This window comes from Helianthus annuus, chromosome 7, assembly GCF_002127325.2.
Source record: "Helianthus annuus cultivar XRQ/B chromosome 7, HanXRQr2.0-SUNRISE, whole genome shotgun sequence".
NCBI classification, from domain to species: domain Eukaryota; kingdom Viridiplantae; phylum Streptophyta; class Magnoliopsida; order Asterales; family Asteraceae; genus Helianthus; species Helianthus annuus.
In genome coordinates this window covers 19,320,322-19,392,410 of record NC_035439.2, presented here as the reverse complement: position 1 = coordinate 19,392,410, position 72,089 = coordinate 19,320,322, and the positions used below count along the sequence as shown (strand labels likewise).

Here is a 72,089-nt window from a genome sequence, read left to right as displayed (position 1 = left end):
ATCATCAATGAAGACTATAACAAAACGATCCAAGTAGGGTTTACAGACTCGGTTCATAAGGTCCATGAACACTGCAGGTACGTTAGTCAAGCCAAAAGGCATGACCACGAACTCGTAGTGCCCATATCGAGTACGGAATGCAGTCTTAGGAATATCATCTTCGAGGATGCGTAGTTGATGATATCCAGAACGTAGGTCAATCTTAGAAAAACACGACGCGCCTTGCAGTTAGTTAAACAAATCATCAATATGAGGCAAAGGATAACGATTCTTCACGGTAAGCTTATTAAGTTCACGGTAGTCGATACACATACGGAACGAACCATCCTTCTTCTTGACAAATAATACGGGAGCACCCCACGGGGAGGTACTTGGACGAATAAAACCTTTATCGAGCAGTTCCTGTAGCTGGCTGGATAACTTTTGCATCTCAGAAGGTGCAAGACGGTAAGGAGCCCTGGCGACAGGAGTCGCACCAGGTACGAGATCAATACGAAAATCAATGGATCTGGGAGGAGGAAGACCAGGTAGATCCTCGGGAAAGACATCGGGGAAGTCACACACAACTGGAACATCGTTTATGTTCTTCCATTTGCCCTTTTATTCCACCACGAGGGCCAAGAAGACAGGGTTTTGTATACGTAAACTCCGGCTCGCTTGTGTGCATGACATCAGCCTTAGTCCTTTCAAAGGTCAGTCCCCATAGACATGCAGAAGATCACCAGACAGAAGAGGGAGACGGACGAGCTTTTCGTGACACACGATTTCGGCGTGGTTCTTACGCAACCAATCCATACCGATAATGACATCAAAACTACCCAAACACATTGGGATAAGATTAATAGCGAATACGTGATCGTTAAGTATCAAGGAACAATCACGCACGATAGAGTTCACAAGAATCGACTTACCATTGGCGACCTCAACAGAGAACGACTCGGGTAACTTAGAGCATGTACAATTTATCAAAGACTCGAATTCCACGGATACAAAGCTCTTATCGGCACCAGTATCAAATAGAATCGAAGCATAAAGGTTATTAACAAGGAACATACCATTGACAACGTCATTGTCATTACGAGCCTGATTCGCGTTAAGGTTGAACACTCGTCCACGAGCGGCTGGCTGCTGGTCCTGGTTCAGCTGAGGACACTGGTTACGGAGGTGGGTAGTATCTCCACACTTGTAACATGCACGAACAGCGTTGACTGGCCTGGGATTCTGTAGAGGAGGAGCTGGAAGAGCTACTTGAGCTGGTGGAGCAGGAGCTTGCTGAGCTTGAGGAGCAGGATTAGCTTGACGACAGTAGGGGGCCGTGTGACCATAGCGGTTACAGTTGGTACACAATCGGCATGCAGAAGTAGCAGGATGATGAATGTTGTATGTCGCACATTTGGGATAAGACCCAGTGTATTGCTTCTTTGCTTCAGGAGCAGCAAGGTTAGCAGCAGCAGGAGCAGGAGCAGGTTTTGCTGCAGGGTTAGCAGCATGAGTAATAGCGTTACAGCCCGTGCCCTGAGCTTTCCGTTTCTTATTCTTGCTGCCACTCGGCTGCTGAGTGACTTGATTTGCAGACTTTGAAGGAGCAGGGGTATCAAACTGCTTGTCACGCACATGATTGTTGTTGAGACTGGCTGCGAGACGGTGGACTTCCTCAATAGATCCTAGCTGAGCTGCTTCGATGGAATCACGCCTAGCAGGAGGCAAACCATTGATATACTTGGTTATCATCCGCTTAGGAGTCGAAACCAAGTTGTCAAACCCTGGCTTTGCGGAAGCGTAGGTTTATTTGGTATGACTTCTTAATACCATAGCTTAATCACAACAAGCTATATGAAAGTAAAACCATGCAGATCATCCATTGATTAAAGTTTAAAAAATAAAATACCACAACATAGTTTTAAAATGTCGACACATGCAACGAAATAACAAGATAAAAACATTGTTTAGAAGACATAACCACAAACATAAAACAGACGCAGTTTAAGAACTGTGACTCGTCCAGGCAAGAGCCACGACCCCTAAACTTGGATGACCGCATTTTTCTTACGCAGCGTGAAAACATAGCATACCTTGCCAGATCCTTTAATTCCCTGAAATACATGTAAGTTGGAAAAATCAAAAAAAATGTTGAGCGAGTTCATGTAAAGTGAGAATGTAAAACCGTTGTAAGTATAAAAATCCTTGGTATGTAGCAAATAAGGAAAAAGAGATCACCAATGGTTTGCAAGGCCATTGATATGTGTGATGTGTAGTAGGAAGACTCAAACCTAGCAGATTTTTGCGTTGGGTACCAAGTCACCTCGAGGTCCGTTCTGATGGGCCTGGGGCTGGGCTCGCTACACCCAGATAGATCTACCGCTATTGTCCCTCGGTCCTACACTGAGAATTAATGGCCTTCAGTTCCCGCCTACCCACTCACATGATCTAAGTAGTAACCCTCCTTACGCTAATCATACCATGTAAAAAGTATTCGTAATCATAGTAACATGTATTTCACCCCCGCAGTTTAAAAACTGAAAATAGTTAAGAGGAAAGGGGGGACATGAACTCACCGAAGTGCGTCTCTAAAAAGTATCTCCTAGTCAACCTGCTGCGTAACGACCTACACGTACTAACTTCTATTAGACGGACGACCGTGCCTTAGCTTAAGGTTTAATGTCTTAGGGAAATAGTTAGGCAACTATTTCGTAATTACACTTCGTAATTATTTGGTAAATATATTCCTTCCCAAGGATGGGGGCTCTGATACATGTGCGTTCGTATAACTTCGAAATATATTATTAAGTCTCACTTAATAAAATATATTTTATTTCATATGTCTAAAATACTCTACTTCCAAAATATAAATATATTTTCCCAAAAATATTATATTTTATTACATACCATTTTCCAAAATAATACTTTTATCAAAATACACACTTATGAGTATTTTACCGAAAATACATAAGTTACATTCAAAGTTCGGGTGGTAATAATAATAATACCGGTGTAACTTAAATATTATGAAGGCGTTCGTATTATTTTGGGGTTGTTAATAATAGGTTCCAGTAATATTATTTGTACTCTAAGAATAATATTTACATAGTTCACAAAATAATCATAAAAATCTCACAAGCGTTACTATGAAAAATATATACTAAATATATATTTAACAAGTTTTATTTATGAAAATCCCACCTCCGACACTTGGAAGTTTTGTAATACATTCATGGCGAAATTTATTTGGGAAAACAAGTTGAAAATATATTCATAACACTTGTTGTAAAAATATTTTCCAAGTGTTATATTTCTGGAAAAATTTCGCCAGAGTTTCCTCTGTAACTGGAGGTGGCCACGCTTACAAGCGTATCATTTTCTTTTCAAAATTCAATCAACAATTTTCTCAGCATCAACAAACAATATTCCAACATCAATCTAGTCAAAAATATACATAAATTGCAAACACATGAAATTGTGGGTTATGTAAAAGTGTGTAGTAACCTTCCAATATTTTTAGTAGATCTTCTTATCCTTATAAATGAAATCGGTTTCTTGAAAATCTTATTTTTAAAGAAAATGCATTTATACAACTTCTAGTCAAAAATCTCAAAAACATTCCTTTGTTAGATCCTTTTGTTACACAAGTGTCTACACACTTGTTTGTTCACAAAAACACCTTTGTTTCAAGAAAGATCCGGCTTCTAAACATGATTTCATTTTACACTTGGTTCTTCGAAAATACCACTTGTAGATCTTTAGATCTACTAGTTTAGAACTTCATTTTATAAGAAAAATCACTTTTACATAAGTTCGTGTTCATAAGTAGTAGAGTTCATCATCTAATCATTTTCATACTTTAACATACACTAGTTCATGTTCCATGAACATGACTTAGCCGGGTTAGATGACGATCCAAACTACTACTAGCATCAAACAACATAAAAGAATCATAACAAAACAAGTTTCAAGAGTTTTACACTAATATTTACTCATTAACCACCATGTTCATCATTTTTACTAGACTTTAAGTTTTGTTCTTGAGTGTTTATGATTTTTGTCCGACAAATCTATTATTAACCACTTTAGACAAGATCAAGAGGGTGATTAGAAGCACTTACAACTAGCTCAAGGCTAGGGAAGAAACTAGATGAAAAGTGGGTGGTTAATAGCGTTGTGGTGAGGTCCTTGTGATTCCGTAAGCACCGAGCTTCCTTATACGTGATCCTTCACCTTTGAATATGTATGGAATTACAAGATCAAGATTGAAAAGTGGTGGTGGATGTGTGCTTGGTCTCGGCCGATTGCAAGAGAGGAGGGAGGAGGAGAAATTTTTGTGAAGTGTAGGTTATGAAGTGAAGGGTGATCTCATGGGTCTTCTTATAGACCATCTACTATCATTAACCTTTGGTTACTATGTCACCAAGATATTAAACATGTGGGATTAATATAATCAAAAATTTGTGGGGTGCCCCCACATGGGAACCGAATTCGGTCATGGTGGGGGGGGGGTATTTGGGTTGGTTTTGAACTAGATGATTAGTATCTAGTTAAGGAAGTTAGAAGTTTAATTTAGTTATTTGTGTGTTATAATTTATAACGGGTGTTAGGGTATTCGGGGACCCTAGCTGGCTCAGAAAAAGAATAACAGTGTCAGTGACAATATTTTTATGTCCCGGGTAAAGTCCGGTTGTTCGGTTGGATACTGATCCGTTAAAGTATCAAACAAAGCTATAAAGTGTCTTTATTATTATTTTTAGTGACACAATGTATTCCCGACACTTTGGAAAGTGTCTTGTATTATTTTCCCATGTTTTTGAACTTTACTAGTTAGCCTAAATGCTGAATTTTATATTAAAGTGCAGAATTTTGTGTTTAGAACATGTTTTAGGCACATCCGGTCACTATAACTATCACCTAGTGACGCAGTTCTACAACCCTCATTTCCCTACACTCTGTTTTTGCACTTTACTAGTTAGCTTAAATGCTGAATTTTATATTAAAGTGCAGAATTTTGTGTTTAGAACATGTTTTAGGCACATCCGGTCACTATAACTATCACCTAGTGACGCAGTTCTACAACCCTCATTTCCCTACACTCTCTACTAGTGTAGTAAACTATTTCTAGCTCATACTGGCCTCAGAGGCAGTGTCTGCCTGGTGCTGGCTATGTCAGCATATCTACTAGGTTATCCGTTCATTGAGCTACTGTGCTTTTGTGCATCAAGTTTGTCACTAAAGTTCTGTATGTAAATAATGGGGTGACAGTTAATAAAGTATGATGCAAGTGTGTGTATGTATCAGTATTCAAGTAGCAGTTTATCCACAATTGCAAGCAAGAACAATAATTAAGTAGTAATTAAATATTAATTAACTCGTACGGATACCTGATTTGGTGAGGGTTGTCACATTCTCCCCCCGTTAGAAAAATTTCGTCCCGAAATTTTAAGTTCTGCTTCTAGTTGCAGGGGTCTTGGGAAATAAGTGGGGGTATTTTTCTTTCATTCGGTCCTCACGCTCCCAGGTGTATTCTGGACCGTGTCTTGCGTTCCAACGAACCTTGACGAGTTTGACACTGCTCCGACGGGTTTTGTTGATCTTCCAATCTGTAACCTCAACCGGTTCTTCAACAAAGTGGAGCGTGTCGTCAATATGAATCTCGTCTGTGGGAATGACAACAGTATCTTGCGTTGGACTTTTCTTCAAATTTGATACATTAAATGTATCGTGAACACCGTTCAGCTCGGCAGGTAAATCCAACTTGTATGCTACTAACCCAATTCTTTCTAGAATTCTGAATGGACCAATATACCGCGGATTCAACTTTCCACGCTTCCCGAAGCGTGCCACGCCCTTCCAGGGTTATACTTTCAACAAAACCATATCACCTACCTCAAACTCTAGAGGTTTCCTTCTTCGGTCCGCATAACATTTCTGACGATCGCGGGCCGCCTTGATGCGATCCCGGATCTGTGCAATCTTATCTGTGGTTTCCTGGACTACATCAGGACCAACCAATTGTTTATCACATGCATCAGACCAACAAAGCGGTGATCTGCACTTGCGGCCACATAAAGCTTCAAATGGCGCGGCACCAATACTGGTGTGGTAGCTGTTGTTGTCTGTATCGTTCGTTCGCTTTGTACATCTGTCTGTGGGTGAAATGCAGTGCTCAAATTCAATTGCGAGCCAAAAGCTTCTTGGAAAGATTGCCAAATCCTTGATACGAACCTTCCGTCTCTATCAGAGATGGTCGAGAGAGGCACTCCATGACGTGCAACGATTTCTCTCATGTAAATTTCAGCTAATTTGCTCGTGTTATCTTTCTCCCTGATAGGTAAAAAGTGCGCAGATTTCGTTAATCGGTCCACTATTACCCAAATAGTGTCATGACCTCTTGGCGTTCTTAGCAACTTCGTTATAAAATCCAGTGAAATTTGTTCCCATTTCCACTTGGGAATCTCAGGTTGTTGCAGAAGTCCTGAAGGCTTCTGGTATTCAGCTTTAACCTTAGCACACGTTAAACACTTGCTCACATAAACAGTAACGTCGCCTTTCATCCTAGGCCACCAATAATAATCTTTAAGATCTTGGTACATCTTATCCGCTCCTGGATGGATAGAGTACCGTGATTTGTGTGCCTCATCAAAAATAACTTTCCTCAAACCACCAAACAGAGGAACCCAAATCCTTTTCATAAACCATAATGTTCCTTCCTCGTTTGGCACTAATAGCTTCTCCATCCCACAGAGATATTCTTCTTCAAGGTTTCTTTCCTTAAGAGCTTCTTTCTGCGCGGTACGAATGCGCGGAGAAAGATCTGTTTGGATGATCATCTCCAAAGCCCTAACCCTTATGGGCTTGATCCTCTCCTTTCGACTTAGGGCATCGACAACCACGTTCGCCTTCCCTGGATGATACTTGATCTCGCAGTCGTAATCGTTCAGCAATTCGAGCCAGCGTCTTTGTCTCATATTCAGCTCTTCCTGGTCGAATATGTGCTGCAGACTCTTATGATCTGTGAAGATTGTACACTTTGTACCATATAAGTAGTGTCTCCAGATCTTCAATGCAAATATCACTGCGCCTAGTTCCAAGTCATGCGTGGTATAGTTCTTTTCATGTACTTTCAGCTGGCGCGATGTGTAAGCTATAACTTTCTGGCGTTGCATCAACACGCAACCCAATCCTTGACACGAAGCGTCACAATATACCACAAAATCATCTGTTCTCTCTGGTAGTGCTAATATCGGCGCATTGCAGAGCTTGTCTTTTAACAGCTGAAACGCTTCTTCCTGTTTGATTCCCCAATCAAACTTCTTATCTTTCTGCGTGAGGAGTGTCAGTGGTTGAGCGATCTTTAAAAAATCCTCAATGAACCTTCGATAGTAACCAGCCAAACCCAAGGATTGACGAATCTCGGTTGGCGTCTTTGGCGTTTCCCAATTCTTGATTGCCTCAATCTTTGTTGGATCCACATGAATCCCATCTCCATTCACCACATGTCCAAGAAATTGGACTTCACGTAGCCAAAACTCGCACTTAGAGAATTTGGCATACAACTGTTCCTTTTTCAGCAACTCCAAAATAGCTCTTAAGTGTTGTTCGTGTTCGTTCTTCGTCTTTGAATAAATCAAAATATCATCGATAAACACAATCATGAACTTATCCAAGTACGGCTTGCAAACTCTGTTCATTAGATCCATGAAAACTGCAGGCGTGTTTGTCAACCCAAACGGCATAACTAGGAACTCGTAGTGTCCATAACGAGTCCTAAAGGCTGTCTTCGGGATACTTTCCTCTTGTATCCTTAACTGATGGTATCCAGATCGAAGATCGATCTTAGAGTAAAAGCTTGAACCTTGCAACTGGTCAAATAGATCATCGATCCTTGGCAGAGGATATCTATTCTTGATAGTCAACTTATTCAACTCCCGGTAGTCGATACACATACGAAAACTACCGTCCTTCTTCTTGACAAACAGGACCGGAGCTCCCCAAGGTGAGAAGCTTGGTCTGATAAATCCTTTGTCTAGCAACTCTTAAAGTTGTGTCGACAGTTCTTGCATCTCAGATGGGGCAAGTCGATAAGGTGCCTTAGCCACAGGCGCGGCGCCTGGAACTAAGTCAATGCGGAACTCCACTTGCCTTTAGGGTGGCAATCCTGGCAAGTCCTCTGGAAAGACTTCAGGATATTCCCTCACGACAGGGATGTCTTCGATCTTTGGTTCAGCAGCTTTCTTATCTACAATGTGCGCCAGGAAGGCAGCACATCCCTTCTGTAAACACTTACGGGCTTTCAGGCAGTTGATGATTTTTAAAGGCGTATCACGCTTCTCTCCATGAACCACAATTGGTTCACCATCATCGGTTGGGATGCGAATGATCTTTTCGTGGCAGACAATTTCAGCCTTGTTGCTTGATAACCAATCCATTCCTACTACCACGTCGAAGCTTCCCAACTTGACTGGTAGTAGATCCAAAGCAAACTCACGCTCTCCCAACTCGATTACGCAACCTCTGACAACTTCATTGGCTTCTACCAACTTTCCATTCGCTAATTTGATTGAGTACGGGATATCTAATTTAGTAGCAGCTAACCCAAGCATAATCTTAAACTCTAATGACACGAAGCTATAATCGGCACCAGTATCAAATAAAACGGATGCAAAGCGTTGGTTTATAGGGAACGTACCAGTAACAACATTGGGATCCTGGCGCGCTTCCCTTGCTTCGATATTAAAAACCCTTCCCCGAGCTTGGTTCAACTCCGGGCAGTTTCTCTTAAAATGCCCAATATCACCACGGTTAAAACAACCCATTCTTTGACCATTTCCTCCTCCATTCCCAGCTTGATTGTTGTTTTGATTTCGATTCACAGTACCAGCTTGATTCGCACTGTTGCCTCGATTTCCATTCCCTCTGTTATTTCCTTGTGCACGATTTCCATTTCCACCTCAGTTATTGTTTCTATTTCCAAAACCTCCTTGGCCACCCCGGCCAGCATTAGCCCAACAGTTATCCTTCAAATGTCCGGTTTTTCAACAAGCTTCGCATACTCTTGACCCACACCGGCCAGAATGGTGACGCTGGCAGGTGTTACACTTGGGATGTGTACCCATATATCCCTTTCCTTTCTTTCCAGTACCAGTTGTAGCTTGGACTGGTGCGCTTGGTTCTCCTTTCCTGCCCTCACTGCTTGTGCCTTGTTTGAAATTCGAGAATTTTCTTTTGTTACCCCCGGACGACTCTACGTGAGTCTCCTTCTTCTTTTGCTCAACATCAGAAAACTTGTTTAGGCGGATAGCCTCCTCAGTAAGAGCCACGCTCAGATCGATTGCCTCAGTGATTGTTGCCGGCTTTGAAGAGGTCACCATACTTATGATTTGAGGAGCTAAACCCCAAATGAAGCGCTCGATTCGCTTGAATTCCGGTGTAACCATATAAGGTACCACATGAGACAAGTCGTGAAACCTTTGAACATATTCCGCAATTTTCGGACCTTCCATCTTCAGATGCCAAAACTCAGTTTCCAACTTTTGTATCTCCGCACATGAACAGTACTTTCTGCGCATGAGCTCTTTCAGCTCGTTCCATGTCATTGCGTAAGCTGCGGCTTCACCAAGAGTCTGAACTTGTAAGTTCCACCAGGACAGGGCTCCGTCCAAGAATAGCCCAGAAATGTAGGTAACTTGCTGGTCTGGAGCGCACTTGCTCATTCGGAGAACTGATTCTGTCTTCTCAGCCCATCTGACAAAAGCAACAGCACCTCCGGCGCCGTCAAAGTTTACAGGCTTACAGTCAAGAAACTGCTTGTGTGTGCACCCTGCACATGCGTTAGAATATACAAATGGTATTAGCAAACGTGCTAGAGATGTCCAATTGTATCATGGTATGCCTTAATGACTTAGTATTACCATGAGGCGGATTGTTATTGCCATGGTTTTGGGAGATATTCCCACTGGTTTCCGTCTGCGAAGCAGCATATTGCGCAATGGCGGCAGCAATTACTTGTTGGAGTTCTGCCTCGTTGGTAGGCATGCGCGTCTGGCGTCTTGGAGGCATCTTCTAAAAGATGTGTTCACGTAAGTCAGGCCATAGTAAATAAAGGTATACGTATATAACGATAGTAGTAATACATAACATCTCATGTTATAAATAAACCAAACACATAACATCCCGTGTTATAAATAAATCAACCACATAACATCTCATGTTATAGAACATAAATAATCAATCAAACATTACATGTGATGAGAATACTACAATTGCATTGCCATAAATCGAGACCACAATGTAAAGTTTACAAGTACATAACTGTATCATGTAACATCAACGACTAAGGGCTACATCACCCCAATCCAAAATATCAAATCAGTGTCAACAATATCCAATGTACATAACAACGAAGTCAGGATCAATATGTAGTCTCCCAAAAGCTATGCAATCTGTGCAATCGCCGTCTTCTCAACAAAAGTCTACCCGTGCCGTACAAAATAGCCCTACGCTGATGGCGGTGGAGGAGGGGGGAAATAAGAAAAGAGCAAACGTCGCATGTGAAGCCAATCCTCCTCCATGGCTCGATGAGAACGCAACAGATATGCTATCTGCTGCTCCTGAGTCCAAAAACGAGCAGCAGAATCGGGAGATAACGGACGAGGAGGGTGTGATACCGCAGGGTGAGTCGGGCACTGGCACGGTGGTCGCTGAGCTCTCTCATGCTCCTGCACGCGACGAGTCAGTGCCTCCTGCTGTATCATGAAAGACCTGAGAATATCCTCTGTGGAATAACCCATGTGATAAGGATGATAAGGATCGGATGGCGGCATAATGGGTGGCGAAGTCCAGAGAAAAGGCTCACTAGATGGAGCAAAGGATGGCATAGCAAATGGTGCAACAGGGGGAACCACAGTATGATGAGAGATCTGTGGTACAAACTGATCTCCTCCAGTCATGAAAGGTGCATGGCCAAAAAGCTGACGAGATGACTCCTCTCCAGGACGTGGTGGGGGTATGTCCTGGAGAAATGTAATAGGAAGGTTTGCGCGTTGCGCATCAGTGACGTGTGCAGGAAACAAAGGTGCATCGATAGGGGCTGAAGCAGGTGCTGAAGCAGGTGTAACAGGTACCACAAAAGACGGGTATTCATCATCATCGTCACACCCTAGATTGAATGCCATCGACCACGACGTGACGTACACGTTTTTGTTTTTTAAAATCAAAATTTAGCGATATTTTCCATTTGTCGGGACATAGTATACTGTTTTCTTTATTTTAGTGCTTTTACAACCAATTGCCATTTGTTCATTGTCAAAGTCAAACCAATATTATTTTACAAAAGAATTACAAGAATAAAGAAATCCAGGTAGTTCAATTACCAACAAACACTAATCACTTGTTTCTTGAAAAAAAAAATATACGCGTTTACTATTTTGCAATCATCCTACTAAAGAAAAAAAAGTTAAAAACAAAGATAATTCAAACCATGTATTAGACCTGGTAAAAAAAGCCTATCCATTCTATTTTGGGTTAATATTGATATTTTAAATTTTAAGATGGGTTAAGATGGGCCAAACAAAATTAGTCACTAGGTTAGGATGAGTTATGAAGTGGTGGATAAAAAAAAGAGTAGGTCAGGATGAGTATGAGATAAAATCCAAACGGGTCAGGATGGCTATAAGATAAAATCACTAAACTAATTACCACTGATAGATATCTCCCGTTGTACTCTCCCATTGTTCTTCGTTTAAAAATAATAAAATTTTAAAAATAATAAAAAATCAAAAAAATTGTAAAAATTCTAAAAAATTATAAAAATTCCAAAAAATTCTAAAAAATCAAAAAAAAAAAAACAAATCTAAAAAATTATAAAAATTCAAAAATTCTAAAAATTCTAAAAAATAAAAAAACCTAAAAAATCAAAAATTTTTAAAAAATAAAAAAAAAATCATAAAAATTCTAAAAAATCCAAAAAATTATAAAAAATAAAAAAATTATAAAAAATCTAAAAAATTCTATAAAATCAAAAAAATCTTAAAAATCTAAAAATTCCAAAAAATTCTAAAAAATCCAAAAAATTCTAAAAAAACCATAAAAATCATAAAAAAACTAAAAAATCAAAAAATTCTAAAGAATCAAAAAATTCTAAAGAATCAAAAAAAATTTTAAAAAATCAATAAAATTCTAAAAAATAAAAAAAAACTATAAAAAAATCAAAAAAATTCTAAAAAACATCAAAAATTTTCAAAAAAACCATAAAAATCCTAATAAATCAAAAAAATTCTAAAAATCAGGAAAATTCTAAAATATAAAAAAATCATAAAAATCCAAAAAATTCTAAAAAAAATCCAGAAAATAAAAAAAATCAAAAAGTTCTAAAAAATAAAAAATAGGAGTTTTTAGAATTTTTAGATTTTTTTAGAATTTCTATGATTTTTTCGATTTTTTATAATTCTTTTGATTTTTTATGAATTTTTTGCTTTTTTAGAATTTTTTAGATTTTTTAGATTTTTTTTTTATTTTTAAGGAATTTCTTTGATTTTTTTTGATTTTTTTGGATTTTTTTACAATTTTTTGTATTTTTGAGAATTTTTATTATTTTTAGCAGTTTTTTTGAATTTTTTAGAATTATTTGGATCTTTTTGAATTTTTATGATTTTTAAATTTTTTTTTAAATTTTTAGAATTTTTTGGATTTTTTTTGGATTTTTTTGAATTTTTTGATTTTTTATAATTTTTTTGAATTTTTGGATTTTTTTAGAATTTTTATGATTTTTTAGAATTTTTTGATTTTTTTAATTTTTTTTGTCTTTTTAGAATTTTTTTGATTTTTAGAGTTTTTTGGATTTTTTTATAATATTTATGATTTTTTATAATTTTTTTGATTTTTAGATTTTTTATAATTTTTTTGATTTTTTAGAATTTTTTGGATTTTTTTAATATTTAGGATTTTTTTTAATTTTTTAGAACCCAACTTGACTCATTACCCATCCAACCATTTTTTTTAAATACTCATCCTGACCTATACTTATCTTAACCCAAACCCATCTTGACCCATTTACCCAAACCCATCCAACTTGCCCACTTTGCCACCACTAATTACGGCTGTAAATAAGCTTGCAGCTACTGAAGAACAACTCGTTGATTAGAACAGATAGTTTTATCGTTTGCCAGCGACTGAAGAACAGCTCGCTAAAAACTTGAATCCATTAGAAAATGTAGTTTTATGGTATTTAGTGTTTGTTAATATCAGGCCCATGAGCCCGATTTATCACTAATGGGCCCGGTTTATCGCTGATAACAATAAATTGGGCTCATAAATCAGATACTAAACCATGTGTAGTGGAAGACACCCCACCATTGGGTAAAGGGGCGTAAGCACTTTACTTGCTAGAGGGTTTTGCGCCATGTGGCAGTCCTGTTAGAAATGAGACATTATAGGGCGTTTTTCTAAAATAGGTGTAGTGGGGATGTGCGTATTGTGGGACATTATGTTAATATAATAAAATTAAATAAAAACCATCAAACAAATCTTACTGGCCAAAGGTAAACCATCAGGGAAGTCATTGGGCTAAAGGAATGAACAAGGGCGTTGAAAAAAAGAACGCCAAACCATTTTTTTTTTTTTTTTGTAAAAAATGCCCAAATTTATTTCCACTACGGGTGGCCTAATAAACATAAACGCTAAATACCATATTACTACATGTTTTAATAGAGTCTAGTCGAGCTTAAATGAGCTAGAGTCCGAAACTCAAGCTTTTATCGAGACTCATTTAATAAACAAGCCCAAGATGAGATCGGGTGGACTAGCGTACGGCCCTACATCACATGCATACCCCTCACCGACACCCTTTGGCTAGAATGTTGAGTGGTTCCTGACCCATAGATTTGGATCGCATTGCTCATTGCCGGCTGTTGATATATAAATACAGATTTTTGCTCGATCTCTGGTTTGTGGGTCTTCCAATTTTCCATTCACACACACAGACACACAGATCCAAATTGAGATCGAAATTGAGATCAAGAATCATGGAGATTTTCTACTGGATAGTGTTTGGGGGATTAGCTGCTGTTGTTGCAACAATGGAGCTCAGCAAGAACAATAAAGATCGAATCAATACTTCTTCGGCTTTCAATTCTTTCAAGAACAATTATCTTCTTGTCTACTCGCTCATGATGGGTATCTTTATTATTACATTTTTATTTGTTCTACATTGTTGTTTTTATGTGTTTGTCTGTCTGTCTGTCTGTCACTAATTGTTCTTGATTTGGGCTTTTTTTGTGGTTTTGGGGTTGATGAGGTTGAAATTGATCTGGGTTTTTCAAGATTTGAGTTGGGTGTTGATAAAGTTTGTAACTTTATTGGATCTAGGCTGTTGATGTTGAAATTTACAGTGAATCTTTATGAGCCTTTGTTTAATTTAGTAAATTAGTGATATTTATTCTTTGGATCCATAATGTGTTGCTAGTAATTATATATGATAACACAATGTTCTTGTTGACAATATTTACTCTAAGGGGACTAGGGGTGGAATCACTAGTGATGGATTCCATCACTCCCACTATCCAATCAACTAATGCCATGTCATCAATCCAATTTCCATCACTAGTGATAGAAATGTAGGAGGGGTGGAATCACTAGTGATGGGGATTCCAATATACAAGTATTATGCACAATGTACAAGTCATACCCTATAAAACTCAAAAGTTTAACGCGTGCTCAGGTTAACGCGTTTACATTTCCACGCGTTATGAATTGTGTGGCGGCGGTGTTGCGTTGTTTTTTAACGCGTTAAAATGGGTGATCACGGGGGTGCCCCGAGTCCTCTAATCAAGATATCTCATATGCTCGATTCGCTACACTTTGTTTCAAGTTACACGTTTTTTCGAACGTCAGTGAGCTTGAGGTGGCATGTTCGTCGAGTTCATTATCTATTTTAGCTGTTATTATTTGATTTATCATCGATCTTTAAGTTTGTTTGTTAGTCGTTATTCTATTAAGCTTATTTGGGGCAAATTTTATGGTGGTTGTAGCTGGTGATTGGTTGCAGGGGCCGTATGTGTACTACCTCTACACCACATACGGTTTTGGGAAAGGGGATATCGGGCAGCTATTTATTGCTGGATTTGGATCTTCCATGCTGTTTGGGACAATTGTTGGATCTTTAGCTGATAAACAGTAATTTCCCATTTCAGTTGATCTATTTTCACTATTTTTTTTAAGTTTATGTGATTATTATTTTTATTCTAACTCAAAATGTATTCTTCTGAACACAGTGGTCGAAAAAGAGCTTCGGTTACTTACTGCATAACTTACATTTTGAGTTGCATCACCAAGCATTCACCTGAGTACAGAGTTCTGATGGTGGGGCGTATATTGGGAGGGATTGCAACTTCTCTTCTGTTTTCGGCCTTTGAATCATGGCTCGTTGCTGAACACAACAAGGTGAGATGTGTGTTTAAATGTGGCTTTTTGCTGTTTGAAGTTGTAATAATAAGATGTTTGAGTGTTTGGAAAATTTGGATTATCTAACGAATTAGATGAAATGTCCGAAATTACATTTTTGTGATAAAAAAAAGAGTTAACGTACTCAAATTGTGTTAAAAGAAAAGGCAAAAGGCTTGGTTTAAAAAAGCGTGCCTTAGGCGCGGCTAGGTGCGAGGCGACCTAAGGCGCAAAACCAAAACGCCTTGTGTGACATAAGGCGCAGAGTGTACAAAAGATGCAGGTGAGGCACGCTTTTTAGGCTAAAATTTGACTTGAGGCGCAGGTGAGGCGCGAGCCTTTTGTACATGGGATGTTTTTGAGCAGCTGAGTGTTGTAGAACAAGCTTTTTGTTTTTTTTCCATTTTAAAACCTATACAAAACTTAATTATAGCTAAATCATAGGTAGGGGATGCTAAAAACCTATTGGATATATAAAGTAATTTATATAATCACTTTGCGCCTTGCATACGAAAAGCTCACCGCTTTTGCGCTTTGCGCCTCGGTTTTAGACCTCGTCGCTTTTGTGCGCTTCCCGCTTTTCTAAACCAAGGCAAAAGGGTAACTTTATTACCCTTAATAAATAAAAGTTGTTATTTCACATCGTCATTAGCCGAATTTGTTTATCCAAACAATAAAAACTGTTTGTCATGATTTCATTTCGCAATTATTATGTTAGCCGGTTTTAGAACTCAAATCCAAACACCCCTTGTATGTATATAGATACATGATTTATGCTATAAGATAATAGCGTAAAGTACACGAATGGTCCCCGTGGTTTACCAAAATTTCGGATTTAGTCCCTAACTTTTGAAAAGTACATGGATGGTCCCTGTGGTTTGCACGTTGTAACGCATTTAGTCCCTAGCCAACAAATCTAAAGGTGTTAGCATGTTCAAGTTAGAGACCAAATGCATTACAAAGTGCAAACCACATGGACCATCTGTGTACTTTTGGAAAGCTAAGGACCAAATCCAAACTTTTGGTAAATCGTAGGGACTATTCGTGTACTTTACTCAAGATAATATTATATGAAAGACAAGGGTGACCGACCATAATGTAGATGCTCAATGTCATTATTATGGTTTTCGGTTCTAACTTATTTTTGTCACATTGCAGAGAGGTTTTGAGCAACAATGGCTATCAATAACATTCTCCAAAGCAATATTTCTTGGAAACGGGCTCGTTGCCATATTGGCAGGTTTATTTGGGAATCTATTAGTGGGTACATTGGCTCTTGGGCCCGTGGCTCCTTTTGATGCAGCTTCCATCTTTCTTGCAATCGGCATGGCTGTCATTATATCAACTTGGACCGAAAATTACGGTGACCCGTCAGAAAGCAAGGATTTAATGACCCAATTCAAGGGAGCTGCTGTAGCAATTGCATCCGGTCTCTCTCTCTCACCCTCACCATAAATACATACATATATATATGTGTGTGTGTGTGTATATATTGAAGGGAACAAGCTTGAGTTGTGAGACCTTGAGAACGTTTTGATCCAAAGGATTTTTTGAAACTTTTTTTGACGAAAATCGTTTTCTTTTATGAAACATTTGCAAAAAAAAAAAAAAAAAAAAAAAAAAAAATTCGTATGCGACTTCTTACGGCGGTGTAAAAAATAACGTTCTGGGGCTGCTGACATCAGCAGCAATTTACACCGGTGTAAATGAAACTTGCGTGTCGAATAAACGTCGTCTCGACAATCTTTTTCCAATTTTTTTTTTCACAGATCTCTTAGTTATGTGTTAAAGTTAAATTATGTGTGCAAAATTTGGTTGACAAACTCACACAGGAAGTAGGAGTTCTCACAACTCGGAGGGGTTCTCATAGGAAATGAATCCTATATGTATGTGTGTGTGTGTGTGTATGGGGAAGGTTAACGTACAATAGCCCCTTAACATTCTACGGTACGTCGACTTCATTTTTAAAATACACATGTTATAATACATAATCACACACGTTACTTGCATAATTACACACGTTTTATTGATGGTTGCGTACCGTCGCACATTAAGAGCCTTTTGTATTTAAACCTTTCACTATATATATATATAGTAACTACTAAATTTTCTTGTTTCATTACTTGTGATATCAGATGAAAAGATAGCATTACTGGGTGCAATTCAATCTCTATTCGAAGGTTCAATGTACACTTTTGTGTTCTTGTGGACTCCTGCTTTGAGCCCAAATGACGAAGATATACCACATGGTTTTATTTTCGCTACTTTCATGTTATCCTCAATGTTAGGAAGTTCTTTGGCTTCTCGGCTTTTGTCCCAAGCAACAGTTAAAGTTGAAAGCTACATGCAAATCGTTTTCGTCATTTCTTCTGCATCCCTCTTGCTTCCTGTCATCACAAGCGTACGTAACACTTTCTTTAACCTTTTAGATATAAACTTTTGACCCAGGTCAACCCATTTTTAGCTAGGTCAACATCAACCCGGTTTAAATTCGTTTGTTTTCAACAGTTTTTGGTGGCTCCTTCTCAAGAAAAGGGTGGAAGCATAAAATTTGCAGGGTGTATCCAGCTGATCGGATTCTGTGTATTTGAAGCTTGTGTTGGTTTATTTTGGCCATCGATAATGAAAATGAGGTCCCAATACATTCCGGAAGAGGCTAGAAGCACGATTATGAACTTTTTCCGAATTCCCCTCAACGTTTTTGTATGCATCGTGCTTTATAACGTGAGTGTTCTCTCTATCCCTCTCTATATAAGCGCGCATATACATTCAAACCATTACTCAAAATTTTGTGTTTTGTTTTCTTTTTTTTAAGGTTGATGCGTTCCCGATCGCTGTAATGTTTGGAATGTGCTCCGCTTTCCTCTTCCTTGCATCCATGCTGCAAAAACGCCTTGCAGGCGTTGCGGAAAGATCTAGTATGTTCTATAAAATCTACATTCCACCATTCTTTCGTTTCTAAAATCTAAAGTCGGCTTTGTTGGTAAATTGTTGAATTTGTTTGTATGGTTTCAGGACAAGATAAAGTGCGGGAATTGGAGGCAGAACCGCTCAATATATAATGCGTTAAGTTACATATTCGGTTTTATACGGAAGAGGTCAAAGTCAACCAAATGTTCTTCTTTAAAGGTGTGTGTAATGTGCAATATATTTTGTCTCTTGGATATCAGATGATTTCAGAGGCAATTGGTGATGAAGAAAATGAATGATAGATTTGGTAGTTCTTTTTGAAAATAAGGAATTTTGTATACCATTAAGATGAGAGTATCCTGCAGTTTCCATAGTTGGATTAAGCATTAATTATGTTCATTGTTTAATCTGTATTTCTAGTACCCCAAATTGGTTAGATATATTATGCATGCTAAATTTTTACAACTTGTTAGATATATCATGTGCGTTAAAGGTTTATGATTATGCTTCTTGATTGTTGTAAAACTCAAAATAACTCATACAAATTCAGTTAGTTTATCAAACAAACAGGTTAACCTAAAACTATACGGTGTGGAGGGGCTTAAAAATGAGGCGTTATGTGACATGTGGACGACACGTAAGCACACGTCAGAAATGGGGGGTGGTGCGACAACGGGAGGTGTGGGCGGGGCGTGGAAGTGTGGCGTTCTTCGACTTGTGGCACAGTTTTTTATTGTTAAATTATATTTAAAAATGATATAAAATCTATTTAATTTAAAAAAACATTAATAAATAATTAAACAAATAACATTATCAAAACATTATATAAATTAAAAATAAAAAAAACATGCACACGAAATAAATAAGAAAAAGATTACATAATTAGTATAAAGCCTAAAAAATTAAACATTATTAAATAAAAAAATCTAATTATTTGCCACGTGTTTGGATCTTTCACTATCCAAACGGAGAGTCCTAAAACGAGACGAAAGTGCGTCCACGGTTCGATGGTGTCACCCCTATGGACGCAAAAGTGTTGGAAAATTAAACAAAAAACGAACCATTCGAGCGATTACGTGGCGTGTAGTGGCTAAGCGCTTCGACCCACGACTTTCATAACGCGATATCTTTTTCTTCAGTCTACGGAATCATTGCCATTTTTTGAAAATTTTGTTAGCGTTTGTTAAAGAAAGGTGAGCATTTGAGAGAGTTTGTAAAAAATGGTAGAAATGGGGTGATTTATATAAGAAATGGTAAATAAAAACGCCACAAATCCACGCCTACACCGTGTGTTCTAAGTCGATTTAGGTTAAACTCAACAAGATTCAAAGCAATTGGATTGAAATGTGTCTTTTGAACCTGATTCCTTTTATGTATCCATAAAGGTTGCTACTATACATACACCCCCAAAAAGGTGGATTTATAGAATGCACACTCCCTCCCTTTGTCACATCAGTCATTTCATCTAGTATACATGCGTATATATCGAGTATACATGCATATAGATATGCTATACGGGCGTTTAACCATGACAATTCCTTCTATATGGTTATCTAACTCATGACAACTTCTTTTGTATGGCCGTTTAACCTATGGTGGTTTCTTTTATACAGTCGTGTCGTTTAACCCATGATGATTCCTTCTATACGCCTGTTTTACGCATGACGGTTTCTTCTATACTATCGTTTACCCATAGCGGTTTGGTCGTCTAACCCATGACGATTCCTCACAAAAAATCAATCAAATTAAAAGAGGGTACACTACCTTTAGCCCCTCATTCACCTACCGACATGTTAAAGAAACCCCAATGATGATAACAACCGAAAAATAGACCAAAAAAAGAAAAAAATGTGGGAAAAACAATGGATAATTCAAAAGGGGTCGGCAGGCAAACAAAAAATGATTAGAATGACACAAACCAGAAACAAGAAAACCCTACAATCTCTTTGTTTATACTTCTGAATTTCACAACACCCACGTCACAGATTTGAAAGTTTCCGTGTAGATAATAATAATAATAAACATTAATATTAATATTAATATTATTATTACTATTATTATTATAGTTTCATACCAATGAATTCACTCTTCAGATCCTTATGTTCTTCACTTTCAGCTTATTTCACTTACTGGGTACGCTTTCTTTCATCCAAGATTCCATTTTTCTTATTGTTCTTGAGCTTAATTTCATATTTATCAATTACCCATTTCGATTTTCATCGTTTTGTGTAATAAATGAAAGTTCTTTGGTCAAAGAACTGTTTTTCTTTTTGTGCAAGGATCATCTAATTTGGGTGTTTTGTTCATCTGATTGTGCTAACAGATTTGATCTTGAAAGTATTGGGTGTTCGATTTGATCATTAATGGCGGAAATGGTGGGTCCCAGGTTGTACAGTTGCTGTAATTGTAGGAATCATGTTGCCCTTCATGATGATATTATTTCTAAAGCTTTTCAGGTTAGAAAAAATGATTTTTTTTTTTTAATTTTTTTTAATAGAATTGGTGGTTGTTGAAGTGAGTGTGTGATGAAATTGTTGATTTTGCTTCTTTGATGATCAATAGCGGCTGTTATGACCATATTATTAGAATTGTTTGAATTTATTTGTATTCTTTATGTTGATGTTTCGTGTTGGGCAAAATATAGTTCAAGAAATATATAGACCTGTGATAAACCGATAAACACATGTACATGTTACTTTGTTTAAGTATGATGCATAAGGCAGTTATGTAACCGTGAATACGCTCTTTCTCTGCCGCTATATCTAACCAATTTGGCCAGCACTACGTACAAGTGCTAATACGGTACTCTACTTAAAGTTAGTTCCATAGTTATTAAAGGCGCGAGGCGCATTCAGGGCGATTTGTTGGGCCCGGGGCTTTATCTGCGCCTAGGCGCTCGCTTTAATAACTATGACATGAACCATAGTTATTAATGGCGTGAGGCGCACCCAGAGCGATTTGTTGGGCCCGGGGCTTTATTTGCGCCTAGGCGCTCGCTTTAATAACTATGACATGAACCATAGTTCTTAATGGCGTGAGGCGCACCCAGAGCGATTTGTTGGGCCCGGGGCTTTATTTGCGCCTGGGCGCTCGCTTTAATAACTATGGTTAGTTTTGTATTGAACCGACGCACCCCTGTGTGTGTGTATACTGGAATTGGAGTAGAAAAAAGTATCATAGATAAAAAAAAGGGATGAAATGTTAGGTAGCAGATGAACTTTGTGAATACGATATTATAATGGTACTTAATCTTGAATTATGATTGTTATGTTTTGATGTTAGGGGAGGAACGGTAGAGCGTTTTTGTTCTCTCATGCAATGAATGTTTCTATGGGAGCAAAAGAAGATCGGAACCTGATGACTGGGCTCCACACGGTTGCTGACGTGTACTGCTCCGATTGTCGCGAGGTTTTGGGTTGGAAATATGAACGCGCTTACGAGGAATCACAAAAGTACAAGGAAGGCAAGTTCATTCTTGAGAAGTCCAAAATCGTCAAAGAAAACTGGTAACTAATTACTTAACTAATAGTCCTATGTAACTAATTTCTCGTTTCATAAGTGGGTGAAAAATGTATGTTTCTTTAGTGTTCATGATATCCAATAAGCTCGTATCAATTCATCGTCGATTCTTCTATCTCATGGAAATCTGTATTTAAGATGATGGGATTTATGAACTTTTGATGTTGGGTGTTCAGGTTTTCTGTAAATTAATTGGTGTAAATAATCTTAAATACTTTGTATATATGTAGATTTTAGAGAATTGCCAGGGTTATGTTGAGTTGATTTTTATACTTTTGTTTGATATTGTTGATCATGATTTAAGTAGTGTTCTAAGTAGTTAATATCCCGATATATCAACCGATATATCGGTTATCGGTCCCCTGCCAAGATAGTGGTACAAAATATTGGTCAGAATATCGGTACCGATGATATCAGCGAAATTGTCCGATATTTGACAGATATAGGACTGATATTTGATCGATAAATCACTGATTTTCCCGATATCAGTACCATTCTTCTTATTTCTACTGTTCATTTTTCTTCTTATTGCTGCTATTAGTGTTTTAAGTCTTAACTGTTCGTTGTTACTGTTAAATGTTAGTGTTTTAAGTCTTAGTCAGTTCTTACTTGTTACAATTGTTAGTGTTAAATTGCTATATGTATAAATTTAGCATGATATTAAAATTACCGATATCCCACCGCGATACCCGATATCCGATATTTTACCGCATTAACTACTTAGGTAGTGTTCAAAGTCTTCATGAAAATAAACAAACAAAAAAAGCATATACAAGTAACAGAACCTCATGAATATGAAAGTATATGTATAGCACTTGTGTAGTAATAGGGGAATATGAAAGTTTTGTGAGCATGAAATCATATTACCATGATAATGTCTATTGACATGCATAGATAGGGCTTTCAAGATTTTTTGTCAACATTTACTCAATTTGCTAGTTATTGATCCTCTAACCCTTAAACTCCGGATTCACTTTTTTTATTTTTATTATGTGACTCGCATGCTAACACTTTTCTTCACACAAAGAAAACCTTCCTAGCCTCAAAGTTTATTAAGGTTTCACTAAATCATAAACCTATTTGCACAAGGGTTGATTATATATTTTTTTTTTTATTTTTTTTTTATTTTGATTTGATACTTTCCCAATAACTTAAGTCAATCCCATTGTAGATGTCAATCTATGAAGGAATGAATACCTTTCAACCTATTTTTGCTAGGTCTCGGTTTTCTTGTGGTCGGATTAGTATTAAGCATGCTTGGCTTTAAAAGCGCTTATTCTGATGTTTTTTTTTTTATTTGTGAATCCAAGAGTCGAGGGCACTAGCATAACGGAGCCTATGTGATTACTTATTCCCGTCGTTCCCTTCTAGCACGCAACTTATCGCTAACATGGCAATGTACTATCATTTTCCATGTACTTCTCACAGTACTTTCCTACTATCATTCTTGAATGTAAATGGCAGGTACAAAAAAATACAACAAAAATCAAACAGAAAGTTAGACCTATAGCTGAGTTAGTTTCTATACCAAACTTTGACATTTGTTCTTCAAATCTCATTTCCGCTTTGCGCCACCTGTTAACACAAAAACAAAACCAAATATTAAGACAAAATAACCAAAAAATGTGTTGATTGAAAACATTTAGCAAAAAGAGAAACGGGTCAAGTGGGTCAACCCAAGCAGGACATTTTGACAAGAGGAATGGTTCTTAGTTTTTACCACTAAAATCGGCTATTCTCAAGGGTAAGGGTAGCGTGACGGTGTTCTCTTCATTCCTTTCACATTTTATGTCGTTTTTCTTATCGAGACTCTCAAGTTCAAACAAACTCCTTGCATCTACATAAACCAAAAAGTAGAAATAAATAACAGAAAACTAAGTATCATTATTATGCATTGAAAAACAATATAAAATGCAAGTTAGAACAACTATAGCTAGTTAGTGTAGACCAAACTCAATAAACTTGCACCTTTGTTCTTCAAATTCCATTTCCTCTTTGCATCTTCAATTGCTGCTTCTCTAAACTTTTGTAGTTCATTGTACCAGCAAAGATATTGAGCTTCAATATTATCAAGCTCCTTCTTCAAATCGTCAAACGCATCTTTTTCACCATTATCTTCACACAGTACCGAATCATTTGACGCGATCTTCTTGTAACAAAACACTTCCGAGCTCTTCATCGAGTCACCCAAATATGTAAACAACGATGACTTATCAGACCCTTTGAAACTGGGATCTTCGTGTTCAGGAACCTTTGTGGGCCGGCATGCAATGTGACTGTTTTGAAGAATTAGAGAACCTTCTGTTAAGCTAACTCCTCCAACGGGTATGGATTTTTTCCTCAAGGATGGTTTCCATGTTGGCACGAATTTCATAATCATGTCATCAATCAGCTCTGCTATAATAATCACATCTTCGTGCAAAAGGTCTAGTTCTTCAACCATTTCTTGAGCTATTGTATTTGAAGTATCATCATCCAGGGAAAACGGAAAGTCGATATTCCTTACACCACCTGTAAACACAAAACACAGCCGAATTTAACATAAATAACCAATAAATGGGGTGACTGAAAACATTTAAGTAAAAGAGAAACGGGTTCTTACCACTAAAATCGGCTATTCTCAAGGTTAACGTGACAGTGTTATCTTCATTCATTTCGCCTTTTAATCGGATGTCATTTCTCTCATTGACACGCTGAAGTTCAAGTGAAGGTAAACAGGTGCTAGTAGTTTTGCTCTTCACACATGAGCTACCCGACAAAACCATATTGTAGTTATCGTCAATGTCCATTGGATATGTTGACAAGTCGACTTCAACCGGATTGTCTTTTACACTTTCTGGCGCGAGAAATGGATCTTTCAGAAGCTCTTTTGCGGGCAATCTTTGAGATGCCGGGACCAAACATTTCTCTATCAACTCCTTGGCTTGTACATCTTTGACTTTTGAAAGAGCAGCGGGTTTTATCCCCTGCAAAACAGGAAGACGAAATGAATAACATGTAACGAAACACCCTCATAATAGAAGATAGCCGAACAAATATACACTTACAGACATAACTTTTTTATATATGTGTGCGGGATTTCTGCATTCACTGTATGGATATTCACAAGTTATCAACTCTAATATACACATCCCGAAAGAATATATGTCAACAAGTTCATTATATTCCTCTTCGTAAAGCTCCGGAGCCATGAATTCAGGGGTTCCTGCAATCCAGTAAACCATTTAGATTATGCTTATAATAAATTAAAGCTTCCAGTTCAGTTCCATATGCATGCATGATCTAATGGCGGCTTACCAATCAAACTTTTGGCGGTGGGGCGGAGCATTAACGTTGCGAATCCAAGATCGCCAATCTTCACTTGTCCATGGTTTCCGTTAACAAATATGTTGTTACATTTCAAATCTCTATGAATAATAGGCGGCTTGTGACCATGCAGATAAACCAAGCCTTGAAGGATCTGTCTGGCCCAGTTCTTGATAGCCTTCAAATCAACACTCCTGTGCTTCTCGCGATATCTAAACGCAAATGAAAACAAAGATCAGACACGCTAGCTATTTAAACGCAAGAACAAGAACAAACGGAAAACAACTTACTGCCTCAGATCCCCCGAGATAAACAGTTCAGTAATCATGTTAACCCTTTTCTTCTTGTCGTCCACCCAAGAAACATATGACTTGATTATGTTCTCATGTTTTAGCGTCTTTAGTAACCGAACCTCGGTGTAGATTCTCTCCAGATATTCAGGTTTTTGCATAGTATCGTCTAACATCACTTGGCTCCATGCAACTTCGATTCCTTCAACTTCATCAAACCCCTTATATCTGCAAATACCAAAAAAATAAATAACAGAAAAATAATAATCATTACGCGTTGAAAATCAACATAATATACAAATTTAAATTTAAGAAAACAGGATGGAGATGGAAGTCTTACACTGTCTTCCATGCACCTCTTCCCAGCAACTCATTATACTAAAACAGAAAACAATGAAGAATCTGGTCAGTATTCAAACTACGAAAAAACAAATGATAATCGACAGACGATGATGAACTAAAACGGAATCATACCCGAACGTAACGACTATTTGGGCATCTTTCTACAACATCAGGATCATCATCAACAGACTCCATTAGTATCAACAGCAACACAAATTCTAGAGTGAACAATGCTCAGAAAACGCTTCGCAAGCAACGTCGATCAGTGATCGAATTCTGAAGTAATTTCTAACAAAACACATCACGAACAATGATGTGGGTAAACTCTTCTCCAAATGTCTTTTTTGTGTTATTCTTCAGGAACAATAATGTGTGTAAGTGTACGCAGTAGAAACGTTGCTGATTTTTTGGGGATTTAGTGTCACATATTTATAACCACCCTATTAATAATAATCTCAATATCTCAATTAAGTTGCTGATTTTTTGGAATGGGACGTTCATAGTATTATTTTTCGAAATGGTTTTTATGATCCTTAACGATCTATATTCTTTTAACAAACCTTGGATTTATTTCTATTCAAAATGGTTTTATACTTATCATCCTTTTAACGATATGTATTCTTTTAACAAACCTTGGATTTCATTCTTTATAATGTTAAAATATTAATAAATATAGTTAGGTATATTTTAATTTAAATACCGAAAATCTATCTAGAAATTCAAAAGGAGAAATTCCGTTCATGTATAATTGATTAATCAAATCTAAAAGATTCCAACACGTGGCATTCTCTCATTTAGCATAACAATAATATTATTAATTAATTATTACTAGTAGTAAGACCCGTGTGTAAACACGGGTGATTTTTAGAAAACCATGCATAACACATTTTAATAGAAAGTATAGAGATGTATATAGATATTGTACCAAAACGTGTTATCTAATATAGATTTATAGCTAATAGACAACTATAAACATAGATCATTGGTTAATATATCAGTTACATACGACTATTTCCATTCTCCTATCCAAAAAAAGGAGTATCCACCCATTGACAATGTAAACTATGGGTGTTCATCGAATCGAATATCGAATTTTCGAATTATTCGAATAATTTTTATTTTTCCTTGAATTCGTATTCGATTAAAATTTATCGAATTCGATTCAAATTCGTATTCGAATAAAAAACCCAATTCGTATTCGATTAAAAATTTGAATTCGAATCGAATTCGAATAAATTCGTTTTGATTTCGATTCTTTAAAAACATGTAAATAACTATCGAAATGAAACATAAATTTTAAAGCAGCCATAAAGCACGATATAACATTAAAAAGTTCCAAATAAAGTACTATAAGTCTAAAATTCAAAACGAGAAGTCGGGAATAACCACTTCACATTACAAGATAATATTTTTAGGGTTAGAAATCTATTTATTGATTTGTTACTTAGGTTTTAATTATGAGCCATGTAGTGGGTTGTCACACCCTTTTCTAAGGCGGAAGCATGAGGTGTGATCTTGAAAGGTTCTCATTGCATACGATTGGTAAACATACTACATGCTCGTAAAAATAACTCCAAATGCCAATAACATTACGTAATTGAAAAACATAAGTTGAGTGTTTACATCACAAGACAGCATAAGACATTGTCTGAAAAGTTTACAACATTATTCGAAGTCAAACATAAAGGTTTTGGTCCTTATATCGCCACACGGAGTGGGACATTACAACCAAACCCGGCAAAATGGCATAGGAGTCTTGACACACATAGCTAACAACATAAACAACATCCCAGAGCAAGAGTATGACCGCGCACACATCCACTTTGGTTACCTGAAATACATGTGAGTTTTGGAAAATCGTCAACATAATGTTGGTGTGAATTCATGCAGTTTTTGTATTGAACGTTTGTATACTTTGTATGAAAACATGGTATGTAATTTGTATAAATCAAGTATTTCTGTAAGTGTAAGGAAATCGAGATCGCTAATGGTTTGCAAGGCCATTAACATGTGACACGACATAGGAAGCATCCAAACCATAGGTGTAGGATCGTGTTCCGACCTGAATGAGTCGTTCAGAGGAGTTTTGATCAGATACAGGTGCGGAAAACAAGTATCTGATTTAGAAATAGCTAGCAAATCACTTTTAACACCTTTTTGTATTGATATCTGACAGATTACATCCAAATCTCACACCGGCAGCACCTCGGTATGGAATTGCATAACTGATACATGATTTCGCTTATGAGCACCTATATATAGTACTTGAGATTTCGCTCCAATGTACAGTACCATATGAGCGAAATCACATAAGTTCATATGGGCGAAACCCCATATAATACCCTAAGAGCGAAATCAGCTTTCTAACTATATACACTCTCCTATTTTCTCGTAAAACGTGCCCTAAACTATACATATCAATGTAAGACTCGATACAAGACGAAGTCGACAGATGTAGTGCACCAACAAACTCCCCCTCAGATGTTGACGAGTCGTTCATCGAGTCTTTGACAATATCATGTCTTCACTTTTTCAGTCTAGATCAGTCTAGGCTTCTCTCTCTCTGTCTTCATCTCTTTCTGTTTTATCACCAACACACTTCTTCTCTTAGATGTTGACATCTTTAAATTCATCATCACCAACATGCACTTCCCCTCAAATGATAACTCATCCTGCATAAAAAACTCTACCACACACATAAGTTTTATGATAAACATTTAAGCATATAGACACCATTTGAAAATCCTATCACAAACTAATCAAACAATTAGATACTGATGAACCACTTGAAACTATATCGTTTTTCTTATCAAAACAACATATTCTCCCAAACCATCTGTTCATCATGTTTAGCACTTGGAATTTTGAAAATCAGCTTTTCAATATCAGTCGTCGAAAATCCTTTTGAATTTTTTAAAATTTATATTAAAACACACCGAAAATCTTTTTGGAATTTTGAATATAATAGAAATGCAGTAAAGAAATATTTACAGACAACATTTTTTGTGAGTTTGTGTAAGAGGATCATATCAGTTTATGAGACAAATCACCAACACCGTTAAGCTTCATTTCATTTTAAGTTCTAAACAATTCACCTAGATTGTCAGTATATTGGTCCACTTAAATTTTCACACAAAATTCAATTGTTCCGAGATGCGATGTTAATGTTTTAAGCTCTTGAACTTATCCGTGTGTCCCACTACTTGAATATACTCCCGTATCCAGATCCCAATATTCAGTCTTACAGGTGAGTATACCACAAATGATATCTGTTCAGGGGTTAGGTGCGAGGGCCGTGAGAGCTCAGGTCGATACTTCCGTATACGCAGAGAGATGACTACTTCGACTTTTCGGTGTGTCCCCTTTAGAGGATCTTTTGATTTCAACAGCAGTGACTATCAATTTTATTGTTTCATCAGCATGCTGAGGGCGTAGCTATGTTTCAAGCATTTGCGGAAAGTATTATCCGGGGACTAGGTCAGTACTTCCATACAGCAGAAGTCCCGGGATAATACCCCAGATATCACTGAGCATAAAGACCTAGTATCTCAGAATAAGGGACCCTTCAAACAAGATTTCGGGGGTTACCCATATATCCAAGAAGTTGTTCCCCACGAACTAAGCAAGTTTGATTTTTAGGTTTATATCTCGTCACAATTTACTGAATGTGCAAAAACCTACTGGCATATCATCAGTGAGATTGTTTATCACATATTAACTTTACATATCTTTAGCATGTTGTGACAGCCCACTGATGTACTATCATTTCCTCTTTTCACAACAAAACTCGTTTTTGATTTTATCATGTTTTTTGCTTTTTCAAATTTTCTAATGTTTTTGGATTTTTTGAAATTATCTACTCCCCCTAAAATGCAAACACATTAACGAAAATATGAAAAAAAACTGTACAGAAACATGACAACCGATATCAAATATCATCAATTCGCCATTCACTTGGCATAAACAATCAGAACTCCCCCTATCAACAAACTATTTTCCCATTTAGATTTCAAAACACTTAAGTTTGTATTAATCAAAATGGTTTTTCCGGAAAATAAGTTTGGTTGATTTTACCACTTGTAAGTATATCAATAATAGATTCGGGGATGTGGTTCATCATTTTGTCTTTCAACCACTTGTAGGAAAATGCAAGTACAAATTAATGTCCTTGATTTACCATATGCAAGCATGCACAATCAAATCTTCTTACCAGTTGTAAAACAAACACAAACAAACCTTTTTACCGTTTATATGATTGACATTACCGTAGCCAATTCCTCAAGAAAGATGCCGATTCCTGATCCTCGATTACAAACTTGGGATCTCCGGCAAGTCAGGTTTTTAGTTGAAGAAAATATCCACCCAAGCCTGACCAGCCTTGGGTGTTACCGAGTCACCATCACTCGGTTTCTTACCTTTCCTCTTCTTTTCATAAAATTCTTTAACCCCTTTGACTTTTCGGTCAATCATCTTTCCAAAGATATGTTTTACCTTGGGATTAAAGACCTTCCCAGCATCAAAATCCTGTTTGTCATTATAAAATTGGTTAGAAATTTCAACTTTACCAATTTTCTTCTTATAATTTTCAGCCCGAAGTGATGGAAAATCCTCATCATTCACAATCGAAACTGATTTTTCATCTTTTAAAATATCTTCATATTTTGAAACAACCTGTGGCTCATCTGACTTTGTGGAGTCAGATTCATCGCCAGAAGATAGCTCCTCTGATTTTTACCTATCAGAATCATTGCTAGAGCTTTCAGTAGCTTTCTTAACAACCCATTTCTGGTTGTCAGATTTAGCTTTCTTTTTGTAAAACGTATTTGAACATTTTTTAAACAATTTTGTTCTATCAATTGGTGGTTCAAATTCAAACACTCTCTCTTTGAGTTTACGAGGCTCCCTGTTTTGATTGTATTGCCTGAGAACAATCTCTGGCAATATGTCCAACAGTGTTGCATTGGAAACAGGTTCTCAAATCTTTCTTCTGCTCAGCCATCTTCTTCATTTCATCTTGCTTCTTTGCAAAGAACTCATTTTTTGACTGCCTCCAGAAATCTTTCTTTTCTTCTTCGTCTGCTAACGTACCTGAAACAAATGTCATTTTGGATTTAAAATCACGAACATATTTTTCATTTTTCTGTTGGAGTAAAACCAAGACCTTTCTTTTTGAAATTACCGTTATGATTCGATTTCTTTTGAAAACAAGAACCAGAACTGTAACTCTTTTTCTTGTTTAGTCTTTGTTGAACTCTTGAAGTGTACTTTTAGGTTTTTCATTAAGACATAAGTCTTTTATTTCAGAAATATCAATTTTTGCTAGTTTAAAAACCTTTTTAATCATTTCAGTTTTGACACCTCTTATTGGAAATTCCTCATCAGAATATAATTTGTCAGAATCATTCAAAGTGTAAGCAACTTTAAACGATTCATCATCCAAATTAGATTTTGATAACAAGAATTCTTTGTCATAAACTATTTTGTCCTGTTTTTCTGTTTGGCCCGGAGTGCTTGACTCAGACTTTGACTCTGTCACAAATTCCGACTTTGACTCCTCTATCTCATCGTTTTCTAACACATGATCCACGACTTTCTTCATCAATTGAGACTGTTGATCAGTGTCAGACGATGTAAACACGACATCAATACTATCTGGCAAGTTTACTGACGACTCCGACTCCCACTGTAAATTTGTTGCCTTTTTAACTCTTTCATCATTTGGATTTCTAGCCAGATATCCGTTTTCCAGCGGGGGTGGACACTTGTTGTAACTGACACCTTGTTTCTTACCAGATGGCGTCTTTTCAGTGTCTTTCTTCTTTTTAGTCTTTTTCACTGGAGTCTTTTCTTCAACTTTTTCTTCTGAAACTCTCTTTTCTACAGTTACATCATTGTCCTCAAATGCTTTCAAGCTTTCAGCTGTCGGATAAATCCTGTCAATAACATAAGATGAACATGAGTAACTTTTTAATAAACGGTTAACTCTTTCAGTTTCAATTCTTTGAAGTTCAAGTTTCTGTTCAAGATCAACACACTTCTCGATATAGTTGTTTACAACTTTTTGCTTGACCATGAAAGCTCCCTGAAGTGTTTTCATTTCTGTAGCCTGCTCTTCACTTGTGTCGTTGTACATATTCATTGCCCTGTTCAACACATCATATGATTCTTTCAATCTGTTCATGTTATAGATCAATCAACTGTTCTGTTTCTTTACAGCTTCACAATTTTCACAAGTTATTGGACTCTTCTTTGCAATGACTTCTTCATTAATCTCGAACTTTGGAGTTTCTTTCACTTTTCTTCTCACTACCGGTACTGTTTCATCGTCACTACTCACCGGTGTCTTTACCTTCTTCTTTTTCTTCTTTACCTTCTCATCTTCGCTGTCGCTTTCTGCCATCATCTTCAGATGTTTTTCCATTTGCCTGGCATAATACTCAGTATCATCATCACTTTCTTCTTCAATTCTGGCAACAAAGGCAGTGTAAGCTGTAGCTTGATCAGGAACATAATCATCCCATGTGAAATTTTCCCAGCTAAAACCTTCAGGTAATTTCTCATCATCTTGATCAATCAAACAAGCTTTTCCATCAGCTGAGACATATTTATCCTAATTAAATGACTTCTTTTCATCCTGATTAACCACACATGCTCTCTTTCCAGAATCTTCAATTATGCTTTTTCCATGTGCAGTTTGTGCTTGATGTTGATGCTGTTGAGATGGTTGTTGAGAAACTTGATGGTAGATTGCTTTTCGATAATAATCATTGTTGTTGTTGAAAGGATTCTGAGCTCCACTTGCTTCGCGGTTGGTGCACTCCCTTTTGAAGTGAACTTTCTCTCTGCAACGAAAACAAGTGACTTTAGATTTGTCAAAACCTAAAGTAGAAACATTTGCCTCACGAAGATCATCTCTCCCCGTGATCTGCTTGAATTTCTTAGCTCTTCTTAACACGCTGGCCAAACACCATTTTATGTCCATCAGTTCCATCTCTTCAGCATCTATCTGGTCATAATCTTCCTTTGTTAGCATTGGATTCCCGATACGACCTGCAACAAAACAACTGTAAGATTCTAAAACCATTCCCAATAAAGACATATGGTTTTTAGCAACTTCCTCAGAATAATCTTGATCATTTTCAAGATTTAAAACAATATTGCATTGAAGTTTTCTCCCATTTTTTGTTGCTGAGATGTTCGGATCAAAAGATGGAAATGATGTGAAACTTGTTTGGTTGTTTGATCCTGATGATGAACTTCCAGAAGAATTCTTGGCATTGTAAGCAGTTTCTATTTTTGGAGATAAATTTGTAGACTTCTCATTCACCCCTGCTTTGTAGTACAACCCAATGTCCTGTTCACCATCGAAATCTTTCATCCGAACAATCTTTCTTTGTTCCATTTCTTGAGCTTCCAACTTCTCAATGAATTTGCTCAAGGTTAACGTGCTAAAACCCTTTTTATTCCTGAGCATCATCAGATATGTTCCCCAAGTTTCATGTGGTAACGCATCTGCAAGTTTTTCAATCAACTCTTCATTGTCTTTGTTGATACTTAACCTTTTCATGTTTACCAACAAGTTGCAATATCTTTCAATGATCTGCTTTGTACTCTCGTTCTTCAATCCTCTGAACAAATCAAACTCCTTTTTCAAAAGCGACTTCTTATTCTTTACCATCTCCTGACTACCAACAAAGTTTGATCGCAACGCTTTCCAAATTGAATATGAACTTCCGTTGTGTTGTAACAAGACCATAATATCTTCCTTCACAGCTTGTTGTAGCAGACTTAACATCATTTTCTCATTTTTATATTTCTTCTTGTCATCGGCACTCATATCTTTGATTGCAACTTCCTCTTCATCATCATTTAACAGTCTCACATACTTCGTTTCAACACACTCCCATGCATCTAGATAGTTAGCTTGTACCCAGTTCTCGAAACGACCTTCCCATCCCTTATATTCTTCAATGTTCCAGAGTTTGGGCGGTTTTTGCATTGTTCCTGTTTCGTTTTCGAGCATTGCGTTCTGAGCAATAGTAATCAGGGTAACCGAAGTAGCGAATGCGTTGTAAAACTCCTCGTCCATTATTCAAATTTTAAGAATTTTCACAACTGTCCTTTTCAGCGAAATTAAGGTTCTGGATGACCTTATGAGCGAAATCAGTACTAAACCTTTGGAGCGAAATAATAATGTTCACAATAGCAAAATCACTGATAACGTTCACAAGAGCGAAATCAAATGTCTGCAGGAGCGAAATCAAAGATTTATGCAGCTATGAGCGAAATCAGGTTGTTCCAAGAAGCGAAATCACAGAATGTCAGTATAAGCGAAATCCAATCGGAAGTTAATTTGGTTCATTTTTAATCCGAATTTCAGTGTCAAACTTTCAGGGATTTGTCAATGTCTAATTACGCACAATATGTGAAATTTTGAGTTGATTTTGACCGATAAAACTTTCTAAACTGAAGAAAGAAGGTGTAGAAGTAAGAAATTATGATGAAATCCAGCTAATCTCTGCAGAACTCCTCCTCCTGAAGCTCTGATACCACTTGTAGGATCGTGTTCCGACCTGAATGAGTTGTTTAGAGGAGTTTTGATCAGATACAGGTGCGGAAAACAAGTATCTGATTCAGAAACAGCTAGCAAATCACTTTTAACACCTTTTTGTATTGATATCCGACAGATTACATCCAAATCTCACACCGACAGCACCTCGGTATGGAATTGCATAACTGATACATGATTTCGCTTATGAGCACCTATATATAGTACTTGAGATTTCGCTCCAATGTACACTACCATATGAGCGAAATCACATAAGTTCATATGGGCGAAACCCCATATAATACCCTAAGAGCGAAATCAGCTTTCTAACTATATACACTCTCCTATTTTCTCGTAAAACGTGCCCTAAACTATACATATCAATGTAAGACTCGATACAAGACGAAGTCGACAGATGTAGTGCACCAACAATAGGCATTTATAGTAGTCGATTCACGACTGAGACACAAAAGCACTGCTTGGTACTAGTTATCACCAAGAGTGTGGCTGCCCGAAAACCCATTAGATCTAACCTTTTGTTCTGCGGTCTTAGTATGTACACGATTAATGGTGCTTCTGGTACCCTATTCGTGACATGATCTAAAGTATCATTCCTTAGTTTTTGTATCCAACATACCATAACACATGTATTTTCCCCAAGTTTAAAAAGCATGTAAAAGATTAAAAGTGGGGACATGAACTCACAACTTTGCGTTTCTTGCGCCGTAAACTTCACCGGGTTTGCTTATATAGCGTCGTGACCTATACGTGTTTTATTAACGTTAGTCACTAGACTTGTATCGCACAAGTACAAGTCACCATCTTTTATGTATTTGTTCTTTGTGTGTTAAAAACAATTTATATTTTTAACTATGTATTTTACTTATATTATTTTCTCAAAAATAAATATAAGTATCTTGTATTTTTCACCCGAGTTATGAATTTTGTCCAAAACTTCATTTTAAGCTCGTACTCGTCCAAGTTACATAATCTATTAAGAAATATATTTTCATAAATATATTCTCTTGTATTTGTCTATGCATGTTGTATGTGTATTTTGTATCTTCACTCCTTAGAAGTATTTAGTGTATTTTCAAGTCCTAATACACTATTACATACATATTACATACACTTAGCACGAAATTTGGTGACCAATAAATATATATATTTTTCTAAAAAATATACATATTTAATATCAATTTTTATCTTTGAGGAAATCATTATTTCTTAACTTGAAGTTTACACAAAAATTATAGAAACCTTGGTAAGTATTTTTAGGTGAATTTTTAGGGAATAAGTTTCACCAAAACTTATATTTTTCTAAGTGTCAAAATTTTATAGAAATTTTGACATGGTTTCCCCTAAAAATAGAGGTTTCCCATGTTTTCAAAACATGTGTTTATTTTCTTTTAAATAATCATCAAACATCAACAACTCATTCAACACTTACCGAGTGTCAAAATCAAGTAAATTACACTACATCATGAACTTGAAGTTTTTGTAAAAACTTGTAGTAACTTACCATGTTTTTAGTTGGTTTAGTTACCCTTAAAAACATGGTTATTTGTAAGATGATTTTTCTAAAAATATTTCTTTTGTATTTATCTTGTTACAATCATGTTCCTAGTCTTGTTTAAACACAAAAATATGATTAGTTTACTTAGAAACCATGACTTTGTAAATCTTGTAAATAAACTTGGTTTCTTGGGAAAATTATTTTTGTAATCATTTGTTCACAAGATTTGTATTTTGTTGAAATCATCTTTACATAGGAACACCAATATCATCATTCAAGTTCATGAAGACATAAAGTATGATGATCTTGGTCTTTCACAAGATCACCACCTCAACTTACTAGATCATGTGTTTAATCACAATCTAGTAGGTTTCTTATGATGTCTAACATCACTAACACAAATAATCAATCATCAAGAAGCATATCAACACAAATCAACATGTATTCTTATGTTATTAAGCTTATGTTAAAGTATCATGATCATGTTCTTTAGTGTTCATCAAGTTTATCCATGTTCATCATCTTTTAACCAACTAAATATGAAATAACAAAGGGTTATGAGGGTCTTACTACTAGCACAAGGCTAGGGAAGAACACAAGAGATTGAAGATGACAAATGGGTTGGTTAATAGCAAGTGAAGAAGGTCCTTCGAGATCCACAAGCTCCACTCTTCTCAATCTAGCTTCTAACACCTTATGAGGACTTGAGATAGCATGAAAGTGGAATGAAGGTGGTGGTGGTGTGGATGATGGGTTGGACCGAGATGAGGGGGAGGAGGGAGGAATATGGTGGGTGGAGTTATGGGGTCTTGATCTTGTGGTCCTTACTTATAAACATGTTCAAGAAATGTCCAATGTGTAATGTGTCTCATATAGTACATGCAAGATCTAAATCCAATCTTTCAAGATTATATGAAATCTAATAAGATCAAGTAGGATTTAAGCAAGATTTTGGTGGGGTCACCCCATTGTGACCGTCCACAATATAGGGGGGGGGGGTAAAGTGTAAGTTTCAATAATAGTTAAGTAATCTAATTAGATTTCAAGAGATGTAGTTAGTGTTTATGTGCATGATGTGTTATATAGTCTGTTAGGGTGTTCGGTGATCATAACTAGCTCAGAAATAAATAAACAATGCTTCTAGTATATTTTTGGTCTTTCGGATAGTGTCCGGTTGTTCGGTTAGATACCGGTTCGTTAAAGCGCTAAATTGCACCGTTTAGTGTCCTTTATGTACCCTTTTGTGACATTTTCGATTCCCGACACTTAGGAAAGCATTCAGGACTAATTAGTCATATTTTTACATGTTACAAAGTTGTTACAATGCTGAATTTTGCTGAAATATATGAAATTCAGCACTTTAAGTGTATCTCGGGTGCTTTTCAGTGCGTATTTTAGCTTACGGAAAGTCTATATGTTAACCCTTGTATATGTTCTTGGGTTTCAATGTATTTTAGACGTTGGACCTACTCCTAGGCACCAATTCTACTGTCTGACTGCTTTCTGCAGAATTGCTGACACAATGTGTCTTACCGATGAGTTTACTAGTATTTCTGACGCAACGATATCATTAATGCAGTAAGCAATATTTGTAGTATAAAACATGCATGAATTCACATGTATAGCACGAAATCAGACAATGTTGACATTTAAGCACATAATTGCAATTATTAAGTATTAATTAAATTGTACGGAAATTACCGGTTTTGTGCCAGTTGTCACAGTCTTCCCCCGTTAAAAGAATTTTGTCCCGAAATTCAGGCTGAGCTAACTCTCGCAGGAGTTTTCTTGAACAGGTGGGGGTACTTTTCTTTAAACTGGTCTCCACATTCCCACGTGTACTCGGGTCCGTGCTTAGAATTGCAACGTACTTTTACAAGTTTGACACTGCTCCTCCTGGTCTTGTTGACTTTCCAGTCTGTAACATCAATGGGTTGTTCTGTAAATCGGAGGGTGTCGTCAATATGCACTTCATCCGCAGGGATGATCACTGTTTCTTGGGTTGGACTCTTCTTGAGGTTGGATACATGAAACGTATCATGTACTCCGTTAAGTTCTTCCGGTAATTCCAACTTGTAAGCCACGGTACCAATTCTTTCCAAAATCTTGAATGGTCCGATGTATCGTGGATTCAGCTTCCCACATTTTCCGAATCTTACTACGCCCTTCCAAGGTGAGACCTTTAGCAAAACTTTGTCTCCCACCTCAAATTCTAAGGGTTTTCATCTTCGATCAGCGTAGCTCTTTTGTCGATCTCGAGCCGCCTTAATGCGCTCTTGGATTTGCATGATCTTGTCGGTTGTCTCTTGAACAAGTTCAGGACCAACCATACGTTTGTCTCCGGCGTCTGCCCAACATAAAGGCGAGCGGCATTTGCGGCCATATAGAGCTTCGAATGGTGCGACTTTTATGCTCGTATGAGAACTGTTATTGTAGGAAAACTCAACTAAAGGTAGGTGAGTATCCCAGCTGCTGCCTAGGTCCATAACACATGCGCGAAGCATATCTTCCAGTGTTTGTATGGTTCATTCGCTCTGGACGTCTGTTTGCGGATGGAAGGCCGTGCTTAGATCTAGTTGAGATCCAAAGGCTTCCTGAAAGGATTGCCAGATCCTTGAGACAAAATGTCCATCTCTTTCTGAAATAATTGAGACAGGCACTCCATGGCGTGCCACGATTTCTTTCAAGTACAACTCAGCAAGCTTTCCAGTGCTATCCTTTTCTCGGATAGGTAGGAAATGCTCAGATTTCGTCAATCGATCAACTATCACCCATATCATATCGTGCCCCCTAGGGGCCCTGGGTAATTTCGTTATGAAGTCCATTGAGATTTGCTCCCACTTCCACATGGGTATCTCTGGTTGTTGCAGTAGCCCAGATGGTTTCTGATATTCAGCCTTAACCTTAGCACAGGTTAGGCACTTTCCAACATAAATAGCAACATCGCTTTTAAGTCTCGGCCACCAATAGTAATCCTTCAAGTCTTGATACATTTTGTCCGATCCTGGATGGATCGAGTATCGCGACTTGTGAGCTTCATCAAGGATGACTTCTCGAATACTGCCATAGAGTAGAACCCAAATACGCCCCTTAAAGTATAAGGTTCCCTCTTTGTTTGGCACCAAATTCTTCAGCATACCTTGGAGATATTCAGCTCTACGATTCTCCATCTTAAGGGCTTCTTGTTGTGCATCACGAACGTGTGCAGTGAGGTTCGTTTGAATAGTCATTTCCAATGCTCGAACCCTTAGGGTCTTAACCCTTTCTTTTCAGCTTAACGCGTCTCCTACAAAGTTTGCCTTTCCAGGATGGTACTTAATCTCACAGTCATAATCGTTCAGCAGCTCGACCCATCGTCGTTGACGCATGTTTAATTCCTTCTGATCAAATATGTGTTGTAGGCTTTTGTGATCTGTGAAGATTGTACATCGAGTACCATATAAAGAGTGTTGCCAGATCTTCAAGGCGAATACCACCGCGCCTAGCTCCAAGTCGTGCATGGTGTAATTCCTTTCATGCACCTTCAACTGTCTTGAAGCGTAAGCGATGACTTTTTGGCGTTGCATAAACACGCAACCCAAACCTTGATGCGAAGCGTCGCAGTATACCACGAATTCTTCAGTGCCTTCGGGTAGAGATAGTATCGGTGCATCGCATAGCTTATTTTTGAGCAGTTGGAAGGCTTCTTCCTGCTTATCACCCCAGTCGTACTTCTTGTCCTTCTGCATAAGGGTCGTCAGCGGTTGAGCTATCTTGGAGAAGTTCTCGATAAATCGTCGGTAATAGCCCGCTAAGCCCAAAATTGTCGAACTTCAGTTGGGGTTTTGGGGGCTTCCGAATTCTTTATTGCTTCAATCTTGGCTGGGTCCACATGAATGCCCTTCTCGTTCACAACATGACCAAGGAACTGTACTTCGCGAATCCAGAATTCGCACTTTGAGAATTTTGCATAAAGTTTCTCGTTCTTTAATAGTTCCAAAATGGTTCTGAGATGTTGCTCGTGCTCTTCTCTCGTTCGCGAGTAAATCAGGATATCATCGATAAATACAATCACAAATTTATAGAGATATGGTTTGCATACGCGGTTCATCAGATCCATAAATACTGTTGGCGCGTTCGTCAGTCCGAATGGCATCACAAGGAACTCGTAATGCCCATAACGCGTTCGGAATGCAGTCTTTGGTACGTTTTCCTCTTGAATTCTTAACTGATGGTATCCCGATCGAAGGTTGATCTTGGAATAGTAGCTTGATCCTTGCAACTGATCAAATAAGTCATCAATCCTCGGTAGAGGGTACCGATTCTTGATTGTGAGCTTGTTCAGTTCTCTATAATCGATACACATCCGTAGTGTTCCATCCTTCTTCTTCACGAACAACACTGGAGCTCGCCAAGGTGAGAAGCTTGGCCTTATGAATCCCTTTATCCAACAACTCCTAGAGTTGTGTAGATAATTCTTGCATCTCGGATGGTGCAAGCCGATAGGGTGCCTTGGCTACAGGAGTGGCTCCTGGAACCAAGTCAATATGGAATTCGACTTGTCTTTGCAGAGGTAGTCCTGGCAGATCTTCAGGAAAAACATCAGGGAATTCATTCACCACAGGAATGTCTTCGAGTTTCGGCTCCTCAGCCTTCTTATCTACAAGTGCGCTAGGAAAGCAACACATCCTTTTCTTAAGCATTTCTGCGCCTTCATACCATTGATTATTTTCAAAGGCATGTCTCGCTTTTCTCCATGCACGATGAGAGTTTCATCATTCGCAAGGGGGATGAGAATAATTTTCTCATGTCAGACAACTTCAGCCTTATTCTTGGACAACCAGTCCTTTCCGACCACTACATCGAAGCTACCCAATTGAATAGGTAAGAGGTCGATACTAAAGCTCTGCTCCCCAAGTTCTAATGTACAACCTCTAACAACTTCGCCCGATTCAACAAGTTTACCATCGGCTAGTTCTATGAAATAAGGAATATCTAATCTACTGGATTCTATTCCAAGCATACATTAAAATTCCACAACCATGAAGCTATAATCGGCACCAGTGTCAAATAGTATGGATGCAAAGTGATTGTTAACGAGAAACGTACCAGTGACCACATTAGGGTCATCGCGTGTGTTCCTTGCTCCAATCACAAATGCTCGAACCTGAGCATTGTTCTCCCTTGGATAGTCTTTCTTGAAATGGTCCTTGCTTCCACAACCATAGCATCCTTGGTTCTGCCCAGTTCCATTACCATTTCGGTTACCATTGCCATTGCCATTTCCACCACCGTTTCTATTACCAGCACCGTTGCGGTTTCCATTCCCGTTCCTTCCTTTCCCCCCAACAGTTCTCAATATGGTGACCCAGTTTTCCACACTTGTCGCATTTTGGAACGCGATAAGCTCCTTCATGATGACGCTTGCACTGGTTGTAGATGGGCAGAGTGCCCATGTATCCTTTGGCAGGAGCGTCATTCATGGTTGCAAGAGTTTTCTCCTCCTGGGACGGGTTGTCACACCCTGGCTTTGCGGAAGCGTGGGTTATTTGGTGTGACTTCTTAATACCATAGCAACAACCATAACAATGCTATATGATAAAAACATGAGATATTCACCCATAAATAAAGTTTAGAAAAATACCATATTATACTTGTCTTAAAACAACAATCGCCAAAATAAGTTACAACCCATGACTTGATTTAATGAGTTCGTAAAAACTTAGCAAAAGACTTTAAACGATACTAGGTTTAGAGATATGTAACCCGTCCAGGAAGAGGTTACACCTTCTAAACCCTGCATGACTTCTTTATTCAAACGCAGCTTGAAAATACGTGCATACCGTGCCAGATCCATTAGTTCCCTGAAATACATGTAGTTTGAAAAGTCAACATAAAGTTGAGCGAGTTCATGTATATGTGAGTCTGTATAAATCGTTAGAACGTGTCTGTATAATGTATGTTCTTGGTATGTAGCAATAAGGAAAAAGAGATCAATTAATGTGTAGCTAATACATTAATAAGTGATATGGTCTAGGAAGCACTCAAACCTGTAACGCGTATTTCATACCGGTCCTTCCGGCGGAACGACATAGTCACCACATGCAGCCACACGCTGGCCCATGTGTGGGGCTCGCAACACCCGATAGATCTATCACTCATGCCTCTCGGTCCTTATACAAGGATTAATGGTCTTACGATAATAGCCTACCCATTCACGTGATCTAGCAGTGATTTCCTTAGCTAATCATACCATGTTTAAAGCGTTTGTAACCAGTATGTAACATGTATTTCACCCCCGAAGTTGTAAAACTGAAAACAGTTAAAAGAAAAAGGGGGACATGAACTCACAGTATTGCGTCTTCGTACTCGTAACCCAAATCTCCACGGCAATCACGAGTACCTACAATGGTCTATTGTCTATTAGACGAACGGGTAGTGCCTTGTCTTAGTATTTGTGTTTTAGGGTTACGTTTCTGGTATTATTCCAAGTTATAACTATTTTAAGGTTTTGAAATAATAGTTAGACAACTATTTTAGAGTTATACTTCTCAAGTATTGTATATGCGCATTTCCTTCCCAAGGATGGGGGTAATTTATACTGGTATACTCGTATTCTTAAAATAATATATGTACGTGTATATCCTGCCAAGTAATGGCGTCGTATTTCGATGTATTGTTCCAAAATAATATTTTACCAAAATATACGTATACGTTATAATTCCGAAAAAATATATTTTTAAGTCTCACTTGAAAATATATTTTAAATCACTTGTCTAGAATGTTCTAATTCCAAAATATACATATTTTCCCAAAAATATTATATTTTACTTCGTACAATTTCCCAAAATAATACTTTGTCAAAATATACCATTAAGTGTATTTTCCGAAAACACGCGCGTCACAATTTAGAGTTCGCATTGTAAAAACAATACCAATGTAACTTAAATATTTATTTGTGAGGGCGTTGGTATTATTTGGAGTCGTATATTCATGACATTCCAAGTAATATTATTTTTACCCTAAAAATAATATATCTCTAGTTCACAAAATAATCACGTAAGCACACAAGCGTTTTATTATGAAATATATATTCTCAATATATATTTAACAGGTTTCATTTACAAAAATCCACCTCCGACACTTGGTTATTTTGTAATAAAAACATGGCGAAATTTATATTTTAGAAAACAAGTAAAAAAAAATATATTTATAACACTTGTCACCGAACATATTTCTAAGCGTTATATTTCTAGAAAAATTTCGCCAGAGTTTCCTTTGTAAATGGAGGTGTCCACGCTTACTAGCGTATCATTTTCTTTAACATATAACACATTAGATCACTTCCAAATAACCAACCCGACATTTAGGCATGCAAAACACTACTTATACCGATTCAGTTTTCAAACACAAAACTTGGCTGTTTTCGGGTATTTTAATAAAATAGTTATCTTATTCTGAAAATCTCCAAATTTTTACAGAATGTCTTATCCATTCCAAATATTATTGTGTAAAAAAATCGTGGTCCAAATCATCACCAATATTTTACAAAAATTCATTTTCCGAACTGCATTCAGATCTACCTTTTTCTGACTGCAGTGCACGGAATATTTTATTTAAAATTTATTATAAGTCCGTTTGACGTAATTCCAGTTGGAGAATCACAGAGACAACAGTGACCATCTACAGTATAAATTTATGATCTAACTCTACACAGAATTCGAGTTATGACTGAAAATATGACTCTCATTTACGGCTGTAAAAATGCAGTTTTAGCTGCTGTTACAAATCGACGCTTTAAAAATAGTAAACGAAGTCCAAAAATTAGGATTCTGGTGCCATTAGAACCGTATTTCATAGTACATAAACCCAGACTTCAGAAAACGCATTTTTCGTTGAGTTATGACCTGTTTACAGCCAGTTAAAGTCGGCTGAAAATACAAATCAGCAAGCTGTTTATAGTATAAGTGCCATTAAAAAGTACACATACGATTACCATTCATTCTAATACGATTAACATCAGACCCTAAGTCATTTACAGCGGATCTTCGTTCATTTAATCCAGATTTATCATGTATTAACACTTTTCATCTCATGACCTTTGTGTAAAGCTTTTATGTTCATGCTTTAAGTTATGATCTTTAGAGTTCTCAAGTTTGACATCATGAATCATACTTTAACCACCTTCATAGCATGTAAAATGAATGGATCTAAGAGACTTACCACTAGCACAAAGCTAGGAGAGTTCAAGTGAAGAAATGTGGTGGTTAAAAGAAAACGAGAGAGGTCCTTGAGCTTCCGAGTGCACCAAGTTTCGTTGTATGATCACTTGCACCTTTGTATGGATGGAAGGTGGCTAGAAAGTGGCTTGATGGTGGTGCTATGGTGGGTAGTGATGGCTGCCGAAATGGAGATGGAGGGAGAGAAGAAAGCAATTTTTGTTAAGTGTGTTGGAAGTGAGAGACTAATGATCCTCTATGCATACTTATAGACCATCTTATGTGTTTAACCAATAGATCATGTGCCTCCAAGATATTAGACAACCTCCAATAAAATATTCAATAATTGTGGAGTATGTCCCACATGGGGGAACCGATCGGTTAGGGGGGTGGGTTTATATGGTTGGATTTCAATGATTGAGTTAGTGTCTAGTTATGTTAGTTAATAACTTAAATAAGTTATTAGTGTGTTATGAAGTATAACGGGTGTTAGGGTGTTCAGGGACCCTAACTAGCTCAGAAAAGTGTAAATAATATCATTGACAATATTTTTATGTTCCGGGTTAAGTCCGGTTGTTCGGTTGGATATTAATCCGTTAAAGTGCTAATTAAGCATTTAGAGTGTCTTTAATATTATTTTTAGTGACACAATGAATTCCCGTCACTTTGGAAAGTGTCTAGTATTATTTTACCCCGTTTTTGCACTATACTAGCATATTTAAATGCTGAATTTTGTAATAAAGTGCAGAACTTTGTATTTAAAGCATGTTTTAGGCACATCCGGTCACTACAACTATCACCTAGTGACGCAGTTTAACAATCCTCACCTCCCTACACTCTCTACTAGTGTAGTAAACTATTCCCAGCTCATACTGGCCTCAGAGACAATGTCTGTCTAGTGCTGGCCATGTCAGCACGTTTACTAGGTTATCCGTTCACTGTGCTAACTGTGCTTTGTGCATCAGGTTTGTCACTAAAGTTTGTATATAATGAATGGAGTGACAGTATGAAGGTGATGCATGTGTATGTATGTAATATAAATCGGTAAGTAATTTATTCGTAATTGAAATCAAGCACAGTAATTAAGCACAGATTAAGTATTAATTAACTGTACGGATGCATGCAAATTTGACAGTTGTCACACGGGTTGGGGTCGCGCTTCTTATTGTTGGAACCCTTGTTGCTACTGCAGGATGCTTGATTCAGGTTCGCATGCTTCCTTTTCTTGTCACCAGATGACTCAACATGCGTCTCGATCTTTTGAGTTGGGTTCAGTGATTACTTCTTCATACGAACAACATCTTCAGTAAGGCTGACAGCCAGAGTTACAGCCTGAGTGATCGTTTCAGGTTTAGCCGAAGTTACCAAGCTGTGAAATTTTGGAGCCAATCCCCAGATGTAGCGCTCAACACGCTTAAATTCAGGAGTCACCATGTAGGGGATCACCCTCGACAAATCATGGAATCTTCGGGTATAACCAGTAATGTCAGCACCTTCCATGGTCAAGTGCCATAACTCAGTCTCCAACCTTTGGAGTTCAGCACGAGAGCAATACTTCTTTCTCATCCTTTTCTTCAGCTCGTCCCAAGACATGCCATACGCTGCATCATCTCCCAGAGTTTGGACTTGCAAATTCCACCAAGTCAAAGCTTCATCAACAAACAACCCAGTAATAAAAGTGACTTGCTAGTCCGCGGTACACTTGCTCATACGGATAGTCGAATCAGTCTTCTCCGTCCAGGGTACAAATGCCACTGCACCTCCAGTGCCATCATAATTCAGTGGCTTGCAGTCGAGAAACTGCTTGAAAGTGCAGCCTTGAGCTGCGTTTCCTCCAGATGAATCTCCATTCCCATTACGTCTTGCATTGCTTGGTCCTCCACTTTGTTCGGTGCGGTTTGCCTCGTACTGGGCGATAGCTGCGGAGATCCTTTCTTCCAGAAGGGAGTTCAGTTCTTCAGCAGTCCTCGGCAGTGGGGGAGGAGGAGGTTGGTCACAAGCGTTCACAGCTCTCCTGGGTGCCATGTTCTGACAGAACACAACACAACAGGGTTAGTCATTTGTTTGATATCTTCATACGAGACAGTAGCAGCACATACACACAGGCATATACTCACATAATGACATCAAACAATCCGCCAAACATATAAATCAATTCATACAGCAACAAGTATGCATAAATAGATAAGTACTGATGTGACATAAGATATTCACCAAGTCTTTACACATATCAGGACGACTTGTTACATCATTGTTCGCGAAGTAAACAAAATGCATAAGGATTACATCACCCCATAGTACAAGTTTAATATATGTAAAGGACAGAATATCTTTCTTCACATTGGCGGTTCCTGTCTTTATACCCTATATCATTACTCCTATAGAGTATTTAATAGGCTGGGGGAAGGGTGTTCATGTTTGACCTTCTCTTGTATTGAAGGAATCTTGGTTAATACGTGACAAGACTTGTTGTGGTTTCTGTGCACTGAATTCCATAATTATGTATGCATCCATAATTACATAATTCCTTGCACAGTCCGCGCAGTTCGTTTCATCCTCGTATCACTTCCTTCAGATTGGCCATTGCCTTCATGTAAAGTCACGAGTACCTGAGATATTCTATTTCTAGTATATGTATATATCAATTATTAAACATTGTTGCAAGCAATTTCTAGTCAAAGACAAGTGCTACTCCAGTGCACCCTAAGTCTCGTAGTGTCTTTTCTTGACTCTTTGAAAATAGTTTCAGGTAGTGGATGTCGCGGAAAGTTTTATGCAATGAAAACTTTTTGAAAAATTGTTTTCGTGAAAGGATCCTAAAGATTGTAGTCTAGAATCGAGAAGGAATCCTGGTTCACTACAACCTGGCTCTGATGCCAATCTGTCACACCCTTTTCTAAGGCGGAAGCACGAGGTGTGATCTTGAAAGGTTCTCATTGCATACGATTCGTAAACATACTACATGCTCGTAAAAATAACTCCAAATGCCAATAACATTACGTAATTGAAAAACATAAGTTGAGTGTTTACATCACAAGACAGCATAAGACATTGTCTGAAAAGTTTACAACATTATTCAAAGTCAAACATAAAGGTTTTGGTCCTTATATCGCCACACGGAGTGGGACATTACAACCAAACCCGGCAAAACGGCATAGGAGTCTTGACACACATAGCTAACAACATAAACAACATCCCAGAGCAAGAGTATGACCGCGCGCACATCCACTTTGGTTACCTGAAATACATGTGAGTTTTTGGAAAATCGTCAACATAGTGTTGGTGTGAATTCATGCAGTTTTTTTATTGAACGTTTGTATACTTTGTATGAAAACATGGTATGTAATTTGTATAAATCGAGTATTTCTGTAAGTGTAAGGAAATCGAGATCGCTAATGGTTTGCAAGGCCATTAACATGTGACACGACATAGGAAGCATCCAAACCATAGGCATTTATAGTAGTCGATTCACACACAAAAGCACTGCTTGGTACTAGTTATCACCAAGAGTGTGGCTGCCCGAAAACCCATTAGATCTAACCTTTTGTTCTGCGGTCTTAGTATGTACACGATTAATTGTGCTTCTGGGACCCTATTCGTGACATGATCTAAAGTATCATTCCTTAGTTTTTGTATCCAACATACCATAACACATGTATTTTCCCCAAGTTTAAAAAGCATGTAAAAGATTAAAAGTGGGGACATGAACTCACAACTTTGCGTTTCTTGCGCCGTAAACTTCACCGGGTTTGCTTATATAGCGTCGTGACCTATACATGTTTTATTAACGTTAGTCACTAGACTTGTATCGCACAAGTACAAGTCACCATCTTTTATGTATTTGTTCTTTGTGTGTTAAAAACAATTTATATTTTTAACTATGTATTTTACTTATATTATTTTCTCAAAAATAAATATAAGTATCTTGTATTTTTCACCCGAGTTATGTATTTTGTCCAAAACTTCATTTTAAGTTCGTAACTCGTCCAAGTTACATAATCTATTAAGAAATATATTTTCATAAATATATTCTCTTGTATTTGTCTATGCATGTTGTATGTGTATTTTGTATCTTCACTCCTTAGAAGTATTTAGTGTATTTTCAAGTCCTAATACACTATTACATACATATTACATACACTTAGCACGAAATTTGGTGACCAATAAATATATATATTTTTCTCAAAAATATACATACTTAATATCAATTTTTATCTTTGAGGAAATCATTATTTCTTAACTTGAAGTTTACACAAAAATTATAGAAACCTTGGTAAGTATTTTTAGGTGAATTTTTAGGGAATAAGTTTCACCAAAACTTATATTTTTCTAAGTGTCAAAATTTTATAGAAATTTTGACATTGTTTCCCCTAAAAATGGAGGTTTCCCATGTTTTCAAAACATGTGTTTATTTTCTTTTAAATAATCATCAAACATCAACAACTCATTCAACACTTACCGAGTGTCAAAATCAAGTAAATTACACTACATCATGAACTTCAAGTTTTTGTAAAAACTTGTAGTAATTTACCATGTTTTTTAGTTGGTTTAGTTACCCTTAAAAACATGGTTATTTGTTTGTAAATCACTTTATTAAAAGATTTAGTCACTTACAACTTGTAAGATTATTTTTCTAAAAATATTTCTTTTGTATTTATCTTGTTACAATCATGTTCCTAGTCTTGTTTAAACACTAAAAATATGATTAGTTTACTTAGAAACCATGACTTTGTAAATTTTGTAAATAAACTTGGTTTCTTGGGAAATTTATTTTTGTAGTCATTTATTCACAAGATTTGTATTTTGTTCATGTTCATGAAGACATAAAGTATGATGATCTTGGTCTTTCACAAGATTACTACCTCAACTTACTAGATCAAGTTTTAATCACAATCTAGTAGGTTTCTTATGATGTCTAACATCACTAACACAAATAATTAATCATCAAGAAGCATATTGATGTGTGTAAAATGCAACATATAAATTACATCAAATGAGGCATAAAACTAACCCTTTTTAAGTACTAATGTTGGAAAAAGTGTGTTTTTGTCTTCCTTTTGTATTTTCAGGATTAAATGAGCTCAAATTAACAAAAGAAGCAAAAAGACAACTAAATCTAACATAAATACAAGAAAGGGAACAAAAGTGGACTGCCCGACCCCTCGACAGCATCCTCCCAAGCAAAACAGAGAAGGCAGAAGACTGAACACGCCCCGTGCTCAGCGAGCACGGGGCCGTGCCCAAGAAGCAGCAGAAAAGACAAACCTGTAGAAGCTTCTATTGCTCACCACGGGGCCGTGCCCAGTGAACACGGGGGCGTGCCCAAAGTACTGCAGGCGCATTAATTGTAATTGCGAATTACAATTAATGAAGAGAGATGGTGTCAGACGGGCACGGGGCCGTGCCCAGCGGACACGGGGCCGTGCCCAGGCCTCTGTTCAGCCTATAAATAGGAGTGCTTGGATTCATTACAACTTATCCATTGGCACACCACCTCTCTCACACTTCATCCACCACCCACCACCATCACAACACCATCATCCACCACCATCATCCATTGTCCATCATAGAGTGTGTGAGTCGTCTCAGGATCCAAGATTGATCGTAAGATTTCTTGACAATCAAGGCCATGTTTACCTAAGTCTCTTACATCACTTGGTGAAGACAGTGTTTAGTATAATACTTTTTATTTTTAATCTTTTGCACTTCTTAATTGGTTTTGTATTAATGACTTTAATAACTAGTTTCTTATGTTGAAGGTGATTCTTCCTTATCGTTTGTCTGTGGTGTCTTGGCATTATTTTACTGTCTATATAAAATAAAAGATTTTCACCATTCATATCTCCACGGTCTATATGGAGGTATGTTGGCTACCTGGTCGGGGGTTAAGGGAACGGTTTGGTAAGGGTCTTGCCCTTGTTCAGCGTTTAGAGGTCCTGCAAGGGACCTGGGTCAAATTTAGTAGGACCTCCTTCAATACCCAAAGGTATTGGATGGCGGGGGTCCAAACTCTTTGATCCCCTCATAAGTTAACTACTATTAATACTATAACCCGGCTATTTAGGACTGTATCCCTGCTGACTCAGACTACTTAGTCGAGGGTAACGTCACCTCCAAAAGAGGGGCCTACCATAATTTGCATTAATAACTTAATTAATTATCTTTCAAAAATCCGACCCTTTAGGATTGTATCCTTGCCGACTCAAACTATTGGGTTGAGGGTAACGTCGCCTTCAAAAGAGGGGCCTACTACAATAACTAAAATAATCTCTTAAACAAGTGCAAAAGTGCGAAAATAATCAAAGGTTATACTAACACACGAGTCGGATCCAAGTGATTCATCTTGTCTATCTGTTTTTATTTTTATTTTATTTTTCAGCATTTAGTTAGTTTTATTTTCTTAGTTTAAAAATCTTTTTCTAACATTTTGATCTGATTAGACGTTGAGGATAAACCGGTACTAAAAGCTCTTGTGTCCTTGGAGGACCTCGGTATCTTACCAACACTATACTACGTCCACGATGGGTGCACTTGTCCATATGTGTATTTAGTGTTAGTAAATATCGTGTTTTATAAATTTAAAACTTGGCTAAAAAGTGTAAAAAGGGCTTAAAATATATACCCAAAACATATACACACTAACACGCATCAAGTTTTTGGCGCCGTTGCCGGGGACACGAGGATTTTAAGAAAGTTAGGAATCAACGGCCTAATCATTTTTTTTTATTTTCTTTTTATTTTTTTAGGATTTTCTTAATTTTTTCAGCTTCTGCAAAGCTCAGCATGGGTCGTGCCTGGTCGGACACGGGTCGTGCCCAGCAGTGTTACTGGCAGTTTTTAGTTTTTCGAGTTACAGAAGGCTGACCACGGGGCCGTGTCGGTGCAACACGCGGCCGTGTCCAACTCTCCAGTAACAGGGATCCGGAAAACAATCACTGTAACTCCGACCACGGGCCGTGTTTACTGAGCACGGGGCCGTGGTGATCCTTCTGACCAACATTCTTTTCTGTTTTTGTTGCAGGACTTGGAACCAGACGCCACCTCTACGTAGTGTATGAGCTCAAGTTCTAATAAAGACATAAAAGAACCTCTAGAAGAACCCGAACGCTTTCTCAGAAAAATACTAATAGCTAAAAGACAATAGAAGGTTTCGGGGAACCCACTTCCAATGGCGGACCAACGTACCCTCATGGATTATCTACGACCCACCATAGGTAATCTCGGCGCCGCTATCAATGCACCGAATGTTGAAGCCAATAACTTCGAACTTCGGCCGCATTTGATACAGATGCTTCAAAACTCTGCAACCTTCCATGGGCTTGCGGACGAGGATCCCCATCTACATATTGCTAATTTCTTAGAAATATGTGATACCTTTCGGATCATTGGAGCATCAAATGACGCCATCCGCCTCCGAATGTTTCCTTTTTCACTAAAAGACCGAGCAAAAGCTTGGCTTAACGCCCTCCCAGCTGGATCGGTAAACACCTGGGATGAACTAGCCCAAAAATTTCTATATAAGTATTTCCCTCCCGCTAAAACGGCTAAATTAATGACTGAAATTAATACATATTCACAAGAGGACGGGGAATCCTTATATGAAACTTGGGAAAGGTTCAAGGAGCTATTGCGAAAGTGTCCACATCACGGCCTTGCGATATGGCAACAAGTATCCACTTTCTATAATGGGTTGTTGCCACACACAAGGCAAACACTTGACTCTAGCTCCGGGGGACTTTTAGGTAATCGCCGCCCGCATGAAATATATAATCAAATTGAGGAAATTGCTCAAACCAATTTTCAGTGGCACACTCCCCGAGGCAATAAATCCATTGCCCCGGGCGCCCATAAGGTTGATGCAAGCACTTCTTTACAAGCCCAAATCGAGGCCCTTTCTTCAAAAATAAAAAAAGTTGGAAATGACAAAAACGGTCTCGGTTATAGCTTGTGAAGGGTGTGGTGGGCCACATGAAAATTGGAGTTGTATGAAAGAAACAGATGATCAACAAGAATGGTAAACTACATTGATAATAGACCTAGGCCGTCGGGTCCTCCAACGGGCACCTACAACTAAGGATGGCGAAATCACCCTAACCTTGGTTGGAGAGAACCCGGCAATGGTAGTAACCAACAAAGCGTAAACCAACGAACAAACTTTCAACAACCAAGAAATGAGTCACAAAATTTCCCTCAACAACAAGGTGGACGAGAAAGGCTTGAAGATACTATATCTCGCCTCATCTCCGACACTGAAAAGAAAAACTCGGATAGGTTTCTACAATTAGAATCAAATTTTAGAAATCAACAAGCTAGTATTCAAAACATTGAAAAACAAATAAGTCAACTAGCACAAAATTTCTCCGAGAGACCACAAGGCGCGTTACCAAGCAATACCGAAACAAACCCAAAGGCGCAAGTTCATCTCATAACACTACGGAACCGCACCGTGGGTCCTATGGAAGGCCCGCCGCCTACCGAGGAGACCGTAACACCGCCCCTACAAGAGAAGGGTTCACCTCCCTCACCAAAACCTACCAAGGCTCCTCAAGTTCCGTACCCCGGTTGGTTAATCCGTCAAAAGACCAATGAGCAATTCGCAAAATTCGAAAGTCTACTAAAACAATTGCATGTCAACATTCCTTTCATTGGCGTCCTGACCCAAATGCCTAAATACTCTAAGTTCATGAGGGACTTCCTCACTCATAAAAGGAAAATTGAAACATTGCAATTAGTTAACTTAGGCGAAGAATGCTCTACCCTCGTACTCAACAAACTTCCCCAAAAGAAAATTGATCCCGGAAGCTTCACAATTCCTTACTCGATCGGGGGCTCCCCCGTTCGTAATGCACTAGCCGACCTTGGGGCTAGCATTAACCTCATGCCCTCATCAATGTTCAAAAGACTCGGCCTAGGAAAAACAAGTCCTACAAAAATGAGCATACAACTTGCTGATCGATCCGTCAAATTCACGCAAGGTGTCATTGAAAATCTCCTAGTCAAAGTCGACAATTTCGTCTAGCCGGCCAACTTTGTCATACTTGATATGGAGGAAGACACCAAAGTCCCCCTCATACTAGGGAGACCCTTTCTCGCCACCGCACAAGCAGTGGTGGACAAGAATTACGGAACACTCACTTTAAAATATGGGGATAATGAAGTAAAATTCGGGGTTGGGAAGAAAATAGAGGACGATGACCCGGTCAATTACATGAAGGTTATTGATTCGATTTTGGATGATGCTCTCCGACGGTGCAACATGGGATGCAAAACATCCCGCTCGGATAACATATAACCTCGCCTTGGGTCTAGCCAAAGACCCTTATAAACGTGGCGCACCATGGAGGCATTCCGCGGAACTATCCTTAGTTTAGTTTAATCTTTTAATTTTAATTTGCAGAAATAAAACACACTCATGGTGGTCAGGGATAACAAGGGAAACGATAAACATAGCCCCATGCACGAAAACAGGGCCATCCGACAACAATTTCTTCATTACTGTAAGTTCAGCACGGGCCGTGCCCAGCCAACACGGCCCCGTGCTGAACATCCTGTAGACAAACGCCCAGTTCAGGTAACTGGACACGGGCCGTGATCACCGAACACGCCCCCGTGTCCAGGCTTCTGTTTCTTTTCTTTAATTATCGTTACTGGCACCTGAACACGGGGTCGTGCCCGTCACCACGGGGCCGTGTCCAGACTGCCAGTAACATAAAATTTTGCTTTTTAACACCATTTTACACATTCAGTCAACCTAAAAATTTATTTTTGGGACACATTGAGGACAATGTGTAATTTAAGTGTGGGGAGGATGCTAAAACCTTGAATTTTGCAAGTCCTAATAACAAGCCTTACACAAAACTCTATTGGAACCGCTAATCACCCCAAATTTTTTTCAAAAATTTTCATTTTTTTTACTTGTCTAAGTTTAAGTTGGGAATTCTAAGTCTAACAAGGTTATATTTTTATAAGTTTACAACCGATAGCGTCGTGATAAAAAGAACCAACATAATAAAATTATGAAACGGCATGACAAGCTTAGTTAAAATTCGATTATATATACTTGATCACATAAAAACTCATTCCCACAAAAGTGAGTTTTGAGCCTTTATTGAGCATACAAATATACATCTTTACGTTAAATGCTCATTTTTTCGTTTCTTGTGTGAATAGCCGCTTGGTTCTTACGACTCTAGAACTTGCCACGATAATTCATTCCCGATCCTTACCAACTTAAACCCAAGTAAGTAAATGATGGAGGCATTAGGACTAACCCTTTTTCTTTCAACACCATTATTTTTATTTTTCTTTTCACCTACCCAAAAATTCCCCCTAGTTAACCCCTTTGAGCCTAAACTTTTTCATTTCTTAACCCAAAACCCTTCTTACCCACCAAAAAACCCTTTTTATTTTTACCTTTTATTTTAGTAACAAGCTCGGTTTTCATGTGACAAATATATATATATATATATATATATATATATATATATATATATATTACAATGAAGTCTGGAAATAAACAAACAAAGCTCCTCAAATAAAAGCTTGTTTGAATAAATACTTCATTAAAAATAAAAAGTCACAAAAACAAAATGTTTTACGAAAAACGATGCTTTTTACGCCTTTCGCCCTTTTCTACTAACCACTAACCCAACTACCCACCTTTAGCTCAAGCCTAACCCTTCACCCAAAAAGTCCTCTTGATATTTACAAAGGTATAAAGTTAAAAAGGAGGAGGATTAATTGCTTGGCAAGCTTATGGTAGGAATAAGTTCCATGCCGCTCTCGAGTGATTCACTAAAAATACACCTTCGGCCGAGTGTGAGTGATTTCCCCCGTGAGGTATGTGAACTTGTATATAAATGGAATTTTAGAAAGGCATGTTATGGCTTAATAAATAATTTACCTTATGAAAAGTTTTTAATAAGTCATGACGAATAGGATTGTAAATAAGTAAAAATAAAACCTAAACAATCTTGGAAAATCCCGACACTCTATGACAAACCCAAAACCTTCTCTTCTACCCATTCTATTTGGGAGTGTAAGTCACATATTAAAGAGTTTTGCTTGAGGACAAGCAAAAATTCAAGTGTGGGGATATTTGATGTGTGTAAAATGCAACATATAAATTACATCAAATGAGGCATAAAACTAACCCTTTTTAAGTACTAATGTTGGAAAAAGTGTGTTTTTGTCTTCCTTTTGTATTTTCAGGATTAAATGAGCTCAAATTAACAAAAGAAGCAAAAAGACAGCTAAATCTAACATAAATACAAGAAAGGGAACAAAAGTGGACTGCCCGACCCCTCGACAGCATCCTCCCAAGCAAAACAGAGAAGGCAGAAGACTGAACATGCCATGTGCTCAGCGAGCACAGGGCCGTGCCCAAGAAGCAGCAGAAAAGACAAACCTGTAGAAGCTTCTATTGCTCACCACGAGGTCGTGCCCAGTGAACACGGGGGCGTGCCCAAAGTACTGCAGGCGCATTAATTGTAATTGCGAATTACAATTAATGAAGAGAGATAGTGTCAGACGGGCACGGGGCCGTGCCCAGCGGACACGGGGCCGTGCCCAGGCCTCTGTTCAGCCTATAAATAGGAGTGCTTGGATTCATTGCAACTCATCCATTGGTACACCACCTCTCTCACACTTCATCCACCACCCACCACCATCACAACACCATCATCCACCACCATCATCCATTGTCCATCATAGAGTGTGTGAGTCGTCTCAGGATCCAAGATTGATCGTAAGATTTCTTGACAATCAAGGCCATGTTTGCCTAAGTCTCTTACATCACTTGGTGAAGACAAGTGTTTAGTATAATACTTTTTATTTTTAATCTTTTGCACTTCTTAATTGGTTTTGTATTAATGACTTTAATAACTAGTTTCTTATGGTGAAGGTGATTCTTCCTTATCGTTTGTCCGTGGTGTCTTGGCATTATTTTACTGTCTATATAAAATAAAAGATTTTCACCATTCATATCTCCACGGTCTATATGGAGGTATGTTGGCTACCTGGTCGGGGGTTAAGGGAACGGTTTGGTAAGGGTCTTGCCCTTGTTCAGCGTTTAGAGGTCCTGCAAGGGACCTGGGTCAAATTTAGTAGGACCTCCTTCAATACCCAAAGGTATTGGATGGCGGGGGTCCAAACTCTTTGATCCCCTCATAAGTTAACTACTATTAATACTATAACCCGGCTATTTAGGACTGTATCCCTGCTGACTCAGACTACTTAGTCGAGGGTAACGTCACCTCCAAAAGAGGGGCCTACCATAATTTGCATTAATAACTTAATTAATTATCTTTCAAAAATCCGACCCTTTAGGATTGTATCCTTGCTGACTCAAACTATTGGGTTGAGGGTAACCTCGCCTTCAAAAGAGGGGCCTACTACAATAACTAAGATAATCTCTTAAACAAGTGCAAAAGTGCGAAAATAATCAAAGGTTATACTAACACACGAGTCGGATCCAAGTGATTCATCTTGTCTATCTGTTTTTATTTTTATTTTATTTTTCAGCATTTAGTTAGTTTTATTTTCTTAGTTTAAAAATCTTTTTCTAACATTTTGATCTGATTAGACGTTGAGGATAAACCGGTACTAAAAGCTCTTGTGTCCTTGGACGACCTCGGTATCTTACCAACACTATACTACATCCACGATGGGTGCACTTGCCCATATGTGTGTTTAGTGTTAGTAAATATCGTGTTTTATAAATTTAAAACTTGGCTAAAAAGTGTAAAAAGGGCTTAAAATATATACCTAAAACATATACACACTAACACGCATCAATATCAACACAAATCAACATGAATTCTTATGTTATTAAGCTTATGTTAAAGTATCATGATCATGTTCTTTAGTGTTCATCAAGTTTATCCATGCTCATCATCTTTTCACCAACTAAATATGAAATAACAAAGGGTTATGAGGGTCTTACTACTAGCACGAGGCTAGGGAAGAACACAAGAGATTGAAGATGACAAATGGGTTGGTTAATAGCAAGTGAAGAAGGTCCTTCGAGATCCACAAGCTCCACTCTTCTCAATCTAGCTTCTAACACCTTGTGAGGACTTGAGATAGCATGAAAGTGGAATGAAGGTGGTGGTGGTGTGGATGATGGGTTCGGCCGAGATGAGGGAGAGGAGGGAGGAAGATGGTGGGTGGAGTTATGGGGTCTTGATCTTGTGGTTCTTACTTATAAACATGTTCAAGAAATGTCCAATGTGTAATGTGTCTCATATAGTACATGCAAGATCTAAATCCAATCTTTCAAGATCATATGCAAGCTAATAAGATCAAGTAGGATTTAAGCAAGATTTTGGTGGGGTCACCCCATTGTGACCGTCCACAATATAGGGGGGGTAAAGTGTAAGTTTCAATAATAGTTAAGTAATCTAATTAGATTTCAAGAGATGTAGTTAATGTTTATGTGAATTGTGACAACTCGAGTTTCAAGATTCCATCTTTGCACTATTGCACGTTATTGTTTGGATTGTTTGTTTATACGACTAGTTGTTTCGCAACGGAACACGTTTGTAATATGTTAAATCGTGTTATGAATGATATGTTTTATTTGTGTACAACATACGTGCCTTTATGGATATGTAGTTGTATATTGCTAGTGTATGTTATGTGAGTAGTATATTTATTAGTAAACATGGAACTCTAGCCGAAAATACCCCCTTGCCAAATACCTTTACCCGACGAAAACACCATTTGGTGAAAACACCTTGTGTTTGGTGAAAACACCTTGTGTTTTCGTCTGAAGATGGGCTGGCGAAAACAGGAACTGGGCTTTGGCCCAGTAGCGAACAATAGCATTCTGTTATAACCCTTACTACTAGAGTTTAATCGAAAACCCTAGAACACCTCTTCAACGGAGTGCCAACGACTGCAATCCTTTGGAACCTTTCTTCTGAATCAACCTGTTGGCTTTATATCTCGGTTAGTGACTAACCTGCTCGGGATTGATTGTCTGTTATCATCGTATATTGTGAAATTGAAATCATGATTCTGTGATTTTATGTGATGTTTTGATTCATGTTGGATACGGTATTAGGTGAGTGAATACGGTTTCGTGTAATAAACATGTTGGATGTTTCTGTCATGAATCATGAGGAATAGGTCTGATGTTGTGATGTTATTTGGATAGATCTCAACGTATATTCAATTTAATGTATAATAATCATATGAATTCATGATTGAATGATTTCGTATTAATGCTTTGTATGTATGGATGATCGCATAAATTGATATGACTGAATGATTATATGATGAAGTCGGTGTACTGTAGATGATCATTAGGTCTTATGTGTTCAACGTAACTGATATGATGGCGAGCAATGTAGCTGGCGAAAACCCCCCACCCAACGAAATCCCTTATCCAACGAAAACACATTAGTGTTTTCGGCCAAGTTATGTTTTCGGCCCAAAGGGATTTCGGCCTAATGGATTTCGCTGCACAAGTGTTCACGTTGAACAAGTGATTTCGGCCCACAGTTGGTTTTCGGCCCAAATGTGATTTCGGCCCAGGTGATTTCGGCCATCAAGTGTTTTCGCTGTATTTGTGATTTCGCCCATTAACTTGCATGGTGGTTCTGTTAGTCTATTAATCCCGTTAAACTCATTAACTATGTAAAGTCCTTAACTTAGTTAGTCATTAATTCTGGTAGATGTTAACCCTGTTAAGTATGTAACTCAGTTAAATGTGTTAATCCTGTTAAGCATGTTAACCTGGTTGTGTATGCTGATCTTGTTAAACCTGATAACCTTGTTAAGTGTGTTATTGTATAACTATGTTAGATTTGACCAAGAACCCCGTCATGTGATGCATAATGTATGAACATGAAATAACTGTTATGTGTTACATGACGATGAATACTTAAACACACTTGTGACGTAAATGACATGTGAAGTATTTCGAACACGAACTGATTGTATACATGCGTGCGTACTATAGGTCGTGATTGATTAATTGTGGGCGTGTAACCCTTTTAGCATACCGAGCAAACCAAGGTGAGTTCACACAGCCAAGGCATGGGTTCCCGGGTGGGAATGGGATTTGTTGATTTATTGTACATACTCAGCTGATAGAATCGAACGATAAGATACAACTAGACTAGTAACACTTACTGAACTGATCTTCGCACACCTGCCAAGGGTTGGCCGCGATATTATGACTGACTTCGCACACCTGCCTTTGGAAGGCCGCGAACTAAACTTACTAACATCTTCGCACACCTGCCTGATAGGCCGCGATACAAATAAACCTAGTCTAGAATACTTGGGATAGTTATCCCCTAATCTTCGCATACCTGCCTGGGAGGCCGCGATGGAAATATGATACATGATATAAACGAACGAACATACTATTACTCACACTATACTATTACTGAACTGTTAACTGTGAACTCGCTCAACTAGTTGTTGACTCTCTGCTGCATGCCTTGCAGGACCTTAGGTACTTATGGAGCTTGCACAAGGAGGAGCGGGTCGTTGTGGGATTCGGATCGTAGACTTTATGCTAAACAATTGAACTTATAACTTTACTTTGGATTTTCATTATTATGCTTCCGCTATTGATACTATGTTTGGTTTGGAACATCAATCGTATTGATTTGGGTTTTACAAACTATCTTATTTATATTATGCTATGTTCAATATGATTGATGGCTTGATCCTGGTCATGTCACGCCTCCAAGCGGTGGTACTCCGCGTGTGGATTTTGGGGGTGTGACAGATTGGTATCAGAGCCATTGGTTATAGAGAACTCGGTTTTAATATGGGAAAACGTTTTTTATTAAAACCAGACTATAACCAGAACAGTGCTCTCAACGATCCACAACGACGCTTCGCTCCACGTGCAAGACTCGACATCCTAGGTAATAAGGTTTATGTTTATTACCTGCTTGCTAGAATTGCATAGAACTTTGCTCGTAGTATGCTTACCATACTTTTGCTCACTACTTGTTATTGCCTAAGAACCTCTATGTGCTTACACTCTTCTGTCATCGCTCTATTCGCGAACCTCTCTAACTCATGTTGCATTTGCTATGAAGATCATGTCTGGACGAATTAACATGACTCAAGCCCAGCTAGAGGCTCTCGTTCAAGCTCAAGTTGCTGCGGCACTTGCAGCTGCTCAAGCAGGTAGTATACCCTGCAGTATAGACACACACTAGGATCTTTAGATCCTACATTAACTCTCGTATTTAACTTTGTCCTATTCGTACACAATAGGTCAACACGCGCAGCAGCCTGTCTGCACTTTCAAGAACTTCATGGACTGTCGTCCAAGTACTTTTAGTGGCACCGAGGGGGCAGTGGGACTCCTCCATTGGTTTGAGAAGCTAGAGTCAGTGTTTGAAATGTGCGAATGCCCTGAGGCACGCAGGGTCAAGTATGCCACTGGCACGTTGGAAGGGATTGCGCTCACCTGGTGGAACGCGCAAGTACAGATCCTAGGGTTGGCAGCTGCTAACGCCACACCTTGGGAGGATTTCAAGGAATTGATTAAGCGTGAGTATTGCACACAAGACGACATTCATAAGCTGGAGAATGAGCTATACCACTTGAAAATGACGGGGTCAGAGATAGAGGCTTACACGAAACGATCAAATGAACTGGCCATCTTATGTCCAACGATGGTGGACCCTCCAGTTAAGCGCATCGAGTTGTATCTTAAGGGGCTTGCGCCAGAGATTCAGAGCCACGTGACATCGGCTAACCTCAACAACATCCAAGACATTCAGCGTCTTGCTCACCGACTCACCGATCAGGCAGTGGATCAGAACAAGCTGCCAAAACGCATCAGTGCTACCACTACTGCTACTACTACTCCAGCTACTACTTCTGCCACACCCAGCGAGAACAAAAGAAAGTGGGATGGGGATTCCAGCAGGGGATCAGTATCTGTTCAGTCCCAAACACAGCAGCGTCGCACCAACGACTACCAGAGTCCGAATCAGCAATCATCGGGTAGCCAGGGGCAGAGTGGATATAGGGGAACTCACCCGTGGTGTAACAGGTGCAACAAACACCACAGTGGAAGGTGTCGCAGGGAACGTTGTCAAAGATGCCTCAAGCCGGGTCATGAGGCAAAAGATTGTAGAAGCTCACGGCCAGCAAATCAGAACCAGCAACTCCCACCACCAGCTCCTCAGAACCCACAGCAGCAGCAGCCACAGCGTGGAAAGCGGGGATGTTTCCAGTGTGGGGCTGAAGGTTACTACAAACGCGATTGTCCACAGTTGAACCAGAATCAGAATCGCAACAACAACAATCAGGGCAACGGGAACAATAACAACAACAACGGGGGAAACAACAACAACAATGGCAACAAAGCTCGGGGTCGTGCTTTTGTGCTAGGTCGGGGTGACGCAGTGAATGATCCCAATGTGGTTATGGGTAAGTTTCTTCTCGACGATATTTACGTTACTGTCTTATTTGATTCGGGTGCTGATACAAGTTATATGTCGTTGAAAATGAGTAAACTGTTAAAACGTACACCAACACCCCTAAACACTAAACATGTCGTAGAGTTAGCAAATGGTAAAAGTGTAGAAGCGGCACATGTAATCAAGGGTTGTAACATCGTTCTAGCTGGTCAGACTTTCTCGATTGATCTTATACCCATAGTTTTGGGTAGTTTCGACGTCGTCATCGGTATGGATTGGTTATCCCAACATCACGCAGAGATCTTATGCAAGGAAAAAGTTATTCGTATTCCTCGCTCTAGTCAGGAACCTCTTGAAGTCCAAGGCGACAAGAGTGGTGCCGTGGTTGGCATCATTTCTTTCTTAAAGGCGCAGAAATGTTTACGAAAGGGGCACACTGCAATTCTGGCACTTGTCACTGACGCATCAGCGAAGGAAAAGAAGCTGGAGGATATTCCAGTCGTACGTGACTTTCCTCAGGTGTTTCCTGAAGATTTACCCGGTTTACCTCCTCACCGCCAAGTCGAATTTCAGATTGAGTTAGCTCCGGGAGCAGCACCAATAGCCCGTGCACCGTATCGTTTAGCTCCAACTGAACTGGAAGAACTTTCAAAGCAACTACAAGAGCTCTTGGAAAAGGGCTTTATTCGTCCAAGCTCTTCGCCCTGGGGAGCTCCAGTACTTTTTGTGAAAAAGAAGGATGGCACTTTCAGGATGTGCATCGACTACCGTGAACTGAACAAGGTGACGGTGAAGAACCGTTATCCTCTTCCGCGTATAGACGACTTATTCGACCAGTTGCAAGGGTCGAGTTACTACTCCAAGATAGACTTGAGGTCAGGGTATCATCAGCTGAGAGTCCGGGATGAGGACGTCTCCAAAACCGCATTCAGAACTCGTTACGGTCACTACGAGTTTCTGGTCATGCCATTTGGGTTAACGAACGCGCCTGCTGTATTCATGGACCTTATGAACAGGGTGTGCAAACCCTATCTAGACAAGTTCGTTATCGTTTTCATCGACGACATCCTGATTTACTCCAAGAGTCAAGAGGAGCACGAACAACACCTACGATTGATCTTGGAACTTCTTAGAAAGGAGCAATTGTATGCCAAGTTTTCCAAATGCGACTTCTGGCTTCGTGAAGTCCACTTCTTAGGCCATGTGGTGAACAGGGATGGGATTCATGTCGATCCATCCAAGGTAGATTCGATCAAGAACTGGCCTGCACCGCGTACACCAACGGAAATACGCCAATTCTTGGGTTTGGCGGGTTACTACAGACGGTTCATCAAAGACTTCTCCAAGATCGCACAGCCGCTCACTATGTTGACACAGAAGGGTGTCACCTACCGTTGGGGAGATTCCCAGGAAACGGCTTTTCAGTACTTAAAGGATAGGCTTTGCAGCGCGCCTATTCTCTCATTGCCAGAGGGCACGGAAGATTTCGTGGTCTATTGTGATGCATCGGTACAGGGGCTTGGTTGTGTATTGATGCAGCGGGATAAAGTTATTGCCTACGCTTCGCGGCAACTCAAGATTCATGAACGGAACTACACGACGCACGATTTAGAGCTGGGAGCTGTTGTTTTCGCGCTTAAGATATGGCGACACTGCCTGTACGGTACCAGGTGCACCATTTACACCGATCACAGGAGTCTCGAGCATATTCTTAAGCAAAAGGATTTGAACATGCGTCAACGGAGATGGGTTGAACTACTGAACGACTACGAATGCGCCATCAAGTACCATCCAGGCAAGGCCAATGTTGTGGCTGACGCCCTCAGTCGGAAAGACACTCTACCTAAGCGCGTGCGAGCGCTACAGCTTACTATTCAGTCCGGTCTTCCTGCACAGATACGAACTGCTCAGATAGAAGCATTGAAACCCGAAACGTCAAGGTTGAAGCCTTACGCGGCTCAAGGCAACGAATGGAACAAAAGGAAGATGGTGCATACTATGTAACGGGGCGTATTTGGGTCCCACTTTATGGCGGTTTACGAGAACTTGTGATGGATGAAGCTCACAAGTCTCGCTACTCGGTACATCCAGGTTCGGATAAAATGTACCACGACATCAAAACAACATATTGGTGGCCTAGTATGAAAGCCCACATTGCTACTTACGTCGGCAAGTGTTTAACATGTGCAAGAGTCAAGGTTGAATATCAGAAACCCGCAGGCCTACTTCAACAACCCAGGATACACAGTGGAAATGGGAAGAAATTTCCATGGATTTTGTTACGGGCTTACCTAGATCCCAGCGTGGGAATGATACCATATGGGTGATCGTGGATCGACTCACCAAGTCTGCACACTTCCTGGCTATAAAGGAAACGGATAAGTTCTCCACTCTCGCAGACATCTATCTTAAAGAAGTTGTTTCAAGGCACGGGGTGCCCATCTCCATCATTTCGGATCGGGATGCACGATTCACGTCAGAGCTATGGCAAGCGATGCACAAATCTTTTGGCTCACGTTTAGACATGAGCACAGCGTATCATCCTCAGACGGATGGGCAGTCTGAACGTACGATCCAAACTCTAGAATACATGCTTCGAGCATGTGTCATCGATTTCGGCAACGGCTGGGAAAAGCACCTCCCTTTGGTGGAGTTCTCATATAATAACAGTTATCACACCAGCATACAAGCCGCCCCATTCGAGGCATTGTACGGGCGTAAATGCCGGTCACCTCTCTGTTGGGCAGAGGTGGGGGATAGTCAGATTACGGGTCCAGAGGTTGTAGTGGACGCCACAGAAAAGATTGCACAGATACGACAACGCATGGCGGCAGCACGCGACCGTCAGAAAGCCTACGCGGATAAGCGTAAAAAGCCATTGGAATTTCAGGTCGGGGACCGGGTACTACTTAAAGTCTCACCCTGGAAGGGTGTGGTACGTTTTGGCAAACGAGGCAAACTCAATCCGCGGTATGTCGGACCATTTGAGATTATAGAAAGAATAGGCCCAGTAGCCTACCGATTGAACCTACCAGCAGAACTCGGGGCAGTTCACAATGTTTTCCACGTGTCAAATCTGAAGAAATGCCTGTCAGATGAGACCCTCATCATTCCTTTTAAGGAACTCACTATCGACGAGCGGTTGCAGTTCGTCGAGGAACCTGTAGAAATCACGGACCGGGATGTGAAGGTCCTCAAACACAAGAGAATCCCTCTTGTTCGAGTTCGTTGGAACTCCCGACGTGGCCCAGAGTACACCTGGGAACGCGAAGACCAAATGAAAGAAAAGTATCCCCAGTTATTCGAAAACCGTGCAACCACTGCTGAGGCTGAAGCTACTACTACAGAATTTCGGGACGAAATTCCAAATCAACGGGGGGATGATGTGACACCCCAGGAAAACCAGTGAACGATACAACTTACCTAGCTTCCTCAGTGAGTGCGTACCAAATTTCGGGACGAAATTTCTTTTAAGTTGGGGATAATGTGACAACTCGAGTTTTCAAGATTCCATCTTTGCACTATTGCACGTTATTGTTTGGATTGTTTGTTTATACGACTAGTTGTTTCGCAACGGAACACGTTTGTAATATGTTAAATCGTGTTATGAATGATATGTTTTATTTGTGTACAACATACGTGCCTTTATGGATATATAGTTGTATATTGCTAGTGTATGTTATGTGAGTAGTATATTTATTAGTAAACATGGAGCACTAGCCGAAAATACCCCCTTGCCAAATACCTTTACCCGACGAAAACACCATTTGGTGAAAACACCTTGTGTTTGGTGAAAACACCTTGTGTTTTCGTCTGAAGATGGGCTGGCGAAAACAGGAACTGGGCTTTGGCCCAGTAGCGAACTATAGCATTTTGTTATAACCCTTACTACTAGAGTTTAATCGAAAACCCTAGAACACCTCTTCAACGGAGTGCCAACGACTGCAATCCTTTGGAACCTTTCTTCTGAATCAACCTGTTGGCTTTATATCTCGGTTAGTGACTAACCCGCTCGGGATTGATTGTCTGTTATCATCGTATATTGTGAAATTGAAATCATGATTCTGTGATTTTATGTGATGTTTTGATTCATGTTGGATACGGTATTAGGTGAGTGAATACGGTTTCGTGTAATAAACATGTTGGATGTTTCTGTCATGAATCATGAAGAATAGGTCTGATGTTGTGATGTTATTTGGATAGATCTCAACGTATATTCAATTTAATGTATAATAATCATATGAATTCATGATTGAATGATTTCGTATTAATGCTTTGTATGTATGGATGATCGCATAAATTGATATGACTGAATGATTATATGATGAAGTCGGTGTACTGTAGATGATCATTAGGTCTTATGTGTTCAACGTAACTGATATGATGGCGAGCAATGTAGCTGGCGAAAACCCCCCACCCAACGAAATCCCTTATCCAACGAAAACACATTAGTGTTTTCGGCCAAGTTATGTTTTCGGCCCAAAGGGATTTCGGCCTAATGGATTTCGCTGCACAAGTGTTCACGTTGAACAAGTGATTTCAGCCCACAGTTGGTTTTCGGCCCAAATGTGATTTCGGCCCAGGTGATTTCGGCCATCAAGTGTTTTCGCTGTATTTGTGATTTCGCCCATTAACTTGCATGGTGGTTCTGTTAGTCTATTAATCCCGTTAAACTCATTAACTATGTAAAGTCCTTAATTCAGTTAGTCATTAATTCTGGTAGATGTTAACCCTGTTAAGTATGTAACTCAGTTAAATGTGTTAATCCTGTTAAGCATGTTAACCTGGTTGTGTATGCTGATCTTGTTAAACCTGATAACCTTGTTAAGTGTGTTATTGTATAACTATGTTAGATTTGACCAAGAACCCCGTCATGTGATGCATAATGTATGAACATGAAATAACTGTTATATGTTACATGACGATGAATACTTAAACACACTTGTGACGTAAATGACATGTGAAGTATTTCGAACACGAACTGATTGTATACATGCGTGCGTACTATAGGTCGTGATTGATTAATTGTGGGCGTGTAACCCTTTTAGCATACCGAGCAAACCAAGGTGAGTTCACACAGCCAAGGCATGGGTTCCCGGGTGGGAATGGGATTTGTTGATTTATTGTACATACTCAGCTGATAGAATCGAACGATAAGATACAACTAGACTAGTAACACTTACTGAACTGATCTTCGCACACCTGCCAAGGGTTGGCCGCGATATTATGACTGACTTCGCACACCTGCCTTTGGAAGGCCGCGAACTAAACTTACTAACATCTTCGCACACCTGCCTGGTAGGCCGCGATACAAATAAACCTAGTCTAGAATACTTGGGATAGTTATCCCCTAATCTTCGCATACCTGCCTGGGAGGCCGCGATGGAAATATGATACATGATATAAACGAACGAACATACTATTACTCACACTATACTATTACTGAACTGTTAACTGTGAACTCGCTCAACTAGTTGTTGACTCTCTGCTGCATGCCTTGCAGGACCTTAGGTACTTATGGAGCTTGCACAAGGAGGAGCGGGTCGTTGTGGGATTCGGATCGTAGACTTTATGCTAAACAATTGAACTTATAACTTTACTTTGGATTTTCATTATTATGCTTCCGCTATTGATACTATGTTTGGTTTGGAACATCAATCGTATTGATTTGGGTTTTACAAACTATCTTATTTATATTATGCTATGTTCAATATGATTGATGGCTTGATCCTGGTCATGTCACGCCTCCAAGCGGTGGTACTCCGCGTGTGGATTTTGGGGGTGTGACATGAATGATGTGTTATATAGTGTGTTAGGGTGTTCGGTGATCATAACTAGCTCAGAAATAAATAAACAATGCTTCTAGTATATTTTTGGTGTTTCGTATAGTGTCCGGTTGTTCGGTTAGATACCGGTTCGTTAAAGCGCTAAATTGCACCGTTTAGTGTCCTTTATATACCCTTTTGAGACACTTTCGATTCCCGACACTTAGGAAAGCATTCATGACTAATTAGTCATATTTTTACATGTTACAAACTTGTTACAAAGCAGAATTTTGCTGAAATATATGAAATTCAGCACTTTAAGTGTATCTCGGGTGCTTTTCAGTGCGTATTTTAGCTTCCGAAAAGTCTATATGTTAACCCTTGTATATGTTCTTGGTTTTCAATGTATTTTAGACGTTGGACCTACTCCTAGGCCCCAATTCTATTGTCTGACTGCTTTCTGCAGAATTGCTGACACAATGTGTCTTACCGTTGAGTTTACTAGTATTTCTGACGCAACGCTATCATTAATGCAGTAAGCAATATTTGTAGTATAAAACGTGCATGAATTCACATGTATAGCATGAAATTAGATAATGTTGACATTTAAGCACATAATTGCAATTAGAGGGGGCAATTCTGACCCAAATAGCATACAATTGGTCCGTCTGGGTCATTTTTAGATTATATTGGGTGAATTTGGGTGAGGATGTTTAGACAAGGGGGTCAAAGTGGGTTATTTAAAAAAAATAAAAAGTTTTATTTACGGGTCATACAGGGTTGAGAAATTAGGACGGGCGGGTCAGTTAGGGTTGAAAAAAAAAAAGAAAGCTGGGTCATCTTCTTCAATCTGACTGAATCAACGCCTCTAGTCCTCTGCCTTCTCCTCCGCCACAGACTTCCGCCATCTCCTTCGCCGTCAATACATCATCTTCAATCTTCAACCTCTCCTTCAAGAAATCCTTCTTCGCTCGTTAATCTCTCGGTCTGCATCAACGATTTCTTCACATCGAATCGGATACAGGTTCAAAACCCTAATCTTTGCTTCTTCTGTACCAAATTAGAGTTGAACTTGATGTTTTCTGCGTGTTAATCGAACTGGGTTTTCATTTGTTTGAAATGGGTATGCCATGATTCTTGTTAATTTGTTTTGATTTTGTTGAAAGATGTTAAAATCTGATGCATTTGTTTCTGGGTGTTGTTGTTTAATATGTTTTTGAGAATAAAACATATGCTTCTTCAATATCTTCAGTTTATTCTTGAATTTATTTCTAAATATCTTTAGTTCTGTTGTAGTTATTTCAAGATATTGTCATGCTTCTTTTTCATATTGATATAGTTTACTTTTCCTCAATCATCAAAATCTTGAATTTATGCCTAAATATTAAGAAAATGGAAAAGTGAAATTCAAGAATATTGGATGTTCTGTTGTTCACTGTAGCTATGGTTTACTTGTTCATTCATATTGGGATTTGGTGACATCTGTTTAGTGGTAAGTGCTATGAATAATGAGGATTTAGTTTTTGAAAATACACCATGATTCCATGTATTAGATGTACACTGTGTTTATATGGTGGTTTTGTGTGTTTTAGTGTGTGTGGTAGGCAGCCAAAGGTAGGACTTTTTCTTGAATGTTTCAGCCAAATGTATGTTTTTTAAAGCAGTATGTTTTTGTGTGTTTATAAATCTGTTTTAGTGGTAAGTGCTATGAATAATAAGGTTTTTTTTTTTCAAGATATTATAATGTAAACTGTTAGTTTGAAGTTTCTTTGTGTTTGCAAATGATTCTTTAGATCTCAAAAATTATAATATCATTGGTTTTAAACTTGTTTACTGCCCCCAATATCTTTGCATCCAATTAATAGGCTGCATAATGCATATGAATCTGCACTGAAGTTATTGGTTTTTCTTGATGATTATATTGAAGACTTAAGATAATTAAAATTTCCTGCCTTTTAATCCCAGAAATCATATTATTCTTGTTGAATGATTCTTTTTCAATAAAATAGTAATGATGTTGTTTGATTATACTCAAGTAGGGATGTTTATAAACCATCGAAACCAATCAAACCGGTCAATGCCGACTGCAAGTTCGAGATTTATACGGTTTAACGGTTTGATAGTTCAAACCGCTATAACCAGTTGGTCCGACCAACCCACACAACCCAACCCAGCCCGCGGCCAGTTTGGTTTGTTGTTTCCCGAACCAACACTTAGCGGTTCGACTTGAATGCAAGTTGTCTCAAAATTTCTACTGCTACATATTAGACCAAAAATCTTGAAAATTTTCAATTTATTTTCAGATGGCTACAATCTGATCCACGAGTGAGTGATCATATAAACATGGATTTACGAGATGAAAGCTCAAGACTCGGATCGAATATACAGAATTTATCATCTTCATTTCATTTCTACCAACAATCCTTACACTATGAACAGATTTGTGGCTCTTTTTGCTGCCCCTTTGCTTTCTTTTCATTTCATTTCTACTAACAATCCTTACACTATGAACACAAGGTTCATTGCTGCTGACACTCTTCAGAAACTTATGGTTCTTGTGGGTTTAGCTCTTTATTATATTAATTATTGAACTTTATCAGTAGTTAGGATAAATTTATTACTGTGTTTGTTTTATTATAACTATTAGTTTATTAGTTGTGATGAAATTATAAAAAAAAATGTTTTTAATAATCAATAAGCTTCTGGAGGGAAAAAAACTGACCTGACCCGACCCGAAACCTGTTCTGACCCGGACCCGACCCGAAACCCGTTCTGACCCGGACCCGTTTCGACCCGAACCAAAACAACCCTTTTTTATAATTGACCTGTTTTGACCCGAACCCATTTTGACCCATGACCCGACCCGACCCGTTTGCCAGGTCTAATTGCAGTTATTAAGTATTAATTAAATTGTACGGATTTACCGGTTTTGTGTCAGTTGTCACATGGGTTTGGTAATGGATAATTTTAATACTTGGAATAAATTTTGAAAATAATTTATAGTATAGCCTAATAAAAGTTATATATGTATTATATATAAAAATAATAAATAAAAATGTATAATTTTTATTCGAATTTCGAATCGAATTTGAAACTATAAATTCGTATTCGATTTACTGGACTCGAATTGAATCGAATTCGAATTCTTATAATCGAAACGAATTCTTGATAATCGAATCGAATTTAAACGAATTTCGATTTTTTCGCGAAACGAATTCTGAACACCCCTAATGTAAACTCCTTATAGACATAAGTACATATAAAAGATGTCTAACAAACTTAATAGAATTTGAATACAACTTAAGTTTCAACAAACATTAACTACGAACATACGACCACCTGCCTCAACAACTTTCATCAAAGCTCAATCAAGAGTTTGTTACGCAGCAACATCTCCTTTGCTACATATTGTCTCCTGGTTACATATGCTACTGGAGACAATGTAGGCTACTGATCCAACAATCTCCCTATACAACAGATGCTACCAAAACCCTTCTTTATCACTGATTTTTATATCTCATCAATATCTCCCTGATTTATCCTTTGAATTATAGTTCAAAAGCTAGGGAGAACATGTCTTCTTATTTGAATTGGTAACCCTCTAGAACAGCTAATACAACCACAAACAATTTTCAAAGAATATTAATGGTAAAACCATACAGAATTTTCATTTAAAAATCTATAAATCTTCATAACACGATAAATAAATTTTCTATTCATTAAAAAAATAAATCTTCATAAATAACTAACAAAAATACTGCATATTCAATTTCTACACGTCTTTACCTTCTTCTGCAAATGTAATTGGAACCATTGAAGATGCAAACAACCAAAAAAATATAGTGTGCATCAAAAGATCTTTTCTTTGAACTTTTAGAGATCCATCTTCAACAATTAAGCTGGAATCCAAGAACCCAACAACAATAATCAAACCCCTTAAAAAAAAAAAAAAAAAAAAAAAAAAAAAAAAAAAAAAAAAAAAACACTTCGTTGTGGCATTTGATCGACCACTTGAGCCTAAAAAAATTGGGACATTTTGCTTTTCAGTGTTATTGGGATGCTTGAATAAAATACTCCATAAAAAAAGGAATATAAAAGATTGTTACAAATTAGAGTATATATAAATGCTCCCATCTTCTTGAAAATCAAATAAACATAAAAAACACATTTATATAGCCTCCATATACATAATGACTAAGGATAGTCTCAATGGAGCATGAAATCATGATATGGAAATATAAAAGACTATGAACATGAAATCATATTTCCATGTCAGCTTGGATTAACATGCATAGACGAGCATGATAATAACAGCCCAAATCCACACACAACACTCACAGACAAGTGGTTAATTTTGTATCACACTATATACACAAGGGGTATATTTTTTATTTGATTATGGGAATCGTTTCAAGTAAGGATTGTGATCCTAATATAGATACTTTAGGTAGATTTTCAGCCTTCAGGATCACAATCCCTAATATAGATACTTTACCCATAACCTAAATCAAACCCTTTATAGATGTCAAACTATAATAATATGATAACTTTTAATCTATTTTAGCTAGGTTTAAATTTTCTTATGTGGTCAGATTGGGATACGAAGCTGATAACTTCAATGAATGACTCGTAAGTGAACCAATAAGAATGCGAAGAAAAGATGAAAAATGATCCATAATTCACAAAAAGAAAATCATAAAACTATTTTTATTAACATTTATTTTATATTACTACTTTGTTTATATATACTAGGGGGAATACCCGTGCGATGCACGACATGCATAATAGTTATTGTTTTTTCCTGGAACGACGACTGATATAGATAGTGCATGACACGGTACGAAAGTGCGAATATAGTATAGATTTTTAA

General features: G+C 38.2%; 3 protein-coding genes, 2 long non-coding RNA genes and 1 other non-coding gene across 6 annotated transcripts; 3 read left to right on the top strand and 3 right to left on the bottom strand.

The window, feature by feature from the left end:
- The first annotated feature begins 13,706 nt into the window (after positions 1 to 13,706).
- On the top strand, positions 13,707 to 18,807 carry LOC110868068 (molybdate-anion transporter). The gene is made up of 8 exons (XM_022117154.2): positions 13,707 to 14,157; positions 15,012 to 15,156; positions 15,255 to 15,423; positions 16,582 to 16,852; positions 17,559 to 17,824; positions 17,932 to 18,147; positions 18,239 to 18,341; positions 18,439 to 18,807. The coding sequence occupies exons 1-8, from the start codon at positions 14,007 to 14,009 to the stop codon at positions 18,483 to 18,485; spliced, it is 1,368 nt and encodes a 455-aa protein (XP_021972846.1). The 5' UTR covers positions 13,707 to 14,006; the 3' UTR covers positions 18,486 to 18,807.
- A 1,354-nt stretch (positions 18,808 to 20,161) lies between these two features.
- Positions 20,162 to 22,116, top strand: LOC110868067 (protein yippee-like At4g27745). Its single transcript, XM_022117153.2, has 3 exons — positions 20,162 to 20,466; positions 20,657 to 20,789; positions 21,616 to 22,116. Exons 2-3 carry the CDS (start codon positions 20,697 to 20,699, stop codon positions 21,841 to 21,843), a joined length of 321 nt encoding a protein of 106 aa, XP_021972845.1. The 5' UTR covers positions 20,162 to 20,466; positions 20,657 to 20,696; the 3' UTR covers positions 21,844 to 22,116.
- Positions 22,117 to 23,348: 1,232 nt separating this feature from the next.
- On the bottom strand, positions 23,349 to 23,999 carry LOC118480339. The gene is made up of 3 exons (XR_004861985.1): positions 23,821 to 23,999; positions 23,573 to 23,689; positions 23,349 to 23,427 (listed from the first exon to the last, which is right to left on the bottom strand). It is a non-coding gene; the product is annotated as an uncharacterized LOC118480339 (long non-coding RNA).
- Positions 24,000 to 24,095: 96 nt separating this feature from the next.
- LOC110868066 (probable serine/threonine-protein kinase WNK4) lies at positions 24,096 to 26,179 on the bottom strand. The gene is made up of 8 exons (XM_035974872.1): positions 25,923 to 26,179; positions 25,789 to 25,826; positions 25,449 to 25,676; positions 25,150 to 25,370; positions 24,900 to 25,057; positions 24,455 to 24,818; positions 24,151 to 24,363; positions 24,096 to 24,103 (listed from the first exon to the last, which is right to left on the bottom strand). The coding sequence occupies exons 1-8, from the start codon at positions 25,983 to 25,985 to the stop codon at positions 24,096 to 24,098; spliced, it is 1,293 nt and encodes a 430-aa protein (XP_035830765.1). The 5' UTR covers positions 25,986 to 26,179.
- Positions 26,180 to 51,598: 25,419 nt separating this feature from the next.
- LOC118480714 lies at positions 51,599 to 51,705 on the bottom strand. Its single transcript, XR_004863692.1, has one exon. It is a non-coding gene; the product is annotated as a small nucleolar RNA R71 (small nucleolar RNA).
- Positions 51,706 to 68,005: 16,300 nt separating this feature from the next.
- On the top strand, positions 68,006 to 70,950 carry LOC110868065. Its single transcript, XR_002552144.2, has 2 exons — positions 68,006 to 68,243; positions 69,523 to 70,950. It is a non-coding gene; the product is annotated as an uncharacterized LOC110868065 (long non-coding RNA).
- Positions 70,951 to 72,089: the final 1,139 nt, after the last annotated feature.

What these genes read in the sequence shown, in the direction of transcription:
- LOC110868068 (XM_022117154.2), top strand. Translation starts at nt 14,007, where the DNA reads ATGGAGATTTTCTACTGGATAGTGTTTGGGGGATTAGCTGCTGTTGTT. An exon ending in TGTCTACTCGCTCATGATGG is followed by an intron (nt 14,158 to 15,011) that starts GTATCTTTATTA and finishes TGGTGGTTGTAG; the next exon opens with CTGGTGATTGGTTGCAGGGG. An exon ending in GGATCTTTAGCTGATAAACA is followed by an intron (nt 15,157 to 15,254) that starts GTAATTTCCCAT and finishes TTCTGAACACAG; the next exon opens with TGGTCGAAAAAGAGCTTCGG.
- LOC110868067 (XM_022117153.2), top strand. Translation starts at nt 20,697, where the DNA reads ATGGCGGAAATGGTGGGTCCCAGGTTGTACAGTTGCTGTAATTGTAGG. An exon ending in TTATTTCTAAAGCTTTTCAG is followed by an intron (nt 20,790 to 21,615) that starts GTTAGAAAAAAT and finishes TTTTGATGTTAG; the next exon opens with GGGAGGAACGGTAGAGCGTT.
- LOC110868066 (XM_035974872.1), bottom strand. Translation starts at nt 25,985, where the DNA reads ATGGAGTCTGTTGATGATGATCCTGATGTTGTAGAAAGATGCCCAAAT. An exon ending in CAAATAGTCGTTACGTTCGG is followed by an intron (nt 25,827 to 25,922) that starts GTATGATTCCGT and finishes TTTCTGTTTTAG; the next exon opens with TATAATGAGTTGCTGGGAAG. An exon ending in GAGAATAGCCGATTTTAGTG is followed by an intron (nt 24,364 to 24,454) that starts GTAAGAACCCGT and finishes TTGTGTTTACAG; the next exon opens with GTGGTGTAAGGAATATCGAC.